The sequence below is a fragment of the Pleurodeles waltl genome, chromosome 11, assembly GCF_031143425.1.
Source record: "Pleurodeles waltl isolate 20211129_DDA chromosome 11, aPleWal1.hap1.20221129, whole genome shotgun sequence".
NCBI lineage: Eukaryota > Metazoa > Chordata > Amphibia > Caudata > Salamandridae > Pleurodeles > Pleurodeles waltl.
In genome coordinates, this window is record NC_090450.1 from 762,983,159 (window position 1) to 763,055,247 (window position 72,089).

Sequence of the window (72,089 nt, forward strand, 5' to 3'; positions counted from 1 at the left end):
AATCCGACCAACTTCAGTCCTCAAATGATGGGGAGGGTATTGAGGGGCAGGGGAGGGGGGGCACAGAGGAGGGTAAAAGTTGGCGCACTGGGTGCGGAGCATATGGGGAAAAAACAGAAAAAACCTTGCACACCTCAGGTAGCCAGTATCTAACTGGATAAGGTAAATGGAAGCTGGGGAGACAGAAATAAGTTAATTCAAATAATGTCTTGGAACGTTAATGGTCTACGGACTAAAGGGAGAAATAGCAGGGTCTTGCAGTTTTTAAGGGTTTCTCCAGTACACATATTAATTTTACAAGAAACTCATTTAACTAAGGAAGAGAGTATGGATTTGTTTAAAACCCAGACATGGGTGCAATGATTTGCCTGTACAGGGCACAACTTTAATACTAAAGGAGGTGCGATTTTGGTCAAATGTCAGGTTAATGTAGTGCTGCTGGAGATGGTATCAGATAAGTTGGGCAGATGGATTATAGTCAGACTACACATATGCGGCAAGAGACTCACATTGGTAGGTTTTTATAGGCCAAATTGTGGTGCGATATCACGTCTTAGATTTTTTTTTCCCATCTATTAGAATTCCCAGATCTGATTATAATGGCGGGAGACTTTAATGTGGCCTTGGACAATAAATTAGAAAGGTCATCAAATTGTAGATTGGTAGACACCCCGAAGTCTCAACAATATCTTTGAATCTTTGAATCTGTAGGAGAATTTGGGCTGTGGGATCTGTAAAGGCAAATACCAGGTGCAAAACATGGATTCTCCTACAGTAATAAAAAACTATGGCCATGCCTCCCGGATCAATAATCTTTTAGTGGACCGAGTGCTGTGCGGTTTAATTAAGGACATAGCTTATTCAAAAACTCACCTTTCAGACCACGCAGCCGTGGTGTTGAAAATCAGTCTTCCTCAGACTGGACCCTGGACTGCAATCTTTTGAATGAAGAGGTTATTTCTCAACTTTGGAGAGAGACAGAGGAGTTTTGTAAGGTGAACCTGGGGTCTGCCTATACAAATATAGTTTCGGACACTTTTAAGGCTGTCATTAGGGGGAAGTGTTTGAGTGTCACCAGCCATAGGAATAAGCAATATAGGAACAAAATAAGCTGCATAGAACAAGAAATACTACATTGCAATAATCAAGTAATAAAGAAGGCAGAGAGGGAGAACAGGCAGAATTTGGAGAATTGGGTAAACCAGTTGAGGCAGCAGATAGAGGATGTGTTGCAATCAAGGGTTGCAAGAAATTGGGAAGCAAGTAGACTCGCTCATTTTGAAGATGCAGAAAGTGCAGGGAGATTTTTAGCTTGGAAAATCAGGGGGGAGCAAGCATGGAACTGCATTAAGGAAATTGTGTCTGATCAGTCAGCGGTTAAGCTTAGCAGCTAAGAGGATATAGAGAATGCCGTTCAGAGGTTCTTTACCCAGCTTTATACAGAGGAGATGGTGGTGGGCAAGGATGAAGTTCAGGATTGGTTGGGGATGTATGTTCTACTGAGTCTTACACAGGAGGAGCAGACCCTTTTGAAAAAAAACTATTTCTCAGAGAGAGATAAGAGCAGTTTTGAAAGGAAGTAAGAGAGGGAAAGCGGCAGGTCCAGATGGCAACCCTGTCATGCTCTAGCTTTAGGAGAATCCATAGTTCCAGCCATGTCACAATTAGTTTCTGAGATTTTTAAGGAGGGAGTGCTGCTGCCTTTCTCTTGGAATGAGGCCATTATTTCTCTCATTCTGAAGCTTGGAAAGAGCCCAACTCTATGCAAATATTACAGGCCAATATCACTACTAAATAGTGACTATAAGTTGTTTGCTAAAATAATGGCAGATAGGCTAAGTGGAGCAGTGAACAGTCTGAGACACCTAGATTGGAAAGGGTTCATTAGAAATAGATTTCTACATGAATTAACATTTAATCTGATTGGTTCTATTGATTTGGCCACAACCTATGAAGAACCTTTAGCTATACAGTATAGGCAAGAATCTTTGTAAGGCCATCTGTCTAATTTATCAGGCTCCCTCGGCTAGGGTATTGGTGAATGGGAAGTTAACCGCACCCTTTAAGATTACCAGAGACACTAGACTGGGCTGTCCCCCCTGTTGTTTGATCTGTATATAGAACCCTTTGCCAGGAAGATTAGGCAGAGTCCCTTGGAGACAATGGTATGGAATCAGAAGAAGGATCATTGGCAGACGAAAAATATAATGAGCTATTTAGGCTTAACGATCATGCAGGAGAGTAAATAGATTCCTGCGGTTAACTGAAAGAAAGCCTTGGAGGAATGTAGTAAGTTAATGCAAGGGCGGGCACATCTCCCTCTCACAATCATTGGAAGAATTAGTATAATTAAAATGGTGATCTTGCCGAAGCTGAACTTTCCATACAATTCCACCCCCCTGCAAATGAATATAAGACATCTGAATACACTTCAATAAGCCATAAACTCTTTCATATGGGCTCAGAAAAGTCCCAGGAACTCATGGAAAAAGCAACAAAGAAGGAGAGAAAAGGGAGGCCTTGCTTTCCATGACCTGCAATATTATGCATGGGTATTCCAATTGGAAAATACTAGAATGCTCCTCACCTCCCCAGATTCTTCAGCGATTGGCGATATGTTTAAGATTATGGTAGGCACTGTGCAAAGGGCCTTCAAAACACTTTAAAAATAAATTTGGTGACCAGAAATCTAAATATGTGAAACTGAAAATACTATTTGATGGCACAAAGGTGTGGTAAAAGCTTAGGCAAGTAGCAAAGATTGTTTACTATAGCCAGTGGGCCCCTCTCTGGGATGCCCCATGTACCCCGGAGTGCTTGGGGGATGTACTGGCAGTGCCAGTAAGGAGGGCAGGCATAGAGTATTGGGCGGACCTTTTGAGGGATGGATCCCTTCTGTCATGGAGAGATCTAATGGTGCTAACAGGGGGGAACCACTCTAGACTGAAGTACAATCAGCTGAAAGGCTGGGCATAGGGGATCAGTGCAAGTCTGGGATCAGCGAGACAGTTGGAGTTACTCAGAGATGCCCACTCTCTAGGAAGATATCAATCTGGTATGGGGCATTTCAGACGTATCCAATCATGACTTCAAGTCACCAAGTATTCTCGGGGAAAAAAGCACGCCTCTTGAGCAGTTAAAAGACAGATGGCAAGTATCTATGCACACCTTGTTCAGGGTACTAAAGCATGCCACACTGAGGAGAAATCATCTCTTTATATTACACAGAGCATATGTTTCCACTTCTAAACGTTCAGAGATGAAGGGGGAAGTTGTCAAATGTGCAAAATGCATCTGCAGAAAGTATCAGACACAAATATGTTCATGGAGTGCCCAGTAGTATTCAGCTTCTGGGAAGAGGTGTGTAAAACCATCTAGAGAATTCTGAAACAGGAAATCTCGGGTAAGACTTCCCTTAATAATCTTTGGCCTGCTTGAGGAAGGTGTAGAAAGGAGCAGGGATGTGTGGGATGTGCTCTTCTACTTGATACTTCTGGCTATAAGAGAAATGTGCCGCAAATGGATGGCAGAGTTTCCCCCATGCACACTGAATGGCTTAACACTCTTTTTAGAACATCTAGAATGGACATGGTGGTGGGAATCTCTAAAAAAAGGAAAAACTATGGTCACCATTGGTTGAATGGAGGGGATATCAAGGACAATGGCATTAAATAGGCCACAACCTACATTGTAGTCCAATGATTATACACTGTTCTACTCTCCTTCTCTAGTGATGGATCCCTGTCCATTAGGTTAAGGGGAGAGACTCTGTCCCCCCGACAGCGGTCACCTCCGTACTTGAGAGGCTGCAACATGATTAGGTATGGAGATGGCTTGAAGTCTGAGGTGTAGGAAGAAAATAAAAAATAAGGGTCCAGGAATAAGTTGGAGAGGGCACCCTGTGGAAAGGGCACAGACCTCTGGGTGTAGGGTGTATGGGTGGTATGCTGTGGAACAGTGGGGTGTGGCCAATAAAGCTGCTCTTGGACCGGGCACCATAAGTCACGTCTTGGGGGTCTATCAGGAGTCCCAAGACGTGATGGGCAAGGTATTGACCAAACTCCGGGGAAATCAAGCAGCTACAGACGGTCATGCGTAGGGACAGATGGAGGCCCACAATTCCAACATGGCTTCCCTAACAGGGGTGTTGAGTAGGGCTTTTCAAAACCAATCTACCCCTTCCTTTAGTTCAACTACAGAAGGCCCATTAACATCAGTGGCAGCCACAGGAAAGGAGTCCCTGCCAATGGAACAACCAGCAACGGACATCCCTGCCTCTGTAGCAGCTGATCCCCCTCGCAAGTGGGGACATCCAGCACAGAATCCAGGAGGTGCGGATTTTAAGACACCTACCACTGTCTTTAATATCCCTCTTCCTTAAGGACCTCCTTTGTGTAATACACATTCACTTCGTGGAATGATCCTGAACCACCTTCCCTTTCCACTGGGAGAAGTACTATGGACTTCCAATGGTGTGGCATCTACTTCAATGATTTTATTCAACATGACTGACCCCTTCACATACTTTATTTTGTTGATTTATGTCACATATATTTTCTGTTAGTTGTGGCTTCACAATGAATTCACCCATCACTGACTCATTGCTTGACGATTTTGCTTTCATATTTAGCCATGTAGATATCTCAGACCATGTGAACCATACAATGATGATCCAAGGTACTTGTTCAAGATGGGATATGTTGCATGTACACAGTTTCCAAATCAGGATTACGACCATACGTCCCAAACACATACACACAAGTGGCTAGTCAAACTAAAAAATCTATTACACTGTTCAGCACATAGGCTGTCAATATGTCGGAACTATTAGAAATCATAAATGATTGACTCAATCTGAGTATATGAACGTATTACAGACCTCCAGACCATGGAAGGAAGGGATTTGTCAGAAATTGTTCTGTACAATAGGCAAACATTATCCAAGATTCAAACAGATGGCAGTACAACAGTACCTGACCACAGGGCCATTACAATCCAAATGTCATGCATCTGCTGGTATGACACAAACATATGTCAGTGTTTTGGCACAATCACTGTGGCCTAAAATGATGACACACATATACAGGAGTGTTTAGACAATGTGAATGGAAAATGACTTGGTCGTAAGCAAGAACTAGATATTTTATGGCCACATGTTGACAGGCATGATGCATCAGGCCCACCACATGACATAAAACAAGACTAATGGGCACTTCTGAACTTCCATCCAAATACTGTGCAAGCTTGGCACAGGTCTCATAAACCTAAACTATGTGACCTACATTACCTAGAAGAATCCATGTCCACTTTGTATATCAGAACAGCATCAGATACCTGCCAATGTCACAACTCTGAAATTCTCACATGAAGATATCATGGTGAAGGTACCTGTGCAGAGCTCAGCCCAGCTCCTTCCTCTTCACCGCTATCATCTTCAGTTGGCATTTCAGGATTCTCACCTGGTGGCACTGCCCTGTATTGGATATTCCACCGTAGGGTGATGCTATGGAGCATGCCACATGCCACAGTGAGCTGACACACTTCACGGTGGGTAGAGGAGGGCTCCACCATTCCTGTCCAGACAGCAAAATCTGGCCTACAGAATCCCAAAAGCCCGCTCCACTAGTCGCCGTGTTATTTCATGGGCTTCATTGAAGCAGATTTCCTGTGGCATAGTTGGATTTCTCAGCAGTGCCAATACCCAAGGATGGTTTGGATCTGCTGAATGTCCTCTTAAGGAATGGGACATGAGTGCTACAATGAGTCACGCACTTCATGATTTTAGCACCTGACATTATTCACATACAGTCAGGACAGACATGACTTACCAACTAGCCAGGCCTTCTCTGGCTGCAGTTGTGACATCAGCTAGGGTATGGTGCTTTTCCGCATTATACAGAAATCATGTGCTGATCCAGAAAAACGGGCACACACATTTAAGATGTAGAGATCTGCCAAGCAGACAACTTGCACTTTGATGGAATGGAAGTTTTTTCTGTTGTGATAGAGTTGTTCAGTGGCCTGTGAGGGCAACAAACCAACATGTGTGCCATCAATGGCCCCCACCGTATGTGGGAGGCTGGCAAAACCATAGAAGTCAGCCATTCACATTGACTAAATCCTCGGCTCAGGGAACCTGGCATAGCTGTCAATGTGTTTCCACATTGCTGATAGGAAATTTTTCAACACCAGACTGAACATAGGTTGGGACATAGTATCAGATAGGGTCACTGCTGGACTTTTTTGCATATGCAGGGTCTTCCCCAATCTTTTTACCTCCTGCCTCCTATTTTGTCTGACCTGTTGCCGTTGGTTTTTTAGCTCTGAGCACTTTACCACTGCTAACCAGTGATAAAGTGCATATGTTCTCTGTGTAAATTGTAATGTTGATTATCCATGATTGGCATATTTGATTTACTAGTAAGTCCCTAGTAAGGTGCACTAGAGGTGCCAGGGCTTGTAAATCAAATGTTACTAGTGGGCCTGCAGCACTGGTTGTGCCACCCACACAAGTAACCCTGTAATCATGTCTCAGACCTGGCACTGCAGTGTCTGTGTGTGTATTTTTACACTGTAAATTCGACTTGGCAAGTGTACCCACTTGCCAGGCCTAAACCTTCCCTTTTCTTACATGTAAGGCACCCCTAAGGTAGGCCCTAGGTAGCCCCAAGCGCAGGGTGCAGTGTATGGATAAGGTAGGACATATAGTAATGTGGTTTATTTATCCTGACAGTGAAATACTGCCAACTTCGTTTTTTACTGTTGCAAGGCCTGTCTCTCTCATAGGATAACATGGGGCCTACCTTTAAATATGATTAAAGTGTAGATTCCCCTAGAGAGTAGATGGGCATGTGGAGTTTGGGGTCCCTGAACTCACAATTTAAAAATACATCTTTTAGTAAAGTTGATTTTGAGATTGAGCGTTTGAAAATGCCACTTTTAGAAAGTGAGCATTTTCTTGCTTAAACCATTCTGTGACTCTGCCGTGTTTGTGGATTCCCTGTCTGGGTCAGTTTTGACAGTTGGGTTGTTTTTCACCTCACACCAGACAGTGACACAAAGGGAGCTATGGTGTAACCTGCATTTCCTGATTAGCCATCTCTGCTAGGAGGGAGGGGTGGAGTGGTCACTCTCATCTGAAAGGACTGTGCCTGCCTCTGACAATGTCGGCTCCAACCCCCTGGTGTGTGTCTGAAGCCTTGCCTGGGCAAGGCAGGATTTCACAAGTAGGTGCGAGTCCCCTTTGAAGAAAGTTGACTTCAAAGACTAAAATGGGTATAAGAAGGGCACCCAAATCTACAGACTTTAGAAACAATTCTGGAACCAAGAGGAACCTCTGCCTGGAGAAGAGCTGATAGCTGAGGAAGAAGTGCTGTCCTGCCTGTGACTGTGCTTTGTGGAGCTTTCCTGCAGTGCTGCTTCTGCCAGAGTAAGAGGGCAAAGACTGGATTTTGTGTGCCTTCCATCTTGTGAAGAAATCTCCAAGGGCTTGAGTTAGAGCTTGCCTCCTGTTGTTTGAAGTCTCAGGGATAGCAAAGACTTCTCTCTGCCAGCACCTGGAGTCTCTGGAGAGACTCCTGCTCTGACAAGTGGCGCCCTATCCAGTCCCTGGGCCCTTGAAAGGAAAGCTGGTGGAAATCCAAGGAAATCGACTTCAGACGACTCCGGACCGACGCCGCTGCTGAATCCGGTAACGCCCCCTGCACCCGACGGCGTGACCTTCGCTGGAACACGACACTCTTCGCAGGCCCGACGCTGCTGCAGCCCTGCTGAAGTCCGCGACTCCGTGGAAGTCGCCACACCACGTCGTGACTGACGCCGCTCGAAGTGCGTGGATTCAACGTTTCACACAGACGCCGCGATCCCCGACTTCGCGCATTGGCTTGTTTTCACTCTTCACCAAAGGTACTGTACTTGGGGGTCTACACGACTTCGCATCCGGCGCCGCTGGTGTCGGCTTGTTGGGAATGACTCCATCACAATGCCGTGTTAACATCTCATCGAGGCGGGAACCAACGCCACGCAAAGCCAGGCGGAAATGAACCAAATATAAGGAAACACTCACTGAAGGCCCACATAACGCGCAGAAGCAGACATGGATAGAGAGCTGCAAATCATGCCAACCCTGCTCCTTGCCATATACCACTGAGACCGCCGACGAAGACGACAACGGTAAGTACCGCAACCTACTGAACAAAGGAAGAAAGGGCACAGTCACATACCCACCCACCCTGCTAAGCCCCCCTAACTCTTCACAGCAGCACACTTCATACAGCCCACAGCAAGAGGTACTTACCCGACACAAGGCTAATCCAACTTGACCATAGTACATACAAATGCCCCACACCCATGAACAATGAAACAAAAGACCAGGGTTCAACGGCGTGCCGCCGAAACATAGGTGACACAGAAACTTTAACGTGAAGCTCACAGAGCCAAACAGTCCAAACAGGGCCAATGGCCAGTACATATGGCTACAATTGCCATGGTCCACAATGGACCCAACCTGACTCCCTCAAGTGCATGGTATTCCACCTAATGGGGCAACATATGGGCATCCAGGCACCTCACGGAACGGCGGCAGGGGGTGGTGGGGGTGGGGATTTGCGAATGGGGTGGGCCTTGGACTTTTGTTTGGAAGGTGGAGGGGTGGGCTTGTCCTTTGAAGGGGGTGGGGGCTGTTTAGATTGGGTGGAGATAGATGGACTAGGCTCAGTCCGGGCCTTTTTTTTTATCCGGGGAAGGGGCACGGGAATGTGAAGGGCGGACAGGGGTGGGCTGTGATGTGGAGGGAGTAGAAAGGGCAAGGAGGTGAGCACGTTTGGGGACAAGACGGGGTGGGCCAGTGGGTTGGAAGAGGTCACCACAGGAGAGGAAAAGTGTCTTTGGAGCAATTGGGGTGGACGTGGATGAGGGTGTGGGAGTGGAGGCAGATGGTGTGGATGTATGTGGTGTAGGGTGCGTGTACTGGGTGCAGGTGACTGGACAGTATGCTGTGGTGTGGTGGATGTCTGATGGGTGGGTGTCTTGGTGCGTTTGTGTGTTTTGGGAGGTGGGGGGGTGGACACAGTGGGAGAAGACAGACAGCTAGTGCGGATGTATGTTGTGTGGGTGTCCGCAAGTCTGGTGAATGTGCTGCATGTTTCAACTACAGTAGTTGTGGTGAGTGCAGGTGTGGTGTATGGGGTGCATGTATGGATGTCTGCTATTGTGGTGAGTGCAGGAAGAGGAGCAGCAACAGTGACTGAAGGTGCAGTGCATGAGGGTGTGGATGTAAGGGGGACAAACAGGGAGGCGGAAGAGGTGGGCACACTGGGGGAAGTGGATGTTGTTGTGTGTGCATGTGTCTGTTGGCTGTGTGAATGCTTGTGGTGGGAGGTGTGGTGCTCCTGTTTAGAAGTGTGTTTCTTGTATGTTGATGTGCTTGACCAAGTGTCTGAATGTGTGCCTTGGATGGGTGAAGGGAGCGGGGTGCTGGAAGGGGTAGAGGAGGTTGGAGGGGGGACGGAATGGCCAGGGAAACTGGCTGCTGTCCGAGAGGAGGCCAGAGCCTGAAAAGATCTCTGTAAGGCAGACAAATCACAGTGAATGCCATCCAGATAGGCATTTGTCTGCTGCACCTCTGATGCTAGCTCCTGGATGGCATTTACCATGGTTGTCTGTCCTACAGAGACGGTTCTCAAGAGGTCAATAGCCTCCTCTGTGAGGGCAGCATGGCTGACTGGGGCAGGGGAGGAGGTGCCTGGGGCAAAGGCCCTCCCATCCACTGGTGCCCTGGGCGTCAGTTGTCTCTGCCTCCGAGGGTCCGTGTGCCACTGCCTCCCCACTTGCCGGTGCCTCAGCTCCCTTGCCAGATGTTGATGCTGTACCAAACCAACACAAGAGAACAGGGCTGGGGAGACAAAACAGGAGAGACACTTGTAAATAGCTGAATGGAGGTACATAATGGCCAGACACACACCCACCCAGAAGACACACCCAACAGGCAGCACCATACACTATGCCCATGGCCATGCCCCTGAATTCTGACCAGGGTACTGCTCTACACCCATCCCCTGGAATACCTAAGGATGCGACGTATGGAAGACCTGACAAAGACACCCCTACACCCTTTAGTGACCATAAAGTTATGGTTGGAAAAATGCCTAATATCGGATCTGGAATATAAAATTATTTTAAAAAAATATCCAAAAGCACCATGTATCTATATATTACCCAAGATACATAAACATAAAACTTCTCCTCCAGGTAGACCGATCATATCAGGAATTGATTCACCACCGGAAGCACTTTCGGAATACATAGACAGCTTCGTACAGCCATTTGTCAAAAACTTACCCTCATACTTACAAGATACACAAGACACCTTGATAAAATTGGAGGATGTTAGCTGGTCTTCAAATATGACTTGGGTCACAATGGATGTGAGCTCGTTGTATACCTGTATACCTAAGATTAAAGGTTTGCTGGCTATCCGATATTTCCTTTCCAACCGATCAGCATCTTTTTTGGAACACACAGAGATGCTACTTGAAATGATTAATTTCATTTTGGAGAACAATGTCTTTATTCATGAGGGCACATGGTATAAACAGGCACAAGGCGTAGCTATGGGTTCACGTTTTTCACCATCCTATGCCAACTTATATATGGGCCTCTATGAAAAGACACATATCTGGTCAAATGGTCCCCTTAATCTCACTGAATATATCTTCTTTCGGGGAAGATATATAGATGATGTTCTAATGATTTGGACGGGTCACGATTCAGCATTACAAGATTTTTTGATGTATATCAATACCAATGACTTTAACATAATGACCAAGTTCATTCCAACTTATATCGCAAACCGACTACATGCAATGCAGTGTTACATGCGACAAGTTGTCATCCTAAACCCAAATCGATGCAATCCCCTTCGGGGAAATGATTTGTGTAAAAAGAAATTGCAGCAAGACTGAGCTCTGTGAATTGGAGTTAGACAAATTGGAGAAGAGATTTCTTCACAGGGGCTATTTGGAACGAACAATTAAGACTGCCAGAAACAAAATCAACAAAGTGACAAGATCTTCTCTTCTAAAAAAACTAAACAAGAGCAGGCAGGGGTCATCAAAAAATGAGATATCATTTTCTACACCTTACAGTCAAAATAGCCAGGACATTTACAGGATTCTTTTGAAACACTGGAATGTCCTGCACACAGATGACACTTTAAAACAGATACTATCTGTAAGACCAAAAATGATTCATAAAAAAGCATTGACTATTAGGAATTTAGTTTGTAAGAGCTTTTTGCCTCCAGTCAAGGAGAATATAAACACCTGGCTTCCTGAGAAACCAAGGGGTTTCTTTAATTGTAGCAAATGCAATATGTGCAACATAGCTTTACATAAAACATTTATGTTCAAGTTTAATGACAGTAAAACATACAACATTTTGTCTTTCATTAACTGTAACACCAAATTTGTGGTCTATGTATTACTATGTGAGTGCAACAAAATATATGTAGGAAGTACTATTCGACCTCTAAAGGAGAGGATACAAGAACACATGCGTGCTTTAAGGCGTAATGATCTATCATCAACCATACTTCGCCATATAAATAAGGACCACCCCATGGCAGAGACTCCGAAATTTAAATTTATGGGTATTAGTCAAACCATGCCACATCCTAGGGGAGGAAATCGTGAATTAGCGCTGAGAAAAAGTGAAGCTAAGTGGATCATTAGACTTAGAAGTATTGATTATGTTATGAATCTGGATCACGAATTGCATTATTTTTTGTAAAAACATATTTACAATGTGTCAATGATGAATAGGTCATAGGTGTTTAAAATCTTGTTGTACTTATATTGCTATCATGTTTGCATTTTTGTACTATTGTTTTATATTAACAAAGAAGTTGTTGTTACAAAAAAATATATATATGGCAAACATAGCCTTGTTCACTTATTTCATCACTTCTTGATTGATTTGCTGATTAACATCACAATGGGGCTCAGGATCCATGGCTACTTGCACGTCACTTACTACCATTTCTCCTTTTCACAATATATATATCATTTTAAATGAATTCACTTACCATGGATAAACTTTCTAAGGAATAGACTTTGGTCAGTATTCTCGTATTTCTTGGTTGGAGCAGGTTAGACAGCGTCATATTAAGAATGGTAAATATTGGAAAAAGAAATGTCCTTTATTTTATTTATGATACAATGAACATTCACTAATAGGCGAGGGTTACCTATTTTCCAGCATTCGAGAATTATTGTTACATGTTTCCTGCCCGCCACCTTTAACTGTAAGTGTATCTTACGAAGCATTAATATTGGCTGATATGTTTTACTTCCAAGATGGCGCCCGTACTTTCTACGAGCGGGCTTACGATGCCCGTTTTCAGTTTCTTCTTCTCTTTTAGACGTGTTGTCCTTTGTCCGCTGTTTGTCTTTTTCCCCTTCTCTGTATATAAGGGGTTTACACGAAGAGCAACATACTGCTGCTCGTTCATTCTCTAAATAAGACGACGGATCGTAAGGGATCCTTTTCGAACATTATGAGGAAATGGATATGACAGGTTCCGTTTTCTTCCAAGATGGCGCCTGCGCTTTTTCCACAAGGTGGCTAACGATGCCCTTTTTCAGTTTCTTCTCTTTTGAACGTGTTGTCCTTTGTCCCATGTTTGTTTTTCCCCTTTTTTGTATATAAGAGGCTTATACGGAGAGCAACAAACTGCTGCTTGTCTATTTTCCGAATACGACGATGGATCGTTATGGACCCCCTTGCACCTTATGAGGTACTAGGTAGGGCGATACATATACAGGGAGTGCAGAATTATTAGGCAAATGAGTATTTTGACCACATCATCCTCTTTATGCATGTTGTCTTACTCCAAGCTGTATAGGCTCGAAAGCCTACTACCAATTAAGCATATTAGGTGATGTGCATCTCTGTAATGAGAAGGGGTGTGGTCTAATGACATCAACACCCTATATCAGGTGTGCATAATTATTAGGCAACTTCCTTTCCTTTGGCAAAATGGGTCAAAAGAAGGACTTGACAGGCTCAGAAAAGTCAAAAATAGTGAGATATCTTGCAGAGGGATGCAGCACTCTTACAATTGCAAAGCTTCTGAAGCGTGATCATCGAACAATCAAGCGTTTCATTCAAAATAGTCAACAGGGTCGCAAGAAGCGTGTGGAAAAACCAAGGCGCAAAATAACTGCCCATGAACTGAGAAAAGTCAAGCGTGCAGCTGCCACGATGCCACTTGCCACCAGTTTGGCCATATTTCAGAGCTGCAACATCACTGGAGTGCCCAAAAGCACAAGGTGTGCAATACTCAGAGACATGGCCAAGGTAAGAAAGGCTGAAAGACGACCACCACTGAACAAGACACACAAGCTGAAACGTCAAGACTGGGCCAACAAATATCTCAAGACTGATTTTTCTAAGGTTTTATGGACTGATGAAATGAGAGTGAGTCTTGATGGGCCAGATGGATGGGCCCGTGGCTGGATTGGTAAAGGGCAGAGAGCTCCAGTCCGACTCAGACGCCAGCAAGGTGGAGGTGGAGTACTGGTTTGGGCTGGTATCATCAAAGATGAGCTTGTGGGGCCTTTTCGGGTTGAGGATGGAGTCAAGCTCAACTCCCAGTCCTACTGCCAGTTCCTGGAAGACACCTTCTTCAAGCAGTGGTACAGGAAGAAGTCTGCATCCTTCAAGAAAAACATGGTTTTCATGCAGGACAATGCTCCATCACACGCGTCCAAGTACTCCACAGCGTGGCTGGCAAGAAAGGGTATAAAAGAAGGAAATCTAATGACATGGCCTCCTTGTTCACCTGATCTGAACCCCATTGAGAACCTGTGGTCCATCATCAAATGTGAGATTTACAAGGAGGGAAAACAGTACACCTCTCTGAACAGTGTCTGGGAGGCTGTGGTTGCTGCTGCACGCAATGTTGATGGTGAACAGATCAAAACACTGACAGAATCCATGGATGGCAGACTTTTGAGTGTCCTTGCAAAGAAAGGTGGCTATATTGGTCACTGATTTGTTTTTGTTTTGTTTTTGAATGTCAGAAATGTATATTTGTGAATGTTGAGATGTTATATTGGTTTCACTGGTAATAATAAATAATTGAAATGGGTATATATTTTTTTTTGTTAAGTTGCCTAATAATTATGCACAGTAATAGTCACCTGCACACACAGATATCCCCCTAACATAGCTAAAACTAAAAACAAACTAAAAACTACTTCCAAAAATATTCAGCTTTGATATTAATGAGTTTTTTGGGTTCATTGAGAACATGGTTGTTGTTCAATAATAAAATTAATCCTCAAAAATACAACTTGCCTAATAATTCTGCACTCCCTGTACATATTGATTTGGTTACTGAGTGTAGATATGCTATAATTAGCCTAAATAATGACATATTCTACCGCTATATACCTTTATTAATATGCAGGTTTACTTAGACCCTTAGCATATCATATCAGAGTCTCTTTGTACTTTTACTTTGGATACAGTTAGATAGTTTAAACGGATACTGTGTAATGATAACATTTGGTTTGAATACTGGATACCATGTGAATACTTTATAGAGAAAGTTTGGTACTAACTCCCATTTTTTGACAATTTTTTCTTAGAACAAATTGACATGGGGTCTATTAAATTGCCCTGGAGATGACTGATTCCTTGATTGTTCTGAATATACCGATAGCCTTATGGAGATAAAGTCTTACTGGTACTGATTGATTTGTATGTACAAGTCAGTGACTTCAGGTTGCTTGAGTTTTGGCTCTTGCTCATTACTTTTATGATTTGAGACAGATTCTAACTTCTATTTATATATGTGGGACATTTTCAGGAACTTCTTGGGTTAAAAGATCATACATAAAAGGTACTCATTACATCTTTCAAAAATCTGATTGGTTTGGAACTCCGATAACTATTACTTTGCATGTATATGTACACAGCTGGGCATTGGTTTACTAAACTATTTTTCCTGAGTTTCAAATTACTAGTTTCACTAATTATAAATACTTGCACTTTGGGTTGACTTCACATTTGCAGTGTTTACTGGGTTATGTTTCTTGGTCTATGTTTTCAGCACAGTTTGATGGGTGATTAATTGATCATGTTTGCCAATACATTGGTTATTTGTGGATTATATTTTGATTGCTATATATGTTATTATTTTAATCAGCCTTGATAAAGTCCATATTTTGGACGAAACACGTGTCGGCTGGTCCGGAGATTCTATAAACTTGATTCCAATGATTACAAGCAACATCTTCCTTGAATGGACTATATTAGGAGATGCAATCTCTGATTTACATGCAGACAAATGAAATAGATTTACAAGCATACAAATGAAATATATTGGACGGACTGAGTTGCTCAAATGTGGATTGTATTATTATGGACTTTGAATAATTGATTTTTGTATTTTGTTGTCAGGTTTTTTTTGTATGTTTTATTTAGTATGTATTAAATATTTGATATATGTCCTTGCCACGTCCAATTCATTGAATATAATATTATTTTGACTCTATGTTGGTCCAAACTATTTTAGAACTTATATGAATCCATTGTATCGAAATACTTAACACATACCAACTATGCTTGTTTCTGAGTGATCCACAGGAGGTTTTTTATACATGGTGACATAAAGTTGATGGACACCAGTCAAAATTCCTGCCTCTAAGCAGCATGAACCATAATGCACACCCAGACATCCTTCCAGACTGAAGTATGTGAAATGAGTACTCACCACCTTGTGACTGCTGTGCAGCCTTCAAGTGCCCATCCAGGTCTGGGTACGCCACTGCCAGGATCCGTCCCATGAGGGGGGTCAGTGCCTGACGGGCACCCCTTCCACGTTGGGAGGACTTCCCCAGCTGGACTTCCCTAATCTTACACGCCCAGCAGCGCAGGTCCTCCCCCCTCTTTCTACAGTGGGTGCTCTGCCAGTTGTAGAACTCCAATGTCCGCACCACCTTGGTGATGGCATGCCAAAGTGCCCTCTTCTGGTGGGCGCTGACCTAAAAGGGCGACACAGAAATGGAACACAGAGGTCAGGCACTTGCACGATAGGAACAGCTGGCTAATCATCCACTATGGGACGGACAGTACTGTCAGACATACAGGACATACGCACTCAGCATGCCATGCACCATGGCCCATGCAGGCTCAGAGGTGCACACATATGTCCAATCAACACCATCCATTACTCACACACAGTGCCCCCCAAACCCAGACTCACCTATAACTCTGGCAGTCCGTACAGTTTTGTGTACAGGGGCAGGACTCCGTCCACTAGCTTCTCCAGTTCCTCCTGGGTGAAGGCCGGGTCCCTTTACCCTGCCACACGAGGCACATCTATATCCAGAGGCAGGCCACAGCAGTACACACAGTGGAGTACCTGTCCACATGAGATCAGGGAGTTAAGTGAATAAACGATGACGAACATGCGTTCTTCCGCGGTGGTGTGTACCTTCACCGCCGGCGGAGATCATGATATGCCAGTATTCCCCATTGGCATCCATGTTAACCAATGAGGGTGCAAATGGCGGTAAACAGCACCTTACGCTGTGACGTCAACCGCTAGTGGTATGAGGTCATTTCCACAACAAAAGGGCAGAATTACAGTGGGCAGACATTTTGCCACGACCTACGCATCCAAAATTAAATACTTCTCACAATGCAGGCCCTACTAGCCACATGAAGCACCTAAGCCTCTGTCCATTCAGTATTGTAGCACACATGAAATACTCGGTTCCCTCCTTGTAATGTACATGTATATCTGTCAGGTAGCAGTTAATGTAGAGACACTACAATGAACAATGCAGTGCACAAATGATGGCAAGTGTGCCTATGTATGTGTCTTCATCACACCTTTTTTAAACCCCTCGTAGGTACCGACACCCTTGTGTCGAGGAAGGGCACCATCGGTGTACAGACCACTTGTGGATATGAGGACCATGGTGGAGCGTCACATCATAATCACTTACAACTCACACGTGCAACAATTCAGGAACTTTGTGCTTTACTGGATCCTGCACTAACCCTGGGAAATTGTAACCCGCATACCATCCCAACTGAAAAGCAGGTGCTCTCCGCACTCCATTTCCTGGCCACGGGCTCATTTTAAGTGACCGTGGGCATAGGTGCTGGATTTTCACAGCCAATGTTCAGCATGGTACTGACAAGATTTCTGAATGCATTTGTACAACATCTGCAGTCCTATGTGAGGTTTCCCCAAAGTACTGACCTCCCTGCCATCAAGTCGGAATTCTATGCCTTTGCCAACATACCCCATGATATAGGTGCCATCAATGGCACCCACATACAGATCATACCCCCAAGAGTGAGTGAACAGGTGTACAGAAATAGAAAGAACTTTCACTCCATCAACATCCAATTGGTATGTACTGCGGACCAGTACATCTCACATGTGAATGCCATGTTCCCAGGTTCAGTCCATGATTCCTTTGTGTTGAGGAACAGTAGTGTGCCACATAAGATGGAACAACTCCAAGAGGACAGAGGGTGGATCACAGGTAAGTTTGCCTGTCACTAACTGACACATTGCAGAGAACCAGCCTGTTTGACTAAGGGGCATAACAATGACGACTCTGTATTGCACCATTTTCTGGGTGATTCTAGCTATCCAAACTTGCGTCGGCTCCTGACACCAGTGAGGAATCCCAGGACGGATGCAGGGAGAAATTACAATGAGGCCCATGGACATTCTAGGAGGGTGAGAGAGTGAACTATAGGTCTCCTGAAGACCAGATTTTGTTGTCTACGTATCTCTGGGGGTTCCCTGGCCTATTGGCCTGATAAGGTGTGTAGAATAGTGGTGGCCTGCTGCATGCTGCAGAATATGGCAGAGAGACATTCTATTCCCCTCTTAGAGGTGGAGGGTGCTGTAGGTCCTGATCAGCTACCTCAGAGAGATGAGGAGAGTGATGGTGATGATGAGGAAGGGGAAGATGTCAATTCGAGGAATCAACTGATACAACTCTACTTCCAGTAAATGTGTGGGACTTGGGCTTGACATTGAGGTTTGTGACAAATACTGTCAGTGTGCTCAGTCATATAGGGGGGTTGGTAATGGTAGGCGAAACATGGCCCACTTCTGCATGATACAGATTGAAATTATATGCATTTCCTCATTGCCACCATTTAGGCACACAGGACTCCCTTCATGCACAGATTTGACAATAAAGTAGTTCTCTGCCAGTTGCATCCATACTTCACTTATTTCACAATTTCACACATGGGACAGTGTTACAGGTATGATATGTGTTTTATTGGTTGAAGTGAGTGAATAGTGTTATTTACAGTGATGGCTAGTTGTGAGAGAGCAGGTTAGACAGCGTCATATTAAGAATGGTAAATATTGGAAAAAGAAATGTCCTTTATTTTATTTATGATACAATGAACATTCACTAATAGGCGAGGGTTACCTATTTTCCAGCATTCGAGAATTATTGTTACATGTTTCCTGCCCGCCACCTTTAACTGTAAGTGTATCTTACGAAGCATTATTATTGGCTGATATGTTTTACTTCCAAGATGGCGCCCGTACTTTCTACGAGCAGGCTTACGATGCCCGTTTTCAGTTTCTTCTTCTCTTTTAGACGTGTTGTCCTTTGTCCGCTGTTTGTCTTTTTCCCCTTCTCTGTATAAAAGGGGTTTACACGAAGAGCAACATACTGCTGCTCGTTAATTCTCTAAATAAGACGACGGAACGTAAGGGATCCTTTTCGAACATTATGAGGAAATGGATATGACAGGTTCCGTTTTCTTCCAAGATGGCGCCCTCGCTTTTTCCACAAGCTGGCTAACGATGCCCTTTTTCAGTTTCTTCTTCTCTTTTGAACGCGTTGTCCTTTGTCCTATGTTTGTTTTTCCCCTTTTTTGTATATAAGAGGCTTATACGGAGAGCAACAAACTGCTGCTTGTCTATTTTCCGAATACGACGATGGATCGTTATGGACCCCCTTGCACCTTATGAGGTACTAGGTAGGGCGATACATATACATATTGATTTGGTTACTGAGTGTAGATATGCTTTTAATTAGCCTAAATAATGACATATTCTACCGCTATATACCTTTATTAATATGCAGGTTTACTTAGACCTTTAGCATATCATATCAGAGTCTCTTTGTACTTTTACTTTGGATACAGTTAGATAGTTTAAACGGATACTGTGTAATGATAACATTTGGTTTGAATACTGGATACCATGTGACGACTTTATGAGGAAAGTTTTGTACTAACTCCCATTTTTTGACAATTTTTTCTTAGAACAAATTGACATGGGGTCTATTAAATTGCCCTGGAGATGACTGATTCCTTGATTGTTCTGAATATACCGATAGCCTTATGGAGATAAAGTCTTACTGGTACTGATTGATTTGTATGTACAGGTCAGTGACTTCAGGTTGCTTGAGTTTTGGCTCTTGCTCATTACTTTTATGGATTTGAGACAGATTCTAACTTCTATTTATATATGTGGGACATTTTCAGGAACTTCTTGGGTTAAAAGATCATACATAAAAGGTACTCATTACATCTTTGAAAAATCTGATTGGTTTGGAACTCCGATAACTATTACTTTGCATGTATATGTACACAGCTGGCGTTGGTTTACTAAGCTATTTTTCATGAGTTTCAAATTACTAGTTTCACTAATTATAAATACTTGCACTTTGGGTTGACTTCACATTTGCAGTGTTTACTGGGTTATGTTTCTTGGTCTATGTTTTCAGCACAGTTTGATGGGTGATTAATTGATCATGTTTGCCAATACATTGGTTATTTGTGGATTATATTTTGATTGCTATATATGTTATTATTTTAATCAGCCTTAATAAAGTCCATATTTTGGACGAAACACGTGTCGGCTGGTCCGGAGATTCTATATAGTTGATTCCTATGGTTACAAGCAACATCTTCCTTGAAAGGACTATATTAGGAGATGCAATCTCTGATTTACATGCAGACAAATGAAATAGATTTACAAGCATACAAATGAAATATATTGGACGGACTGAGTTGCTCAAATGTGGATTGTATTATTATGGACTTTGAATAATTGATTTTTGTATTTTGTTGTCAGGTTTTTTTTGTATGTTTTATTTAGTATGTATTAAATATTTGATATATGTCCTTGCCACGTCCAATTCATTGAATATAATATTATTTTGACTCTATGTTGGTCCAAACTATTTTAGAACTTATATGAATCCATTGTATCGAAATACTTAACACATACCAACTATACTTGTTTCTGAGTGATCCACAGGAGGTTTTTTATACATGGTGACATAAAGTTGATGGACACCAGTCAAAATTCCTGCCTCTAAGCAGCATGAACCATAATGCACACCCAGACATCCTTCCAGACTGAAGTATGTGAAATGAGTACTCACCACCTTGTGACTGCTGTGCAGCCTTCAAGCGCCCATCCAGGTCTGGGTACGCCACTGCCAGGATCCGTCCCATGAGGGGGGTCAGTGCCCGACGGGCACCCCTTCCACGTTGGGAGGACTTCCTCAGCTGGACTTCTCTAATCTTACACGCCCAGCGGCGCAGGTCCTCCCCCCTCTTTCTACAGTGGGTGCTCTGCCAGTTGTAGACCCCCAATGTCCGCACCACCTTGGTGATGGCATGCCAAAGTGCCCTTTTCTGGTGGGCGCTGACCTAAAAGGGCGACACAGAAATGGAACACAGAGGTCAGGCACTTGCACGATAGGAACAGCTGGCTCATCATCCACTATGGGACGGACAGTACTGTCAGACATACAGGACATACGCACTCAGCATGCCATGCACCATGGCCCATGCAGGCTCAGAGGTGCACACATATGTCCAATCAACACCATCCATTACTCACACACAGTGCCCCCCAAACCCAGACTCACCTATACCTCTGGCAGTCCGTACAGTTTTGCGTACAGGGGCAGGACTCCGTCCACTAGCTTCTCCAGTTCCTCCTGGGTGAAGGCCGGGTCCCTTTACCCTGCCACACGAGGCACATCTATATCCAGAGGCAGGCCACAGCAGTACACACAGTGGAGTACCTGTCCACATGAGATCAGGGAGTTAAGTGAATAAACGATGACGAACGCGCGTTCTTCCGTGGTGGTGTGCACCTTCACCGCCGGCGGCGATCATGATATGCCAGTATTCCCCATTGGCATCCATGTTAACCAATGAGGGTGCAAATGGCGGTAAATAGCACCTTACGCTGTGACGTCAACCGCTAGTGGTATGAGGTCATTTCCACAACGAAAGGGCAGAATTACAGTGGGCAGACATTTTGCCACGACCTACGCATCCAAAATTAAATACTTCTCACAATGCAGGCCCTACTAGCCACATGAAGCACCTAAGCTTCTGTCCATTCAGTATTGTAGCACACATGAAATACTCGGTTCCCTCCTTGTAATATACATGTATATCTGTCAGGTAGCAGTTAATGTAGAGACACTACAATGAACAATGCAGTGCACAAATGATGGCAAGTGTGCCTATGTATGTGTCTTCATCACACCTTTTTTAAACCCCTCGTAGGTACCGACCCTTGTGTCGAGGAAGGGCACCATCGGTGTACAGACCACTTGTGGATATGAGGACCATGGTGGAGCTTCACATCATAATCACTTACAACTCACACGTGCAACAATTCAGGAACTTTGTGCTTTACTGGATCCTGCACTAGCCCTGGGAAATTGTAACCCGCATACCATCCCAACTGAAATGCAGGTGCTCTCCGCACTCCATTTCCTGGCCACGGGCTAATTTCAAGTGACCGTGGGCATAGGTGCTGGATTTTCACAGCCAATGTTCAGCATGGTACTGACAAGATTTCTGAATGCATTTGTACAACATCTGCAGTCCTATGTGAGGTTTCCCCAAAGTACTGACCTCCCTGCCATCAAGTCGGAATTCTATGCCTTTGCTAACATACCCCATGATATAGGTGCCATCAATGGCACCCACATACAGATCATACCCCCAAGAGTGAGTGAACAGGTGTACAGAAATAGAAAGAACTTTCACTCCATGAACATCCAATTGGTATGTACTGCGGACCACTACATCTCACATGTGAATGCCATGTTCCCAGGTTCAGTCCATGATTCCTTTGTGTTGAGGAACAGTAGTGTGCCACATAAGATGGAACAACTCCAAGAGGACAGAGGGTGGATCACAGGTAAGTGTGCCTGTCACTAACTGACACATTGCAGAGAACCAGCCTGTTTGACTAAGGGGCATAACAATGACGACTCTGTATTGCACCATTTTCTGGGTGATTCTAGCTATCCAAACTTGCGTTGGCTCCTGACACCAGTGAGGAATCCCAGGACGGATGCAGGGAGAAATTACAATGAGGCCCATGGACATTCTAGGAGGGTGATAGAGTGAACTATAGGTCTCCTGAAGACCAGATTTTGTTGTCTACATATCTCTGGGGGTTCCCTGGCCTATTGGCCTGATAAGGTGTGTAGAATAGTGGTGGCCTGCTGCATGCTGCAGAATATGGCAGAGAGACATTCTATTCCCCTCTTAGAGGTGGAGGGTGCTGAAGGTCCTGATCAGCTACCTCAGAGAGATGAGGAGAGTGATGGTGATGATGAGGAAGGGGAAGATATCAATTCCAGGAATCAACTGATACAACTCTACTTACAGTAAATGTGTGGGACTTGGGCTTGACATTGGGGTCTGTGACAAATACTGTCAGTGTGCTCAGTCATATAGGGGGGTTGGAAATGGTAGGCGAAACATGGCCCACTTCTGCATGATACAGATTGAAATTATATGCATTTCCTCATTGCCACCATTTAGGCACACAGGACTCCCTTCATGCACAGATTTGACAATAAAGTAGTTCTCTGCCAGTTGCATCCATACTTCACTTTTTTCACAATTTCACACATGGGACAGTGTTACAGGTATGATATGTGTTTTATTGGTTGAAGTGAGTGAATAGTGTTATTTACAGTGATGGCTAGTTGTGAGGGGGGTGTCCTCAAGACCACCATGGTGGCAGCCTTGTTGGTAGTATTGATGGGTCCATCTTGTCTTACAGTAGTTCACATTGCCTCTTAGCAATGTGTGGTTGGTGATTGGGTGGGACGGTTGTAGTGCATATTGTTGCTGAGTTACTTTTTGAAGGGGGCCTTGTTCTTAGCTGGGGTACCAGTGCCATATCTTGGCCTGAGGGTACGTTTGGGCGCCTGCTGTTGATCTTCAGGGGATGATATGGTAGGCCCTTGGGTTTCCTGTGAGGGTAGTTCCTAGGATGTTTCTGCTGATGGGGTCATCTGATGCTGGTTGTCCGGTGCTGTTGTGGGGGCCTCTTGTCCTGTGTGGGTGTCAGACTGGTTTTGGACCCGATGCAGCAGTGCTCCTGCTATGGTGGCCATTGTGGCATTGTGCTCTTTCCACTGCTCCATGGCCTGTTGGTGGTGTTCCTGCTGCATCCTCTGAATGTGCTCCTGGGTGGACTCAATCTGTTCCAACCTGTCATGGGTATGCTTGTAGGCCCCCAATACCTCTGATATCACGTCCTGGGCTGCTGCATCCATCCTGTGGCCTCCCCCCTGGCCCACTGCCACCCTTGCACTTGCCCTAGCCCCCTGTGCCTGTGTCCCCTGCACAGGTCTGGCAGTACCACTTGTACTAGGGCCCTCACCTTCCTGCATGTTGGGAGTGGGAGACTGTGGCTTCTGTGCCTGTGTTCCACCAGTCTGTGGCCTGGATACACTGGTGTGGGGACGCCTGCCCTGGGCTGCTGGTCTTGACTGGGTGGTAGGGGTGACAGTGGTTTCCTGGGTGGGGCTGCTGCATGGTGAGAGTCCAGGACTGTGTGAGGGGCCTGCCTGCTCATTAGTGTCCAGAGATCCTTCACCAGTGTCCTGTGAGGTGCCTCTGTCTCCCTGGGGGGCACTGGCACTCCTTGTCCCGTCCGTTAGGGTTAGGGGTGCATGGGTGGTGGTGCCTGTTGGGGGACATAGACATGTCTGTTACAGCTGCATGAACATTTGAGGTGAACAGGACTGGGCTATTTTGTGCTGCTGTTACTTTCAGTGGCCTTCCAGGGTGCCTTTGTGAGGTTGACATTGCATTTAGCACCAGAGTGGGGTTGCATTGTGATGGGGGGTGTTGTTCCATTGTGGGTACCTGCAGGGGTAGGTGACTATGCACAAGGGGAGGGATGTGGGCCTGTTAGTGGGTTTGTGGTCATGCGGGGGTGGATTTAGTGGCTGATGCTTGGGTGGGGTGTTGGTTCTGGTGAGTGTTGGTGGGGTGGGGTGGTGCATGCATTACTGGTATGGTGTATATGGGGTATATGTTGATGACTTACCCGAGTCCATTCCTCCAGTGAGTCCAGTGAGTCCCTCAGGGTGCAGGATGGCCAGTACCTTTTCCTCCCAGTCTGTGTATTCTGGTGGTATTGGTGGCGGTCCTTCCCCAGTCCCTCCCTAAGTCTTCTGCACTGCGATGTGGTGCCTTGATGCCATGCTCCTGACCTTCTTCTGCAGGTCGTTCCATCTCTTCCGGATGTCATCCCTGGTGCGTGGATGGTGTCCAACTGCATTGACCCTGTTCACAATGGTCTGCCATAGCTCCATCTTCCTTACAATGGGTGTGTGCTGCACCTCCGCCCCGAATATTTGTGGCTCCACCTTCAAGATCTCGTCCACCATGGTCCTTAACTCCCTTTCGGTGAAGCGTGGATGTTTGGGGGGTGACATGGTGAGTGTGGTGATTGTTGTCAGGGCTGGGAACGAGGTGAGGGTGCACTGCTGTGGGTCGGTGTGCGTCTCCTGTATGCTGGTGTTCGCTGTCTGCCTCTGGTGCTCTCTGTCTTCTTGGCCTTGTTTTGTTGCAAAGGATTGTGGGGTGGGTCTGGGGGTGTTTTATGGGGTTCTGGATGTGTGTCAGGTGTGCAGGTCATACGCCTATCCAATGTGTGCACTTCTTGCTGTTGAGTCCACTTGCCGCCCATGGCAGGCACAGCCGCCAATGGTTGTCCGGCCTCCACTGTCTGCCAAGGTGATTTGTGCATCATTATTTGGAGGGCGGGATGTGGGTGTGCTTGGCAGTGGCGCGGTGGGGAGGTCCGGGATTCCCGCCAACAGGGTCATGGCGGGGAGTGGTGGTCTGGTGATTTTTGGCAGGGTTGGAATATTCGGTCATTATATGGCGAGTTTCCATTCACTGCCAACTGCGGGATTCTGTTCACCGCCGCCATGGCGGTGGGCGGTTTTCCGCTGTGTTCATAATGACCGCCTACATGTTGGAGGGACCTTCTGGCCAGGAAGTGCAATGCTGAAATGACATTTACAATGGGTGGTATGCATTATGGATTACTGTAAGCTGGCATCAGATCTGGCTCCAAATGATGGCCTAAATCTGCTATTGTTTGCCTAATCAAATGGTAGAGTTGGATGACGTGGCAATTCTCAATGTTCTGAAGGTCTAGCAATGGATGGTAAACAGGAGGTTGTCGCATCCTCCCTCTCCTAGGGTACCTATGTGTGAAATTACATGATTTGGAACATTAGTCACTCTGTCCACAGCAACATTCATGATGCATGCCAACAATATCATGTGTCAAGCATTTCTGGCTGGATATACATGACACCCAGTACACATCACAGTTGGCAAGTACACAAAGGTCAAATGTGACCCTGATGGTTGTGAACACATGTGTCACAACATGGATTCAGGCAACACCCAACTATCTGCTTCACAATTGCCCTTCGAAATGTGGCTGTATTTTCCAACTGCCAAAAATACCGGCAGCGATAGTGGCCCATGCAGTGCTGTCATAACCCATCTGTGCCCTGCAACACCCTACACTTGTGGCTACGTTGTCATACGTACACAACGAGACAGATTGAGGATGTTTGTGATGATATTAAACTTATATTGTTTTTTGATGCATGTAGCAAGGTCACATCCAGTATTTCAAGCTGCCAAAATGGCGGATACCTGACCTACTCCACTAGACATCAGGAACCGCCCGCAACCACCGCCAGAAGTCGTTTGCACAGTAGTTGATTCCAACAGCAGCGACACAGCCATAGGCTGATGTTTCTGCCTATGGCGGCCGTGGCACAATGGAGTGGTGATGACCGCGTACATGGCGTAAGTGTACGCTGCGTAGTGCAAAATCAGTCACTTAACTCCTGACAATGCTGCCAGCAACAGCTCCACCACTTCAGCCGCTGTATGCCACCTCTGGGAGTAGTAATGACATGCCCAGCACGTGAAAGGGTCTCTGCCTTCTCTCCAGGGGAGCTGAAGTGGCTTGTGAGCGAGGTCCTTCCCCTGTATGGTTAGGTCTATGGCTCATGAGAGGAGCAGGAAAGTACCTTACTAGCATAATTGACGCTGTTCAACACCATCCTTTCCCTCCTCACAGGCCACAATGTGCCCCTGTTTGCCAGTTTTACTTCTTGTGTGCCTGTTGTTGCAGTCTGTGTGGCATCAATGGGATTTATATGGTGCAGGTATGGGAGACCACTACTATATGTTATGTTCATTCACATTGTGTTGTGTGATGTGTGTTTGGATCCTAGATCCTACTTGTGTTGGATGCACATAAGTAGGCAAGGAGCTTTACCGTTATCTAATGACATTTGTTTGTTTTTTGATGGTTGTAAATGTTAAACAGCATGTATGGGTATCTTGTCTGAATCATTTGAGGATCTTGTAAGCAATGTGTATTGTGCCACAGACCTTTTACCTCACTTCTGGCCTTGTCAAACTGTTGTCTGGAAGGCATATCAGGACTCACTGTGCCCTTCGGGTTGAGACACACGCCACATTACTGATATCCACATGATGTACTATAATGCATGGAAGTGATGGAAATGTGAGTGTCATGTAGGATCTGTATGCTCAGCCTGCAGACACCAGGAGCTTTCAAATGTGTCTTCCACTGTGGGAGATAGTCGAGGCTGTGGGAGAGTCACTGAGGTTATGCAACTGTGACATTGTGCCCACTCCCGGTAGACCTGCAGATTGTGGCAGGTGGCCAATATGAGGTTCTAGTGGCAAAACATGCCCCTAATGCCTCAGTCCATTGACTAGATTAGGAATGGGTACTGAGGGAAATCACAGAACTAGTCCAAATATGCATTTTGTATAATTGTCAGTGTGTGTCATTTACTCATGACATGTCCCTTCCTACCACAGCTCTGTTGTCACCTTTACAGAAGCCATATTTGTCCTGTACAGGCGTATTGCACAAATGACAGACCCATCGTGCAGACTGTGTGTAAATTCCTGGGAGGCCATGCCATATGACTCAGTAACTTGGCTACATAGCAGAAATTGCACAATATATACATTTGTATGTTGGATGCAATCTGTGTAGGTTGGAAACATATATTCAAAGGAGTGTTCTGCGATACAGGTACATACTACAGAAACCCACCCTGAAGTGGCATGAGTCTGCATTTGATAGGCCAGATGTCCACACATGCAAGGGAAGGCACTTTCCGTACCCACATGCCAATCCTTTCTCACTCAAGTGTGAGGGTGAAGTCTTTACTGTGGCAGTTGCCTGTAGGGAATGCCTGCACTGAGTCAATCTTGCAGAGTGTAAAAGTGTTTGTTCAGACAGACCAAAGGAGTTTACCCTTCAGAAGCCACATTTGTATGTAGAGTTTCATTGTGGTTCACATCACAGTACATGATGCTGCAGCATGGGCTATCTGATGTCAGTAGGCTTGCTTTGTCCTTGTAGGCCATGACCAGGGTAGTGGGTTAGTCTACAGATAAATCCAAAACTGTGTAGTCATGTCCCTGTACTTAGTGGCATGTGTGCTATACACTTGTAGTTGGTTGACAAATTACCCATTTTGTGCTTGGTGTTTCTGACATGTGTGTGAAAAAAACATTTGAGCAAAAACTATTGTTTGTAATCACTTGATTTGTCTCCTGCATCCAAACAGGTCAATGCCCATCAGAAGAAAGAGATTTGGAGAACCCTCGCTCAGAAGTTGTAGACCCTGGAGGTCCATAGGCGGTGGAGCGCCCACTCTAGCAAGAGGTGGGAGGACCTAAAATGCTCGGCCTGGAAGATTGTGGAGGGCCAGCTGGGGCTATCCTCCCAACACGGGCAGGGTGCACATTGGAGCATGACCCTCCCTAATTGCCAAGATTCTGGTGGTGGGGTACCTGGACCTTTCATGGACTTTTGAGGGGAGCACAGCAGCCACAAGGTGGCGAGTACAGGACATAGGGCCTGATTCTAACTTTGGAGGACGGTGTTAAACCGTCCCAAAAGTGGCGGATATACCACCTACCGTATTACGAGTCCATTATATCCTATGGAACTTGTAATACGGTAGGTGGTATATCCGCCACTTTTGGGACGGTTTAACACCGTCCTCCAAAGTTAGAATCAGGCCCATAGTCCTGTCTGTCACATAACCAATTTGATGTGTTAGGTTCTGACATCTCCCCCGATGATTGGGGATGGGCCATGTGTGACACACAAGATGAGTAAATGTTTGTGTAGATACATAACGTAGTGCATACAAATGTGCCTTACCTATAAGCCCATGGACCTCGGACACAACTGAGTACAATCCACAAAAATGTCTCCATGGACAACACATGGCTGTGTACATTCATCAATCAAGTAATTTTGTTTTTGTAGAGTGTCTAAATTCTTCACAACAGACCACTACTTCTCAGTGTTATAGCTCAAAGAAAAAGAAGTGATGGATCACTGTCCTCAGCCATGTGTCTGGTCAAGTGAGTAAATTGACATGAACCCAGAGGCCACATGTCTTCAGTGTGTAAGGAGTGCTGTTTTCTCACTACTGTCTGTCATGTGAAGGTGGTCATCATATATGTGACAGAGCATACATTGTTCTTTGGGTGCAGCTACAGATCAAAGCTTTCCCTTGGTAATGTACATTGACACAATTCATGTGCCATCACTGTTGCCAACTGTCAGGAAAAACAATTCCCCTTTTCCTTGTACCCACGTTGGTTGCAGCTGCGTCCTCACTACCGGTGGCTCTTGCAGAGGCTGTTCTTAGAACTAGCTTCTTCAGGTTTAACTGCCACTCAAGATGGTGACTGCAAATCTTTGTGAGGTCAGCGCTGTAGTGTTTCTACCTTAGTCTCGTACTGAAGCTTCCCTCCAGCTGTTTCTCTCTGGGAGCTGTGCACTTCAATTTTCACCCTGAGGAGAATGAGAAGTGTTCCTGAGGTGCTTTGTTTCATAAAAAATTCTTCCAGTTTTGAGTAATTAATTATTTTTCTTGTTACGGTGTGCACACCAGCTACCTTTTCTCTTCTGGAGAAGCTGAATTTCTTCCTTCTTCCAACAACTGGCTATCGGCTTTCTGAGGAGAATTCCTTTGGCTTAACAGAACTTCAAGCAACTGCAGTAAGGAATCCTTTTGTATGATTTCCAGACTTTCTAATAGATAGATGAACATATATATTCAAAGACTCCTCACTTTGCAGACTTGCCAGTCTTAGAGACAAACCTCAGTGCTCAGACTAATTCCTAGAGACTGTGATTGAGAAAAATGAACCTTGAGAAGGAGTTTTCATTTCCTGTAAAAGACATTAGTAGATTGTATGTTTTGAACTGTTCTCCGAAGAACCTTGGATACCTCTGACTCCTGGAGAAAAGAAGATATTAAGTTAACATTGTTCTCTTAGAGAGAAGCTTGTCTCTCAAAAGATCCAGGTTAGGAGAATTATAGAATTGGGTGAATGTGAATGGCTGTACAGTTGAATGCGCAGTAGGAATGTACTTATCTATTCTCTTATCACCCGACTCCAGGTCCTTCCTTTAATGAAATCCCAATAATGAGAAAGGTGCAGGTTACAGAAGCACACACTGAATATCATATCTTCAAGTGGGAAACACATGCTGGAACTGGATCGGGAGGTGGTCTCTCTTTTTCTATTCCCATTCCCCTTTCCCCCTAGAGGATACAGAGTCTGAGCACGCATCTGTTGGAGGGAGGTGGTTAAAAGGCATCTGCTCCTGTGGAAGTTTGATTAATGGGTAATCTCCTGACACAAACACTCCTTGTGCCAACCTGTTAGCATGTGTCCCTTTCTCTTTTGACAAAATGTGTACACTGCTGTTTCATGCATGGTCTACCTATGTTAATGGGATAATTTATGTATTCCATAACATGTATGGGCATGCCGACCTGTGTTTGGAAGTAGACATATACAATGGGGCTGCATTTCTTGTAGTGCCACAGACAGGATTCTGTCACCATAGATTGTTGGCTCACACATACCCTCATCCATCATTGCATGACATGTGGCATGTACAACTGCACTAACAATGAGGGACATGACAGATAGGACTAGAGTGTTTACACATTTTATACACAATGTGTATTTCCATGCCAATATTGTGGCATCATGTGGCAAAGTGCACTGCTCATGTGAAATGGGGAAGTTTATTTACCTGACTTTTGGCATGCATCATGGAAGGACGTGCAGTTATGTTTTGGAAATTGAATCACATGCAGTTGGGTACAACCATTCATCCACTGACATATGGGTTTGCGGGACCACGATGGAGACAGTGATGTAGCTATTGGGCAACATGTTGAGGGCCTTCTACAAGTACTTGCAACTCCCTGAGCCTCTCCATCATATAAAGGACTAATGGCTTCTACTGATGCAATCAAATTATCTCATTGTAAGAGGTGTGCCATACAGTAGTGGTGATTTCCCTGGGGCTAGCTGATTCATTGTGTTGATTTCAGAGACATTTCTCTCTGACAATTTGCAAATTTTGTGATAGTGTACATTTCCATGCCAAATATGTAGTATATCTTAGCAACATTAGTACCGCCTCCATGACTCCATTAGGACAAATTAAACTTGGTGAAGTGTGCATTGTTCATATGTTTCCAGTATGACATGACTATTTCCATGTTAACTTCTTGAGGCTACTTTACTGGTGTCAGCAAGCTGGCAGGATGTTGGACCATCATGTCTTATTGTTGTTTTATTGTGTATCTGACAAATAGATGTATGCATGATCATGTGTGGAATCTGTGGGAATGAACTTGGCATTGGCCTACTATTGTATGACAACAGACAGCTTAGGTATGCTCCATGAGGCAAAGCATTGAAGGTGATGTAGTCTCCTATTTGTTCAATCATTACTGTGATTGCACAACTCCACCCATGCAATTGTAGTTGTCTGTGATCCTGATTTTCTTGTGGGCAACTGTTGACAGTTCATGTGAATGCATGCGTAAGGTACATGTAGGAGCCACTCCTTTTTCTCTGTGTATTTGCAGCATCTCCCAGGCAAGCAAAGGAGACAGGGTGGAACCAAGTTTGGAAGCATCTGGACACCGTAACGTCAGTCATGACAACACCAACACAGATGGACCCAGTGGCCCGGAGGGTGAGGGGAGTGCTACGGATGACATAAGATCATCCTTGCCATAATTGGATTCTACCTCCAGTGGCCATTCCATAGTGGTGGCGGACTCCTCAGGAACTGCTCATGTACCATCCTTGTCCACCACCCCCGTTCTATCGCCACCCTCCCTGTTGATCCACCCCATTTGTCCTTGCCCTCTCACCCAAGAGGGTAGATATCTCCTTTTCCCCAGGCACCTCAGCCTCAGACCCTATTTCCCCTCCTGCCCTGAGTGAGGAAGCTATTGACTTCCTGAAGAGTATGTCTGTGGGGAAGACTGCCATTGTGAACGCCATCCAGGGATTGGCAAGCCAACTTCAGCCAACAAATGCTTTCCTGGAAGGCCCTCATAGTTTCATGTTTGGCATACAGATATCTTTTCAGGCTCAGGCCTCCTCAGAGACAGCAGCCATCCCCCCTAACAATCCTCCCCCCACCACCTCCCTCTTTGAAATCTAAATTCCCTATCTTGGTACCTGTCCCAAGCATACAGAGACATCTGCAAGCACCCACCTCACAAGCAGCACACATCGACACAAACACCACAAGACACACCAGCACACAGGCATTCAACAATTCACCCACAGATACCACATCAGCTACCATTTCAACAGATACCTCTTCCACCCCCTCCGGCTCACACACAAACATCCATCATACACACAAACACCACTACAATGCCCAGTGACACATCCACCACACCCACCATACACCCAGACAACAGTTCACACCCCACAGACCCACACACCTCAGACACCGTACTCCAGATACCAGCACAACACCCGCAGACACATCCACCACATCAACCATACCGCTAGACACCACCCCAACACACACAGATACATCCACCACATCCACCATACATATAGATACCACCCCAATATCCACACACACACATCTACCACTCACACATCACCTAGCACCTCTATCTCCCAGTCCCCAAGGCACAAAAATACTCACCCCTCCCTCCAAGAAGAAGCCCAAGCCTCCAAAAAGCCGACCCACCTAAGGATGATCCCCACTGAGGTGGCTGTCTGCCCATATGATGCCCCTTCCTGAGGAGGTTCCCTGTTAGTGATTGGAGCCGGGGCACAGTAATGTGCATAAACTCATGTGGAATGGTCAATGGCCTTAGCTGTTCAACATTTGAACTGAATAAACCCAAGTTGTTGCTTTGTTGGGTACACATTTGTCCTGCTATTACTTTTCCACCTTTATATTGTTCCTGAGTAACTTGTGCTGTATGTCTACAGTTGTGTGTGTTTCACCCTGACTGCTGATCAATTGGCTGTTGTTTGCAATATCTGACTTTGTGGGCAGTGCTGGTGTCACCCTAGGCAAGGGTATATGTTCACTTTATGGATATTTGTTTGGTAATCCAATTGGGGTGTCATCGCATTGTGTTATGTTTGCTATGGTAAGTACTTCATCTTGTATTGGCCAATGTCAGCATATTTGGTGTTAGAATTGTCCTCCTGATATGGACTGTACATTTGTCTCATGTGTGCAAGCTAGAGTTTTGTTTGTCCACACATGGAATGTGTTCATTTGTGCTAGCTTCCTTTGCATTTGACTGACCCTGTGTCCATTTTGATGTGTGTACCTTGCAGCTACTTCATGTGGTATGACCATGCTGTTGCCGTTGCATGTGCTTTGCCGGAATGGCATTTACACATTTGGTAGATAAGCATGCCTCATGGTTCAAATATTGTTCGTCCCAGAGATACATGAGCGGCCAGTTCCACAGCAAATGGTGTTTTAGGCGCATGTGCAAAGGAAAATGTGTTCCAGGGCAGCACCCTTCCATGAGTCATCCTGATGCCCCGTCCCTATTGTACAGGTATTGTTTGCATTGTGAGCTTTTGAATATTTGTTTCATAAACTATTGTGCATCACATTGACCTTCCATTGTGTTGCAATGTGGGTGATGTGTGGGTCCATTACAGGGTTGTTTCATGGAAGGGGTACTTGTAATCCATGTCACATCGATACATATGAGTCTTCAATCTGATGACAGTCCAAAGCATGTGAGGAATGTGAGGGTGTCAGTTGAATTGGTAGATGTTCGGTTGCTGTGGTGTTGCTGTTGTGTGACACTTCACTATCCCTGTGTCTAAGATGGGCAGAGGAGTGTTTTTGTGAGGTCTGGCGGTGCAGTGCCAGTGACCTGCCCAAAGGGAGCATTTGATAGCTGTGAATTTGCCATTCATTGTGAATGACTATCACTGTGAACACAATGATAAGTGTGTTTGATGCCTGCAGTGTGAGCCCTATATAATGTGGATGATGGTGCAATGATCAATCGATGAGCAGAGGCAGGATGTGTGATGGGCTCCATGGTAGCACTGGTTGTTGAACGCTGCCTGCAGGTGAGTTGCTTCCTTTATGCTCTCCATTTCTGCCTGCTGGGATGCAGTGGTTGGACTGCCACAGTCATGTTGATGGTGTGCAACATCATAATGTGTCCATGGAAAGAATGGTTCTGTTGGCCTGTTTGACATGCCTCACCACTGTGGCGGTCGGCTTTGCTTGGCAGTGCTGGTGGGACTACAACAGTTTTTCCTCTATGGGCCCAGCAGCATCGTAATATGGTGGTCGACCTCCAAGCCGATGGCCGTTGGGCCACTGCCATGGCAGTACAAGGACCGCCAAACTCTTAATGAGGCCCTTTGTCTCTGGGACATTAGATAGTTCTCAGAAAGGATTCATGAATGATAAATTACTTTGATGGTGCTCTGGCACTAATACATGGAGATTTTTGTTTATTACTATTTACGTTCATAGAGCTCAACTGTTACCTATGAAACACATTCTGGGACCATTCTCGTTTACCGACACAGCATTTTCCAAGGTCAGTTTGGGAGTGCGTTGTTGGGTAGACCAAACAACAAGTATGTCGACTAAGTTTTCACATAATATCAAGTTAAAACAAAATGGGGACACCCTTCTGAAACTATTAAAAACAACATATTTTGGAGGAGGTTTGGGTATGAACTTTGAGGAGAATTGTCCATGATTAATTTCCTCTGTGACATCACATTGCATCACTTATGATCTATTTGGTGACTTAAATTCATAGATGCAGCCCTTGGACCACGGAGTAGGAAGTGCTTGTAGAAGCCACTTTTTGGTAGACAGCTACGCGTTTGAAAAGAAAAGCCCTAACAGGCAAGCTGATGTTGTACTTCATGGGCTAGATGTACAAAGCCATTATATGACTTCTTGCAACTAGACATTTTGTGATCCACTCAGTTAGTATATATCACAAAATGAATGACTGGCTTCAAAAAGTCAGTAAAAATGTTCTGACCACTTTTTACAAACAGTATTTTGATACAAAAACCCTGAGGGTTTTGCTGACAAGTTATTCCTCCCTGTGCTGTAATCATCAGCAAAGGAACATATTAGGTTAAGTAGGCAGACATTTGCTTTTACACTATCCCTATTTCCTCTTTCGACAGGTGAGAACTTGCTCTGCAGACCATATTATGCCGTCTATGTCACATCAGCACAGCTGATGTGCAGTGAGAGAGGCAAAGGGTTTCTGAAGATAAATCCTCCTGAGCCACTCCATGAGAGATGATCAGGACACACAATTGAGACACACCCAGATGTGAATTTATTTCTTACTGAGTGACCTTCTTTATGGTCATGTCTAAGCAAATTTGCTGTGATGAATGAAGTCAGTTCTATGCACTTTGGACCAACATCAACTTTTACCCTGAGAGTCCCACTCTGCCCTGCTTTATCTTTCTTTACCTGGTGTCTACGTCCAGAGGCGTTTAACACTTTAAATATACAGAAATGTGCTGTCAAGTGACCAATACGGGATATTTCGTTTCACTGTTACAAACCATTTTCTTTTCACAAAGCACTCCCAAAGCTTTTCAAACCACCTCGGGTCGTATTACAGAAAGTGCCCCGGGGCACTTTGGTATTACAGAAGGGGGGCAGATGCTGGTGCTGCCTCTTCAATAATACAGATGGAGCTGGCACAAAGGTAGTACCAGCACTAATAATATAGGGTGTCCCCTCCTTTGAATGGGGGCATGGCCCCATGCAAATGAGGGAATCACTTTGCCTCGGCAGCCACACTGTATCACAAATGTTGACACAGAGCCAAACATGCCCTTAGGAGATGCACTTAAAGTGTGCCACAAAAAAATAGCACACTCTTAATGGGTCCTCTGAGGGCAGCCCTCTCAGGGGATGAAAGGGGGTCCTTGGACTGCCCAGATTTCCCCCTGCAAGCAGGTGCAGTCACTCACAGCACCCACCTTCATTGGGATCTTCAATCCCTTTTGAAAGTGCAGGTGAGTCACCTGCACAGAGAAACGCAAAGCAGCTTTTAAACAGCTGCTTCATGTTTCTCTTGAATTTGTTCTTTTGTATCTTGTTGTTGCACTAAACTGGACCTACCCGGGGAATGTTGTGCAACTAGATGTGATATCGCTAATGTGTAAAATGTGATGTATGTGGTATGGAAAGGATGTGATGACCCTACCTCACTTTCTGTTTCCTAGCATCAACATTGGCAGGCGAAGGAGATGGGGCACAGCCGAGTGGGAAAGCTTCTGGCCACGGGACCTGCAGTCATGATAATACTGACACATAGGGACTCAGTGTTCTGGAGGGTGACGGGAGTGCCACGGGGAGACTGGATCCAGTTCATCATCTTCTGAATCCTCCCCCAGTGGACACTCCCTGTTGGTGGCAGACCCATCTGGAACCACCCCTGCACCATCTCTGTCTGCCACCCTCTTTTTGTCACCGTCCTGCATTAGCTCCCCACCCAATTGCCGTGCCCACTCACCCAAGAGGATGGGGGTCTCCTTTGCTGCAGGCACCTCTGCCCCAGTTCCTGTTAGCCCTGCTGCCCTCAGTGAGGAGGCTATTGACCTCCTGAGGTCGATCTCTGTGGGTCAGTCGACCATTGTGAATGCCATCGAGGGACTGGCAACTCAGATACAACAGAGTAAGGCATTCCTGGAGGGCATTCACAGTGCACTGGCTGGCCTACAGAGATCATTTCAGTCTCTGGCCTCAACACTGATGGCGGTCAGTCACCCTTTGTCAACCATGCCCCCTCCACCTTCTGCTTTCCAATCCCAATACCAATCCACCCTTCCCCGACCCAGCCAAAGCACACAAAAAGACAGGCACACATCCACCTCAACATCCAAGGGTAGCACAGAAAAACATAGGCACCACAAGACACACCACTGGCATACAGACAGGGAACCTACACCTGCACACACAGCAATAGTCACAGTCTGACCTGACACCCCCACCATACCCAGCATCACTCACACAACACCTGACACACCAAAGACACCACACCAACATTCATTGATCTGGCCCCCACACCTATCCTACCCACAGACATCACCCAGCAGACCCTCAGACATCCACCCCAGTCACCACACCCGCAGACACCACAACCACTGACACACCTACATGCAGCACATCCACCATACCTGCAGTCAACACCCCAACAAACAGCCTCCCCACCCACACAGCATCCCCAAGCATCTCCACCCCTCAGCCCAAAACATATAAATGCACTCACTCATTCACCAAAAAGATACCCACCACCCACAAGCATACCTCCTACAAACATGCACCCAAGACATCCACACCAATACCTGATACAACCACTCCCTCTAAATCCACACCCAAACTCTTTTGTTAAGTCTGTCCCTCTGTGTGCAAAAATATTTCCTCCCAGAGTTTGACCTTTTCCCTACTGCTCCCCCATGACACCCCTGGACAATCCGTTTCCCACCCCAGAGCTATCCCTTCCACCTCCAAGACCTCCCCTATCTCCCTGCCAGTACCCTTGCCCCTCCCCCACCAAGAAGTCAATCCTTCCCAAGAAGACCCAATCCTCCCCTAAGACTAAACAAAAACCACCCTCCCAAGCCAAAGCCCAACACCCCCCTCACCCAGCACCACCCCCAGGTCATTGTTGAGGTATATGCCTGCTCCATTGATGCCCCTACCTGGGGAGGGTGCATGGCAGTCAGGAGTCAAGTTGGGGCACCATATAGTGCATTTGGCACACCAAAAACATTTTATATTGGACTGGCCAATGGCCTTAAACTTTTATATTTCTTCTGCCACAAATATAGTCTGACCAACCTGTTTCTGGTTTTCAGGTTGCATCTTTGTCCTGCTTTGCCTTTCCTAAGTTTGTGCTGTTCCTGTCTAACATTGGTTGTGTGCGAGTATTTGTGTGTGTGTGGTGTGTGTGCTTCTTGTATTGTTTAAGCAGTGTAGGAGGGTGTGTGCAGTGCTTTTGTCCTCCAGGAAGAGGGTGTATGTTGTTTGATGGGTATGTGTATGTTGCTACCATGTTGCTGTGATGGTATTGTGTGGTGTTTGTGTTGACATGTGTTTGTTGTTGTTTTGTGTGTGGCTTTGTGTGCTTTGACTGTGTGAGTGTGTGTGTGTATTGTATTGTGATGTGTATATTGATTGCTATTGATTGCTAAATTGTATGATTGTGTAAATGTGCATTTTCGTTCCCTATTGGTTGTACGTTGTGTTGTTTGTGTGATGAATCCCTGTCTAGTGTCGGTTGTGAGTGCTTGACAATGTGTTTGTGATGGTGCAGTTCTGGTATTGTTGGGACTAGTTGGTATGGGATGGTGTGTGACTGGGTCTGTGCTGTACTGCGGAGCATATGTGTGTGTTCTTGACACGTGGTGTATGTGTGTTCTGGCTACTGTGTGTGTGCTGTGTATGTGTCTTTGTTGTTGTATGTGAGCATCCATGTCAGTGTACTGTTACGTGTGTGTGTTGCCCTCGCAGCCCCCTCCCTAGGGCATGCGTTTTAACAGTACGAAATGTCATAATATACAACTGTCACAGGTGAGTGTGCACACTTACAGTTGCTGTCAGCGGCATCAACGAAGATTCCGTTGTCTTTCAGAAAGCATGATCAGCAGCATGATGTCTAGTAGTGGTTCCATGGTGGCTCCAGACGAGTACGCCTTCCTGGAGGTGAGTGTCTCCTTTTATCCAGGTCGTTTCCACCTGCCTTTCCATGGTGATTTGACTGTGGCGGAAATGTTGGCAGTGTGCAACCTGGTAATAAGTCTAACAGAAACGTTGTCTCTGCTGGCCTGCTAGTGCCTTCAATCGTACGAGGTGGTTTGTCCACACTGGTGGTGCTGCCGGAGCTTTGGGGGAATTCAGTATGCATCACTGCCAAAGTAATAATTTGGCTGTCCTCTTCTCTAGCCTGTTGGTGGTCTGACTGCCACTGCCAAGATGTCCTCTGAATTTGTAATGAGGCCCTTAGTGTCCAACACCGTCCCTAAATTGATTTAGATTGGAGTGGAATTAGTAAATATCACACCTTTAATGTGCACCATTTTCTTAAAAAGGTTTATGTTAGAGTGTGTTTATGTTTTATTAATATTTCACTCAACTTCTTTGTTTTCATTTCATTTGTATGTAGTAGAAATAGTTTGTGTTATTTAATTAATATTATTGGTGTTTAGAAATATAATAAAAATAGTTGTTTGGGTGTAATCAGAAATATTATTGGTCTCATTACATTTTTCTATAGGATAATTATATGCAACACATTCTCATTTTATTTATGTTTTCAAAGTGTATACAATGCATAGTTTTACATTTTCAAATATAAATATTTCAGCTTAAAACATAAACATTTGTATATTGTTAAATATTCAAAATATTTTAATGAATTTCTGTTATTAAATAAATAATAATTATATTCGAATAGTGTTGTATGTTGAATATTTCACACTTTTGCAATTGTTTAACATTATTTTAACATTTCTTAGACTGTTTGATATTCATATTTTCAGAATCATTTTAACATACATTTTAAATAATTGTATATATTTTATACTGTTGTTTACTTTATTGTTTTTACAAACGTTTTGACATCTTTTTCATGTTTAATTTTTTTTCCATACATGTATTCAAGATTTCAAAATGTAGTCTTTTTTAGATTCCTTTACTAGCCATTTATTCACTGCTACCTTCTATTTGTGTTATTTTTAGTCTACTTTTACCAGATCTAGGTCACAGTAAGATGCTGTTGTTCATCAGATCAGCTAAGCCCTATTTGAGAAGTTTTTAAGTATTTTGAGGGTAGGGGTGTATGTGTAAGGTCTGGAGGTTAGTTATTATGTTGTTTGTGGGTTTTTAGTACATTTAGGTGCAATAATAGCAGTGATTTTCACTAGCTTGTAGTTATGGCTTTTAGTAATTTATTGTTATGTTATGGTAAGTAATGTTACTAATATTGTGATGATTATGTGTGATATATGTGTATGTTTGGGAATGAAATGTGTGTTTTGGGTGAGTGTTCTTGATTACTTTACAGGCTTTTGTTTACAAGCATGTCCTTTGGTCATTAGGAGTTTCTATTGGTTTAAAGTGAAACAGTGCTTTTTACTTTAATTTCCTTTTTTTCGGGTTTCCTGGAGCATTTCTTTTTTCAGGTCTTCTATGGTTCCTATATACTTTGGATTGCTTTGAAGGACCTCTATTGGATTTGTTTTATGTTTGCTTATTTTTCAGGGTTTTGGGACAATGTTTTTCCTGTTTTCAGTGAACCAATATTTTTGATTATGTGTGTACAGAGGAAAATCTGTAGCTACCTAACAGTACATCTTCTTTATTTCATTTATTTTGGGTGGGAAATTATATATTTTTGTTTGTGTAAATATTAGGTGATTATTATTTAGAATTTTGAGGTTTATATGTTGTATTTATTTTAAGTGATGGATTGATTTTGTTTCTTAGTTTTTTAGTTGGTGAGGTTTACATTTTCATTGAAATAATATATGTGTATATATTATTTTATTATCTCAGTATTATTTATCATGGGAGTTTTTAATTTTTAGAAAGATATAATAACATCTTATGCTTAAGATTTATATGCAAAATGCTTTGTCATTTGGTTTAGATTTTATGGCAGTGTTTTGGGAATTTAATAGGTTCATATTTATGTTATAATATGCATATGGCTATCATTCTTAAGTAATCTAATCCTTTGTTGTTTATGAAGAGTTTGATCTTGAATTGTAGCATTTTGTGCATTCTTTTGTTTTCTTTGCTGATTTAAGTGCAATATGTCTAACAGAGGGCTCTCTTCATAGTTCTTGGTAGTTTTGCTCTTTTTGCAATGTTTTACAAATGTATAGAGTTCGGGTTGGGTTCTGCCTGGTGTGGATTGGAAGGCTTTGTGCCAACTTTCCACTGCTTTTTGTGCTAAGGTGTTGCCATTGATATTCCACCATGGGATTTGGGATTTGGGTTGGCATCTGTATCCAGAACAGTGCAGACTGCCAACCCAGTTGTCTTTGAAATAATACATTAGGGAGCTCAGTTTTTCTTAAATTTGTTTCTAGAAAGGGCTTTCTAATAGTAATGTATAGTGGTTTGCTATATCCGTGACAGGGACATTGGCTAACGCTATTGTTTTTTTTATTTCAAAAGCTAATTGGCTATTTGTAGACTAATCTACACGTAATGCAGATTGTTGAAGGTGTCTTTATATGTGTTGATTGATATGATAGTAATAGCCTTGTATGGCCATGTGGAGGTACAGTTTTTAAAATGGTTTGAATCATGGCTTGCTCAAAATCTATAATTATTTTTTGTGGGTAGTGGCTATTTGTTTTATGTTTGGTGTGGCATATGAGTGTGTTATAAGAGATGCTTTCTTTATTTGATAGTAGGCCATATATAAAAGGAATATTTTTGTTTTGATATTCACCATGTTTGGTGTATATCTGAGTGAATGGTCTGGGACACATTTTGAAGGTCCCATCCATCATTCAGGTTTGACAAAGGTTTAGGTTTTGTAAGTTACTTGATGTAGAGAATATTAGGTTTGTTTCTCAATGGTTAGGTTGTAATATAGAAGGAAAGGTTCCTCATTATGTGTAATTGTTAAATGCTCAGGTATTTTTATGTCTTGGTATCTTCTAGGGTCAGGAGGAGTGTCACTGATGGCTTTTGAAGTGGGCATGAGTGGTTGTTGACCTATGATTTGTTTGTGGACTTGTATGCAGTATGTCTTTGAGGATTTTGGTTGTGGGTTCCTGGGAGCTAGTGCTTGCCTGTCCTGCAATACCTCTGATATTCTATTTCTGTCACATTTGGGGAGCAGTTGTTTTCTCTTACAAGAATTACAACAGTTCCATAGCATCCTCTGTGGTATTTGGAACACTTCCAGTTTACATTTACATTTTCTGTTGATGCACTTTCTTGGTTGTAAGTTTAGCTTATGTAACTTAGGGCCTTATTACGAGTCAGACTGCCAGACCACCACATTGGTGGTCTCTAAGACTGCCCTATTATGAGTTATTCAGGGAGGACCGCTAACTGCCAACCAAAAAAGGCAAACCAGCAGCAGTTTGGAGACTGGGAAATAGGCAGTTCAAACTCATCACAGACTGCCCCGCGACCAACCGCTGACCATATTACAAGTCCAAAGTCGCAGTGGCAGGCACCCATAGCGGTCAGTCAATGTTGGCCTGAACCCCGGCGGTCCGCAGTCACCAAAGTAATACAGAATAACACATTGGATGGCTTTGAAAACAACACAGCTGCCACACTTGACACACCAGCAAATCACACTATAAAATACACCCCTTCACACACCACTATCCTTTGCATTTACAACACAAAATACACAAGCAAGAGCAATATATTTACCACAAAGGACAGTTAGTAGGCACCACTTTTTTCACCATCCCATACAACACCGTGCACACACTTTTCTCCAATCACACCCTTCTGCAGTACCCCTCTTTAGTAAGTCATTGTCACCTGTAATACTTTTTGTATTCCATCATCGCACATTTTAATAATCCTTATTTCACCGATGAAGAGCTAACAGTCATGACGGATGAAATCATAAGAGTAGAGCCACACATATTCTGAGCCCAAGCCCAGCACACTCCTCTCAGCAGGAAAATGGAAATGTCAGAGAGGATCGTAAACAAAATGAATGCTGTAGGCACCACCCTGTGCACAAAAGACAGCATCACAAAGAGGTCGACTGAATTCAAGGGCAAGGTTCATTCCCTGGTCTCCTAGCACCATCTGCAAGCCAAGAAGACTGGCAGTGGCCATCGCAGTGCCCCATTGGAATTGTTTCCCTGGGAAAAGGGTCTTGGCCATACTGCACCCTGCGGGCTTGACAGGAATACTGGGGGAATAGAGTCTGGTAAGTCACAACAAGAAAAATGTCACCAAAATGTTATGTCATGCATGCTCAATGCCCACCTTGTGCCATCTTCACTGTTACTCCACTCATCAGCCCAGTGCCCTCTGCATCAAAGACCCATGTTAGTCAATTTCCAATTGATGTGTACACACCTAGGATGATAACATTTCTATATTGTGTGTAGTACAGGGACTGACATGACTACAACTCCCAGCAGGCACTGTTCCTGTAACTCCAAGCACCAGACCAATGCGCACCTGCCCCAGTGCATCTGTTAGTGAACTCCTAATTGAAGTGTACTCTCCTGGGAGGATAACATTTCTATACTGTGTGTAGTACATGGACGGACATGACTGCTAAGCCCAAGGGGCTCTGATACTGGTACTCCACGCAGCCAGCCCAGTGTCCTAAGCAAGAAAGACCCATGTTTGTCAACTCCCAATTAAAGTGTACTCCCCTTGGAGGATATCATTTGTACACTGTGTGTAGTACAGGCAGTTACATGACTGCCAATGCCAGGAGGCCATGTTCCTAGAAACTCAAACACTAACACAAGGACCCCTGTGTCTGAACTCTCAATTGAAGTGTATTCCAGTGGGAGGAACCCAATTGTACAGTGTGTGTAGTACATGGAGTTACATGACTGCAACTCACTTACTGTCACTCCAGCCACCAGGCCAGTACCATCTTCTCCAAAGTCTCTTGTTTGAGAAATCACATAAGAAGTGTACTCATCTGGGGTATGACATATTTCAAGTGTATGAAGTAGAGGGAGTGGCATGATTGCTAATGATAGGAGGCTCTGTGTCTCCAACGCAAACACAAGTCCAGTGTACACCTGACCAAATACATCTGTTTGTTAACTCACAATGGAAATGTACTCTCCTGGGAAAATCACATTTCCTCATTGATGGAAACTAGTTGGAGTGACCTGAATGTAAAACACAATGGGCCCAGTTTTTATACCTCCAATCACCAGCCAAATGTACACTTGCCCCAATGTATCTGTTAGTGAACTCTCAAAGGAAGTTTACTCACCTGGGAGGATACCATGTGTCTAGTGTTGAGAACTAGGGGAGTGATCTGAATGCAACTGCCAGGAGGCACTGTTCAAGTGACTCCAAATAGCAGAACAGTGGTCACTGGTCCAAATATCCTAAACTGATTACTCTCAAATCATGTTTACCCATGGGGGGGACCACAATACATATCATGCCCAACTCAGAGACGTGGCTGGCCTCCTAGCTCTATCTTGAACTGCTAAGCCAAGTTGAAACTATTGAGGGCAGGAAGGACAGCTCACACAGTGTACAACAGAAATTATCAACAAGGCCTTAAGATGCATCACCAGAATGGTATTAGCAGCAGTCACATTCACAATGGATTAACCACATGATGACTCCAGTCACATATAGAAGAAACTCCTGGATCATCCTGTATAACATTCAACTAAGCCTTAAAATGGTCAAAGCCAAATCCTGCCCAGACACTGTTTTCCCTACACTGCTGGCAAGATGCATATCTCTGCCCATCCTCCCAAGTGCTAATGAACTGCTAAATTCTGATTTTTTTTACTGTATAAGCCTATGCACTCTTATGTTCAAGGTCCGCCACCACGGACTTCCTTGGCCTGGGACCTGGAGTTTCTTTCTCCTCTTTTGGAAGGTGACTGGGTCCGAGTTAATGCTCTCACCCATACTCTCTCTTGCAACGCCTGATTTAAAGTGGTGCATTATAATTTCCTTCATAGGACTTATCTCACACCACGAGGATTGCACCGGATATCCTCTTCTCGTTCCGATGCCTGTCCCAGGTGTGGCAGTGGGGTGACAAATATTTTGCATTCGGCCTGGCTGTGCAGGGGGAACAGAATTACTGGATACAGGTGACTGCCGAAATGCAGAGAGCAGTGGGAATGCCTTTTACACAGACACCCCACACCCAGAGGTAGGAAAATGGTGTGCGGGTTTTTGCATCTATGCTTGGTTGTTGCTAGATGATGGGTTGCCATAACGTGAATGGGTCAAAGACCCCCAGATTACACCGCCGGCAGGCAGATGTCTTGGAAAGGTTTATAGCAAAGGAGATACATATGAGAGTTAATTGCCACAGTGACAAAGCACTTGAGGGCATACCTGACTGGTACGGAATATGTGATGTCTTTGTAGATCCAGACTCGGTCCTGTCCAATACAGATAGTGAGGATGAAGTCTAAAGGGCAGTTCCAGGGGTGGAAAGAGTGGTGGAGGTAGCAAGATGTGGGGCACGACTCTGCATCACGGGGTATCGTACTTTGCTTGTCACCCACATACTTGGGGGTTGACTGGGGGGAAAGACTTGTTATTGAAACCAATAAATAGTTGTTTAGTTGCCTATATGACTCATCAGTGCTCACCTGTATGCCTATCTTTTTGTTGCTGCACAACATAGCTGTGTGTTTATGAAAAATACAAATAAAATGTTAAAAAAATTAAACTACTAAATTCAGCAGCTCCTGGACCTTAATGGAATTTGCATACTTCACATATGTCAGCTCAATACAACCAATATGATCGCCTGGATGCCTCATTGTTGCCCCTTTGAGACGGAGTACTGTAGCACTTGTGGGAGTCAAGTTGGAGCCATTGTGGCCCATTGGACTTATTTTACTATGGACTGGTCCTTGGCCTCTGTGCATCTTAAAATGAGTTATGCAATGTGGGAGCCAACCAAAGATGGCTGTGCATCGCATTGGCCAGTGATTTGCCTCAATCACCGCTCTGCTGCTATCAGATGAACACTAACTCGCCTGTGGAGTCGGTTGCAATGGTCAGGTCGGCCTTTCATTGAAACTCCATCATTATTGACTCCATGCCCATTCAAATCTGAAAAATATCGTTTAGTAGCCAATGAAGTTCTAAACGCAGCCCATACCAAATTAAATTATTGTTTTAAACAATTACTTTCAATCTACAGTAAAAATGGCTTTTCTTCTTAAAAATGTGTTATTGAGATCATTTCTCAAATAAAAAGACTACATCCTAAAACATTAACTCTATCTTAAAACCTTTAAATTTGGCTATAAACTTGCATGCTTAACACAATAAGTATATAAATAATTATAAACAATCCACTCAAAATGATCATTAATACAGTTAACTCAAAGTACACTTATCTGCTCAGAAGCAGCAAACAAAAGCAAGCATTTGCAATGTAACGAGTCTTGCGTTTGCTTGTGTTAGAGCTAATAGCGTTGTAAACTCCTAACCGGACTTTTCTTGCCACATAAACCATTTACGTAGCCGGAAAAAGTGCAATTAATTGTGTAACAGGGTCGATATTATGCATAGCGCTCGACTTCTGCCAAGCAAGATCGCGCTGCGAAAATTGAGAGAAAGTAGTCCACGAACCGGACGGAAAACAGCGAGCCTCGTATGTTTTCTGTACTTGGTCGATGCGCTCGAGAAGGGCTAACCACCGGAAAAGGCATGATGTATGCATGCCCTCCACTAATGAAATCAAGCAGATTCTAACAGGCAAGCCCGTGAACCAATGAAAGACACTGAAGTGATGTGGGCGGGGCTCCGAGCCCTTTTAAATTCCTAAAGCGTCTCGCTAGCGAAATGCATGCGCAAGCGCATGCGACGCAGGCTCGACCCTAAAAAGAGTTAGTTCCCTAGTTAGTAGCCTTCCATCGAGAGGACCTTAGGTGGCACTCAATATCAACACTTGAAAGGATTCTGTTATGACCTCTTAAGTAGTTGAGTCCATTCGGACACAGATGGATTTCTAGGAATAAAGGGCCTTCCTGTTTTTAGTTATTCAAACTGGTGGTTGGCCGCAATGTCTTTTAAGCATTTTTCAGCTTGATTCACTGTTCTGAAAGCTATGATGTTTTCCCTGACATATTTAGCGAATATTGTGTGTGTATATATATATATATATATATATATATATATATATATATATATATATATACATATATATATGTATATATATGTGTATATATATATACATATAAATTTATATATATCTATATATATCTATATATATATATATATATATATATATATATATATATATATATAAATATATATATATATATATATCTTCAAACAAAGATGGTCTAAAGATTGCTGGGTGGTGCACTCCACTGACGGTGCTAGTGACGGAGAGGACCAATCTCGAGAAATATAATTCACCAAAATTATTCACTGCACTCCATGAAGTTCAAATAGTGCCTATTTATTGATGCGAAAATATTATTATATTTTATATATTATATTATTATATTGATGCCAAAATAAAAATATTATATATTATTTTGGCATCAGTAAATAGGCACTATTTGAACTTCATGGAGTGCAGTGAATACTTTTGGTGAAATATATATATATATATATATATATATATATAAATATATATATATATGTAATGGGGCCAAGCACACAAATAATCATACCATTTTGTTCAAGATTATGATCCTAATGGATCAATGTATTGATTTAACAGCTTTGAAAACGTGCGAGCTAGACTGTTGGATATGATTCCAGAGAAGGAGAATGAATGAAAAGTAAAAGTTGCAAAAATTTGAATCTTGTTCATATGTATTGAGAACATTTAAGGAGAAACTTTGATTTATACAAATGGTCAATTGTATGCAATCTTAATATTTAAAGAAATGTACAACATGTATAAATTATATACTATATATATTATATATATATATATTAACCTAATTAAATGTTACTAATGTAGCTTGGTAAAACACTAATAATTCCATATGAGAATTATCGAGCGTGTGCGTGTGCTTGTGTCATGTGTCAAGAATACCTTAGAGAAAGAAGGAAAAACAAGAAAAATTGAAAATGTTGCGAAGTAACTGACAACGGGTCGTGTGAATTCTAACTTGAGCAGGTAAAATGGAAAATGATGACACGAATCCTTGTGTGTGATGTACCAGTCATGAGACCACCTCTTAAAGTTTGTGACGTCACCAGAGGGCAGAGTTGTTTCGCATTTTCTCCTCAATCATTTTACATGTGTATCAGCATTGCCGATTACATCTCTGGTGGAACTATTTCCATAATTCCGGTCTGCTTATCTTCAAAATGGGTCAATATTTTAGGATGCTGCTGCTCAGGTAAGATACAATAAACCCTCGCTACCAGAAGCAACCTGTGTCATTTTTTCTGCATCTTAATACACACTTTGTGGCACAAGTATGCGACCTAATATAAACGTGAATCTAAAGTTATTTTACGTACATCAGTTAAGGAAGTTTAAAGTTTAAAAGCAAGTTTGGCACCCGATTTCAAAAGCTTTGTTACTACTAATTTAAACACCTTAGTCAGAACACGTCTGTGCAGTTTAACATGTGACATTTAGCTGAAACCACTTTAAAACAGCTTGCGTAAAACGTTTATTCATTCTTTGGAAAACCCTGGCTCGGATCGCGCGGGCAAACATCTGTGCGCTGCTCTAACTGGCCACCTTTCATATCAGGATGTGGCTCTAAATATTATGAACAAACAGAATTCCAAAAACAACGTCCACTAGAGTTTACAGAGAAATCTTACAAACCGTTAAATTGTTTACGTACAAACAGCCGAAGAAGGTCGCTTTAACTGGGAGGATCTGAAATGCTTTCCATTCTCTAAAGAGAAGAGACCAAATACACTGAAAAATATGTCAGCATTTAAAACAAGCGAGATCGCTCTTGGAAAATAGAGAAAAAGTAGTCCACGAACCGGACAGAAAACAGCGAGCCTTGTATGTTTTCTGTACTTGGTCGATGTGCTCGAGGAGGGCTATCCACCGGAAAAGGCATGAAATATGCGTGCCTTCCACTAATGAAATCAAGCAGATTCTAACAGGCAAGCCCACGAGCCAATGAAAGACACTGACGTGACGTGGACAGGGCTCCGAGCCCTTTTTAATTCCTAAAGCGTCTCGATCAGTGAAACGCATGCGCAAGCGCATGCGACGCAGGCTCGACCCTAAAAAGAGAATATGGGATCCAGGGACATTTACATGGACATGAGTGTTCTGCTTTGCTTTGTGATGTAGTGGAGTTCTGTGGTTGGATCGTTTAATCGTAGCTGTTCAGAAGGAGTGAATAAAAGATTGTATGCATAATGTAAAATGCGGAAAGATTTATTAAATTTTATTAATGTACTTTTCTCTATCACTATTACCAATAACGGTATTTTAACTATCCTTAGTACACAATCATTTCAAATTAAATTAGATTAATTAATTGAAACTTACTTGAGGGTAAATGTTAAACCAAATCTTAACCCTCATCCTAACAAATATTTCATGTTTTGCTATTAAAATTAAATCGCTTTAGAAGAAAGCAAATTATTGTAAGTTGATTTGTAAAGAAGGAATCTTGTCCTTAACTAACCTTAGCCTCAATCCTAATACAATTGCGTACAACACTTTTTCACAACAAAATAGTGCTGTTTTACGTGCTCTGGAGTGTACGGCCTTTGTTTCTTTCATAATATTGATTTCATTGGCACACAATTTACTTCAAAACTAAAACTAAATATGCAGCTAAATTAAATGAGCTGCCCACTAACCTTATGTGGACCTCATACACAAAGTGCTTCTTAAAGTTTCTTCTACATTTGAAGTAGGAGTCTGACTTTTTTAGGATTCAGTGTGAATCCCACAAGCAGTCCTGGAAATCTACAAAAAAATTTATTTCCAGGAGCATTTCTACAATTTTGCATTGGAATATCATGCTGAAATACTGATTGGGCACACATTTCTTACTCCATAATCTCTCGAAATATGGGCAGGTTCGTTCACGTTTTCACCTACATAAAGACTGGTTAAGGATTACTTTTACATGCACTCCAAAAGTGGGAAAATAACAACATTGTTTTTTTTTTTTAACTTACAAGCACGAGGTTTGTGCGGGTATTGAGTGAATTTATATGGCATCCCATCACCGCCTCCATTTCCCTCCCTTCCAAGTCCCCATACCCCATAACCCTTCAGATATGATCTCCGGGAAAGGTGTGGGGGGGTCGTTCATAGCATATTAACAGATTTACCATAATTGTAAATGCACTTTCCAATTCGAAAATTCCACTAATTACGGTTCACAGGATCGGGATAAGTCCGATGCTAAATTATTGTTTGCACTTCCAAGTTCACTTTATATGCACATAAACATTTGTTAATCAAGGTCCGAATTGTACTTCTCTTTTGTGTTCCAAGTATGGTTGTGCAGAAATATTGAGTATTTTTTCTTCTCGTAGGTAGCGTTGGCATACCAAACCACCGTGCTGCACGTCTTAACAATAAAACTCCTCATAGTTTCTTTAGAACCATTCAATTAATATGATTAGTTATACTGCCTTTACAACTGGAGTAAAACAGAATATTAACAGTCCCCTACAGCCTCATTTTCAGATGTATAGTCTTTTATTTTTTTCACTGCTTGCTCATCTAATCAACAGTCAAATGTGAACAAGGTACAGTCAGCCTAATGGTTCTTGCAGAGAAAGGTGTCTCATCTGACTGTTAATCAAGCAAAGGAAATGTGCTCAGGCTTATTCACTCAGTAAAATACAAGTACTTGGATGAGTGAACTAAGGTAAATACATTTAGGTTATTGCCAATATCCTCTTTGAACTCTCTTCTTATGCTCAATAAAAAATAAAAAAAATAATTGAGTCACATACATCTATTCTAAGTAACTTGGATTATTCTATTTCAAATCGCAGATAGGGTTCTTAATTACTCTGGTTACAGAACGCATTCATGTCCTAACGCCACTGTCGAACCTGTTGAGATGCGCATACCAACGTGGATGATGCTTTTCAATATAATAGGTGGCAATCTGAATTACTTCCATTTATTTACATTATATGCATATATATATCTTATTTCTACAATGGGAACTAAGCGAAAAGGCAATATGCACGAAAGTATCTTTTGTGGAGATTAAGAAATATTGCTATGGAACCAGGCTATGCCTGCTTACATTAAGCACCCCTGTCGTAGAAGAATTAACACTTTATGCAATTATTGTAGTATGTTATGCGGAAGAATTTATATATTTTCATGTGTGCCCGCGTAAAATGCATTGTTCTCTACGTACCCATTTCAATAGGATGTTGAATTTCTCGGTACAACCTGGATTACTATAAATGTGCTGTCCAACTACGTGGAGGGTGACTGGCTGCAGAACGATTGTGCTGCATAGAATCTGGCTTATAACATAAGTAATTTGTGTTCTAAGTGGACAGAAGAACCAGATGTTGTTGGTAGGCGTAGGTCAAGAGATGCGGGTCATAGTGAGAAAACTAATGGGTGTGCAAAACACTAGAAGAATCGGCTAGGACCAGCTCTTAACCCCTTTGCTGCTAGCCACCCCACCAACGGTTCCCCGCCACACCAGTGCAGAACCCTTTTTTGGGATATTTTGGGTAATTCATGCTTAAGGATTGATAGCTTTTTTCTAGATAATGTAACCACACCAAATGTGTGTGCTTTTATTCCAGCATCCTGGGAATTCTGATGATGTCCAGGGTTTGTGGATTCCTCTGGAGGGGACCAAGAACATAGTAAAATCCAGCAAAATGTTTGAATTCTATTTAAAGAAAAGTGCTCCAGATTAAAGTGTCTGTTTTCTCCCTAAAATGGCATCCACAAGTACAATACTGTACTTAAGTCACCATCTTCCCAGCCTTCAGGAAACTGCAGAGCTGAATCAAAAAAACGTAAGTTTGTACCCTATTTTTGTGCTCTCAACCTACTTCCAGTTTGTGATGAAAACCAGCGTGAAACCCAGGAGTGATTCAGAAAAACTATACATTTCTGAATACTAGATAAAATAAAAAATTCAGGAAGGGGTCATATGTGTAGCTCCCTTTTTGAGAAAAAGAAATATTGAAAATGAGAAGAAAAAACAAGCATTTGTGACAACATTTTCATCTGTAACTTTTTGTCATAATGATAGATTGACAAAAGCAATATACCCTTAAGTCCCCTAGACCCCTCTGGCTGCAGGCATATATAAGGTTTGTAGGTACTTCAAGAAGACAAGATACCCAGAACAAACAACTGAGCTGCAGAGCACAATGGGTTTTCATTGAGTACCAAGTATAGACCAATTCTTATAGCAAAATAAGCAGAGTGAAAATTGGTAATAGCAAATGTTCTACTACTCTTTGCTTCCAAAAGTCTCCCGATAAAAATAGTACCTCACTTGTATGGGTAGACCTAGTGCCCACAACAGTAAACGGTTCAAAGCTCAACATAGACGCAGAACATTTTTCCACCCAAAGCGGACCCTATGTGAGTAGATCTATTTTGGACCTCAGCTCAGTTGGCACCTGGGGAAACCTAGCCAACCTATACATTATTGAAAACTAGACACCTAGGGCTATTCTGGGTGGGATGACTTGCATGGCTCGCATCACTTTTTTGTTACCCAGAATCCCTTGCAAACCTCAAACTTTGACTAAAAAACAAATTTTCCTCACATTTCTGTGATGCAGAAATTTAGACTATGCAGGGAGCCGCAAACTTCCTTCCAACCGGCAGTCACCCAAGTCTCACAATAAAAATAGTGCCTCACTTGTGTGGGCAGACCTAGTGCCGGTGACAGGAAACAGTCCAAAATGCATCATGGATGCAGTACATATTTCCACCCAAAACTGACCCTCTTTTTCCAATGTGGGTAGCTCTAGACTTTGAACCCTAGCATAGCTGGCACCTAGGGACACCTAGCACCTTTACATTTTTGAAAACTAGCCACCTAGGGGTATCCAGGGTAGAGTGACTTGTGTGGCTCTAGCTTGCAATTGTTATCCAGTTTCTTGCGAAAACAAATTTTCCTGACATTTCTGTGTTGAAACGTTCTGGAATCTGCAGGGAGCCACAAACTTTCTTCCACCTGGCATTCCCCCAAATCTCCCAATAAAAATGGTACTGCACTTGTGTGGCTGGGCCTAGTGCTTGTACCAGAAACAATCAAAGCAAGGTCAAGGAGGGTCCCTTTGTGAGGACTTCCATCGATGTCAATTTGATTCCTTCCTGTTGCAGAGACTACACACAGGCACACAAATGAATCTGCATTTTTTATTAGGGAAAATGGAGAAACACTGGGTGGTAGCGCATTTGTGGTTTCCTCCTAATTCTGAAGAAAATGGCATAGAAATGCAAGGAAAATGTGTGATTTTAGTCACCTTTTGAGGTTTGCAGAGCATTGTTGGTAAGAAAGCTTGTTGGGATCCACCGCTAAGGAAATGAGTTAAATCTTTCTACGAGATATATTTCGATTGCATGGCCTCCCTCAAGTAATCATTTCTGATTGAGGGCCTCAATATGTGTCCCGTTTTCGAAGAGCATTTTGTAAGTTTTTACATATTGAGGTGGATCTCTCATCTGGGTTCCATCCTCAGACCAATGGTCAAATGGAATGCCTAAATCAAGGATTACAAAAATATCTACTCTGCTTTTGCAATGCAACTCAAAGTAATTGGTCTTCATATCTACCATTGGCTGAATTTTCCTATAATAATACAGTCCATAGTGCCACAAAGTCTACACCTTTCTTTTGTACTTATGGTTTCCACCCTACTGCTTTTGCTACTGTCACTAATAAGGATTCCTCTGTTCTCGCAGTTACCTCAGTTGTTCGAAATCTCTGCTATGTACCAAACTCTTAGCTACAAAACGTTACATGAAGAAGGTAGCTGATATTCGGCGTAGTACTGCACCATCTTACCAGCCTGGGAACAAGGTCTGGCTTTCTTCTAAGTTTTTGCCTTTTCGCCTGCCCCAGAATAAGTTCAAACCCCATTGCTATGGCCCTTTTAGAATCCTGCAGGTATTAAACCCAGTCTCAGTTCGACTTCGTCTACCATTGTCCTGGAAGGTTCATCCTGTTTTTCATGTATCTCAACTCAAACCTTTTATTCCTGATCCCTACAAAAGAAATGCCCATTCCTCTCCTCCTCTTTTAGTTGATGGCCATCCTGAGTACGAATTACAAGAGATATGCGATTCTCGCCTTTTTTGGAATCATCTCCAACTCTTGATTTGCTGGAAAGGATACCCCATTAGTGATTTTTCTTGGGAGGATGCTTCCTCGGTCCATGCTCTTCGCTTGGTCCGCACATTTTTTTCAGCATTTTCCAGACAAGCCAGGGGCTTCGGGGAGGGGACCTAATGTGACACCGCGAAGACAGGCGGCGTCCCACTTGCGGACCGCAGTTGGATCATCAGTCTGAGTTTCGGGCGGCCGTTCCTGCTGCGCCCGCTTTTCAGTTTGTGACCTGTTTTTCGGGCCACAGCGCGACCTGAAGCTTTCCCTTTGGGCTCTGCTTCACGTTGCGCCCACCTTCTACGATCCTAGTTTTACTTACCTGTTTCTTGCTGTTTTTCTTCTTTTTTCTCTTTTCTTTTTCGTTCCTTCTTGGCCATAATTTCTCTTTCCCAGGAATCTGTGTTTCCTTCCCCCCGTGCCTTGCTCCCTACCTTTTATATTACAGCTATCTTTCCATTTACTTTAATGGGATTTTCCCAATCCAAAATGGTGTCTTCATTACTTCCTGCATGCCACTTCCTGTTTGTCAGTATATAAGCACAGTTGGTCTTCTGTTCCTTGGGTTGCAAACACTTCCGTTCCGGTTATGCTCCTCCGTCCTGTATCCTGTGATTTTGAACTTCACCTGCTTTTCCCTGTCTGCAGTTTTTGTTCCAAACCTTTTTGCCTCATTTTCTTTCTTTTCTTTATACCTTTTTAAGGAGTTTCTTGATCTGAGATTTTTCCCAAATTGGGTTTTTTCTTCTGGGACTCCTTCTGAAGGTTATGGCCTTCTTGGTGTTCTATTATCAGCAGCACTGTGGGTACTGGAAAGGGTCGCCCCTACCTTGGTCAATCCAGAACAAGCAAGAAACCTGGTGGTGCCCAGAGACTCGCAGATTACAGCAGTAAGAAGCGTTCAGGTCATGACACAACCATCTTTTCCTCAAGTACATATGCACACTGGCTGGATCTGGCAGGAGGGTGATTTAAGGTCCAACATTTAAAATTGTATTAACTAGAGATTTCACAAAAATGAAATGCACTGTTAAGAATTGAAAGGTTAACAAACTGAATCAATGACTCACAGTTTGTGAGCTGTAAAGCTGCATCAAGGCACCAACCGCTTTATAGGCCATTCACGCACCTTTTATACGTGACAGACACATAACCTTTGACACCTCCAGCTGCGGGCCAAACACATTACAGACCTCACATCAACAGATAATGTAGACACAATGTAGACCATGGAAGAGAAACACAGAAAAGACAAGCATTACCACACAACCATCTATGCTTCAAGTATACACACACCGGTTGGATTTGTCATGAGTGTGAGTGAAGGTTCAAAATGTAAAATTTTGTTGACAAGAGATTTCACAAAAATGAAATACACTGTTAATAATTGAAAGATTAAAAAATTGAATCAATAACTCACAGCTCGTGAGCTGCAAAGTCGTGTCAATGCACCAACTGCTTTACAATCCATTCACAAACTTTTCATATGTGACACAAACAAGACCATTTACACTGCAAGCCGTGGGCCCAGCACATTACAACACTCACATCAACAGACAGAGCCATTAAAGGGCCCAACACTTTCATATGCCCACATGACCGACAAAGCAATCAATCCGGCTAGTGGTTGATGGAGTGTATAGACTGGCATTTGGCTAGCAGTGTGTAGTGACCAGCAGCAAGTCATTATAGTCATACCTCCAGCCAAATTCCAACTCACACACAATGGCAGTCAAGCGCCAGCTCACACACTGCCACTTAAGTGGCAGTCTAGGCACACCGCCAGCCAAATGCCAGTCCACACACACCACCAGCCAAGTGCCAGTCCACACACCACCAGCTGAGCGCCAGTCCACATACACCACCTGCCAAGCGCCAGTCCATTCACACTGCCAGCCAAGGACCAGTCCAGTCCATGCACACCACCATCACATTTGTTTTACAAAAAAGTAAAAACAACACCTAATCGGAAGTAAATACTATAAAATATATAGTTTTAGTAAGTACTATAACTACAAACACCACAGCTCTAACTAAATACATCACACTAATGCCAACTGTGAAATCCGAAGAAAAATATGAAAAAATACAGATCAGTCAGTTCACTTTTACACTCAGAGTTGCTCCCAATAACTTTGTTGCATGTGGTACAATTTTTAACATGTGGGCATGCACAGCCCAGGATTAGAAGGACACTCAGGGCAGTATATACAACTTTTCTTCTGCAAAGCTCTTCGGATACAGACTGTAACTCTCCAACAGCAATTGTTTTTTTGGGGGAATGGGAAGAATGTAATCAGGAAGGTGGCAATCTTTCACACTATCCACATCCTTCACCACTCCATCTCTAGGAACACTTGCCTGCTCCACTACAACAAGGTTGCCGAACACAGACTGCTGAAACTGAACAAATGTCATCTTTGACTCTGGAGAACAGTCTTTGAATACAATGAAAGCATTGAAGGTTGCTAGATTAAACAAATGTATAGACAGCTTCTTACACTAAATGTAAGACTTGCGAACATCAGAGATTCCAACCTCTGATTTACTCTATCTACACCACCCTTGTGCTTATTGTAGTCTAAAATGTACACCGGTTTGTGCACTTCAGCAACCTGACCTCAAATAGTCACAGGTGAAGTACTTTCATCATGGATGGCAGACAGCATGTAGACATCTCTCCTGTCTGCCAATATCACAGCTGGAAGGTCATCACTATGCAAGGTACTTCACTGTCCTGTCACAAGTTTTTTTTTACAAACAAGCTCTTTTGGGTAACCTTTATTGTTAGGGCAGACTGTGCCACAAGCAAAATTGTCCAATGTGAACAATTTCCAGAACAATTGCATACCAGTGTAGAAGTTGCCTGCGTATAAATGGTGAACGTTCTTAAAAGGTCCTCTACCAAGTTGCCACACAATGTTCTCACTAATCCCAAAAGTGTATGGACAACCAGGACGGTCAAAAGTGAAATCCCTACCAGTGTATACACTGAAATTATGGACACATCTTATACTGCTCTCAGATAACATATACTTCTTAATTCCATAACATGCCCTCTTGTTAGTAATGTACTGCCTAAAAACCAGCGGCTCTCGAACAGGACGAAACACTCAGCCACAGGTTTTTCTTTCCCTGGAACATACATCTCTAAAAATTGATCTACAAAGTGATCACGGACTGGTCATGATCAGGGTGTTCCTGTGGCAGCACTGAAGCATTATCAATAAATGCAGCATCCAAAGCATAAGCAAATACTGGTCACGACTCATGATTACAGGAAATGTGGCCATAGACATCAAGATACTGGTGGAGCAATATGAAGACAGCAATAGCTTCTTTATCAAGCCCATCAACAAGGTTAAACCAAATAACTTCTTCAACTCATGCAGATTTGTGAAAGTGCACCAGGAAGGTCTAGAGTGGGGCTTACATTTGGCACTGTTGTTCCTCAAATACTGTTCAGCATACAAATTAACACACACAAAAAAGAGAGGCGTATCCTACTTATCCAACCTCCCAATTAATGGCACTAATACACACAAAATAGGATAGGGAGGAGAGGCAGATACTCTCTATAAATTGTCACAAACCTGCCTAAGTGAGAAACGGGGCTGGGTTCTTAAAAACTGCCCTCACACACTAATCGTGGCATGATTCTTCATCATAATCAACCCATCATCCAGGCACTCACCCGGATACACCAACATTAGAAAGGAAAACAGATAATTGGTGTGGGCTGACATTAGGAACTATGGGCTCATAACAGTGATTGAATAAGCACTACCACAATAACACTATGGAATGAAACGTGTCTTTATTTTTGCAACAGCGTGTGACTATAAGGAAGTGCTCCCACTGGGACTCTAGTTTTAGAGACAGGGATTATGAAATTCGGTACGCGACCAACCAGAATACAAGTTTTTTCACAGTTGGTGTATCTGGGTGCATGCCTGGATGATGGATTAACAGTCATAATGGAGGTGATGAAGGGATATGGAGTGTCCAGATGAGGGACTGTTTGTTTACATTGAATTGGTTACTATATGTATATATTTTTATATATGGTTGTAAACACGCTGGTGCTTTATGTCTGTACATATTTATTTGTTGGTTTGTCTGTTTGTCTTTTAGGTGTTTTCCCCTGTGTGTACTGACAAAGGACTACTGAGTCTGGGGAAACAAATATACCACAACTACAGGTACAGGGCGATGACAGAGGGATCCATTGTCCTGATGAGGGTCATCAGACTTATAAGGGCAGAGTGACATGGCTGAAACATGTTGACATACTAACAGATGGTAGGGGTGATTGGGTGATAATTCCCAAATGACACCACCACAATAGCAGGTTTTAATCCTATCCAGGGGACACACAAAGAAAATTTGAAATGGGTTCTGCGGAGTAGATCTCTAGGTTAATGTTGTGTATTGTCTATACTCCCTCACTTTTGCTCCATCCCTGATGTTGGTTATCGCTGGGATGTTGAAGCAACGGTCAGAGGATGAAGCATGGCACAATGACTCGGTGAGGACAGTTTTTAAGAATCCAGTGTTGTTTCACAGTTAGCCAGGTTTGTGGCGATTTATTGAGAGTATCTGCTTCTCCTCCTTTTCCAATTTTGTGTGTACAAGTGCCATTGATTGGGAGGATGGATAAGGAGGATACGCCTCTCTCACCTTGATTTTGTGTGTGCTGTGTTGGCACGGCCGGTAAGCCACAGGGGTGTTTCATGGAAGCCCAACAAGGGAAGAGTGATAAGTGATTTGGGACTACGGGGCTTAGAGGAATTACCCAGGTATTAAATTTGGTAAGAAAATTGTCCTAATAATTAAACATGACAGATGAACAGGGTCTGTCGTCCAGTGAAGGTGCAGTTGCATTGATCTTCTCAGGACCATCCCTATTGGGGGATACAACGATCACCTAGGCATTTACCCAGGCAGAAGGATGAAAATCCCTCACATAAGTAGAAAGCAGAAACCAGCTGGAAAAAAATAAAGGGCAAAGAGTGTCTGAAAGTTGATTATAGAGACATGATGTGGATTCCAGATATTTCAGGCCAATTAACCTTGGCATCTAGTGCACACACATATAATAGTGCAGGCCTCTGACTTCTGGGGAGGAAAGTGGGCACCTGCACTCCTTCTCTGACAAATTAAGCATTGTATAGGACTAATTGTAGGCTAAAAGTATGAGCAACTCTTAATGAATGAATTCATTAATTAATGCAGCCCTGAATAATAGGTGGAATAGGAAAGAGTGAGGAATGTATTACACTCAGTAAATTCCAGCATTGTGGCATGTGATATTTACTGTTTGTGGTGAATGCCTGCAATTCCCCAGGAAAATGAGGAATTACCTCAAGAAATGATGCTTTCCCATCCGAATTCCACATGAAACATAGTTTATGGGACATTTTTGGCTTGGCAAATCACAGGGAGTAGTGTGCCATCATTACCACTTCCTTCTTTTGATGCCTGCAAAGGAATCACAGTTTACCAGTCTATTTTAGTCAAAATTTAGTAAAGCAGAGAAGATACTCACTATCAAAACCACTGCTGCAGTGAAATATACATGATATTTCTGTGCTTTTGGGTGGCAATATTGATATTTCCACAAATATTCATGAAAATAATTTAAGGGCTTTATAATAAATATCCTCACAAACCAAACAACTCATTCATCGAAATAGGATATGCTTTATAAACCTTTCATCAAACCATTTGCCACACATATAAGCACACTTGGCTTTTTTATTAACTACTCTGTTATAGAGTGTTGTAAATAAAATGAGATTCGTTGAAGAGAGAGACAGTTACAATGGGATATTTGGGCCCATATTTATACTCACTTTGTGCCGGATTAGCTAATCCGGTGCAAACTTAACACCATATTTATACCTTGACGCTAGACCCGTCTAACGTCAAAATATCCTAGTGCGCGACATTTTCTGGATGCGTGAAACCACCTTGCGTCAATGAGATGCAAGGTAGGCGTTACCACCCAAAAAAGGACTTAAACACCTGTGCGCCATGTGTATCCAACCGCACATAAATGGCGAACATCTGGTAGGTGGAGCTGGAAAATGGAGCAAATCCTGATTTGCGCCAAATTTTAACATCTTGGTCAGGGCAGGCGTTAAAATGGGGCAAACACACCACTACTTAAGTAAAACAACATTATTGCTCAAAAAGGAAGACATGGAGGTGATACTCATGCAGCATGCACGAAGACGCAGAGCACAGGAGCAACAGCAGCAGCTACCACCACACCAACATGGACCTCAAAGGCAACGCAGAAGGCAGGAGAGGATATTCTGGACCAGGACAACCCTTCAGGGCCTCAGGGAACATGACATCATCCAGAGGTACAGACTAAACTGGCAAGCCATACAGCAGCTGCGGCGCCACATTGAGCCACATTTGGCACCCAGCTTGCAGACACCCCACATCATTCCACTGGAGACCAAGCTGCTAGCACATGTTGGCCAGTGGCTCTTTTCAAACCACTGGTGCCCTGGTTGCCGGGATCTCACAGTCCTCATTCTCTGCCTTCCTTCCCAAGGTACTTGATGCCATCATCTCCCTCACACCCCACCACATCAGCTTCCCCAACACACAGCAGAAGCAGAAGGAGACAAAACAGGAGTTTTATCAAATTCATGGCTTCCCGCACGTGCTTGGTGCCATTGACTGCACACATGTCCGGATTGTGCCACCTGCCGTAACTGAGCACCTATACCACAACAGGAAGCACACACCCTCCATCAATGAGCAGGCCATTGTGGATCACCGTGGATTGTTCACCAACATCATGGCAAAGTATCCTGGGAGTGTACATGATTCGTTCATCTTCCACCACAGCACCATCACTCAGCACTTCCAGGATGGACAATGTGGCAATGGCCTACTTGTTGGTACGTACAAAAACCTAGTAATTTACCCACAACAAAGCAACCCTGTAGGACACACAACACATACACCACTACATTGACACGCGGCCAGGGAGACACTGAGGTGTGACACTGGTAGTCATGTTTGATATCCTGACCCAATGGCATACACACCTATGGACAAATGACAGATGCAAATAACAAGGGATGCCACTCTGGAACCACACAGGACCTATTTAAAACCACACAGTGACAATGACACAGCCTTAACTGTCAGTACAACTTGGAAGATGAACCTTTGTAAATCACATCAGTAACACTCAACCTTCCACCCTTCCAAGCAATACGTCCTGTGTAAGGGGTGTGTAATGTGTGTTGCTGCAGGTCAAACACCATGAGACTCATAGCATGATGACGCTGACTCTAATGAAGGTGACATTTAATTATTGAGGCAGTACCAACATCTCACATCACTCCTGGGGTGACATTGCCAGCTAGCAATAAGGAAGTGGACTGTGCTAAGAAAACATGCGGATGTGACACTAATGCAAAGTGCACACTGCTACACATACCGATTGAGACAATTCCCCATATACATAACAGATGTATAGGCAGATGAACCTTCCTACACTAAAACCTTCACCCCCACAACCAGGTTAGCCAGCTTACCTGGAGCTAGTTCAGTAGTGTTGGTGTACATTTGCACATGATCCAACTTGGTGAGGGCACAAAAATAGATTTGCATAGAACTTGTCACACATGGGATAATTGTGCATTGTCAATTGTGAACTCTTCAGTGCTGTAAACTGATGGAGATGTGCTGTGCATTGTCACCTAGCCAAATCAAAGGGCTTCACTGTTGCATTTCACCTGCAATTATATATGTCAAATTGGATGGGATGTTCAAGCCATATAGTGCAGCCATGTTACCACCACAGTGGAATCGATTGTGTGCGTGGAGTATGATGTCACCTCCAGTGAAGGCACGCGGACACCTCTTTTTACTTTACATAATGAATGGGAAATACACACTGAACAGCAAGTTTCTAAATATACCACTGATATCATGTCAACCAGCCAAACACCTGTTTTGATAGTCAAACAACCCAATCCAGAAAGAACATCACAGAAGCCTAGGATCCCACACAATACCACAAACGCAGATGAGTTACAGACAACACAAGATAACAACTGCCATGGAAAGTGACAATCACAGTGCAACCAACAACAAAATACTTACCCTCATTTTCTCTTTCAGCTGATCAGGGTTACGGGATCCAGCCATGGATTATGGCCCCAATTGCCAACCCAAGCACAGCAGCAGAGCGTGCCTATAATGAGGCACATCGTAGGACACGCACTATAGTTGAGTGGACTTTTGGCATCTTGAAGTCCAGATTCAGGTGTCTGGACATCACCGGAGGCATCTTCCTATATTCCCCTGTAATGGTCTGCAAGATCATTTTGACCTGTGCCATCCTGTACAACATCTGTGTGAGGAGGAACATTCCCCTATAGAACAGGATCAACAAATGCCTGAAGAGGAGGAAGAGGAGGATGCTGTCTGTGAAAATGAAGGGGTATATCCAAACACAGCTGCAGGATTGCATCGGAGACAACACATCATACAAAACATCTTCTAACTATAGTCACCATCACCACTTTGTTATCATATGTAATTAAACACCTCATTTCATCACTCAATCATGCTCTGGGTAATTATTTATGCATCACATGATCCCTAGGAATCATAATCAGAGTTTAGCCTCATGGAGCATTGCAGAAATACAAATTTGCATACTGAAAAAGCCACATCACATTTGATGGTTATGAATATACAGCAAACATCACACACAGTGTTAATGACATATATCCTGTCTATTTCACATTTGAAGGGCAATATCAGAGGACCACAGCTATGAGACACATTCATGTTGCCAACATGGTCCATTGCAGCATATGACACACAACTAAGACACCATCAATCATAAGGTAAAAAAGTGCTTCATACATGAGGCAGTGGATCTGCAATTGCATTGGTAACAGGAATGTATGACCAGACCCTTGACAGCAGTAAGTGTGACATCAGCTATCTCTGCAAGGTGAATGTGTGACAAGAAGTGCATTAAACCTGAAAATGGATAGCACAAGTGCCCCAGGTATGACAAACATTGCTCACAAGACATGCCCCCTGCAGTCCATCCTAGGAAATAAGTCTTGCCATTGTCATGTTTTAAGTCTCTCCCCACCCTTCTCTAAGGGGCGCTGTAAATGGACTATCTGTACCCTGAGAATCTTCATTTCCACACACCCGACCCCCATTCTGACTCCTGTGTGCTTCCATCTTCTGTATGGCATGCCATAGTCCATCAGTCTGCATGGACTTCAGGTCTGATAATGCACTGCCTGGTAGTCGGTAAGACCTGTAATTAGCTGTCCATTGCTTCCCATGTGAAAGGTCCAGTTGGCTCTTTGAACTTGATTCTCAACTCCAGGACTTGTGAGAGACTGAAGGTGCACACACCTGTGAGCCCTTCCATGCAGACCAGCCATTTGAACCTGCCCTGCCTTTGCTGCTGCCTGGAACTGTTTAGAAGCTGACATTTTCTGAATCTCCTTGTTGTGCATTGGCATACAAATCACTTGTGTACCCGAGCCCTTGTGGCATTGTGTAACAGTGCAGACCACAGCAGAAACTGTTTTTTGTTCCCACAGTGTTGTTCCTGCTTGTCCCAGTCAGAGTCTGCTCCCTTTGTATTTGCCTTGTTCTTGTTTGCTTCTGACAGAGCCTGCATCAATTTAGCCAGACTACTTCCAGTCTTTGTGTTAACCATAGAGGTTCCTTGTGGCTACATTTGCCTCATAGTTGCTTTCCTACTGGGATATTGTGTCTGGTAGGTCAATGATGAATCCTCAAATGTACAGTACAGTTTAATCAGTTTACTTATTGTATTCTGTTCTGGGACATATATTTAAATAGCCTAATCCAGCCCCCATCCCTTGTCTATTTTTGCATGTATTCATTAGTGCCAAACAGTGACAGTGTGCTATGGCTGAATGCATGGATTTGGGTCGGTGCCTACAGCACAACAAACAAGGGTTGCTAATGTGTATGTAAGGACAAAACATGTTTGTGCCCTGACGGTCCAGACACAGATTCACTTCTGCCGCCACCTTTTGATTGGGCATGCGTGGTGACTAGCTGTGCGATTAATCAGCACAGAGGCATTGATGTTCCCTGTTGCAGTGGGAATTTTAGAGCCCACCCTGTGTACAAATGTTATGATGAAACCTGCCTGTTTCCTATTACTGATCCATAACGTATTTGAGCACACCAATGTTGCTCTGTCGTCAGCCTTCTAAAAGTTCTGCTGTGCCATAGCTGGACTATCCCGATGTATGCCGTTAGTTGATCTTTGACCAATACTGACACGGGGTACACATGGCCACACACTTGAACTGGACACCTTTGTGCAATGAGCCACTGGAAATATGTGAACACATGGAGCAGTGTCTGCTGGTCCTCCACAGCCACAGGAGAAACATAGGTAATTTACATGACTCAAACTGTGATGTACATAACAATTTTAGGACTAGAGTTGAGACTATGGCCCTCATTACAACTTGCCCGCCAAGATTGCACTGCTGAGCAGCCGCCAATGCGGCTGCACTCCCGCCGGCCCCATTTTGACATCCCCGCTGGGCCGGCGGGGATGTCGGCTGCAACATGGGAGCCAGCTCCTAATGGAGCCGGTGGTGTTGTGGCCGTGCAACGGGGGCAGCTGCACCTGACGCGCTTTTCACTGTCTGCTTTGCAGACAGTAAAAAGCAGTGTGGGGCTGTGCCTGGGGGCCCCTGCCCTGCCCATGCCAAGTGCATGGGCAGGGTCCCCAAGGGGCCTGCGACTCCCCTTCCCGCCAGCCTTTCCATGGCGGCCTCTACCTCCATGGACAGGCTGGCGGGAAGGGGACTCATAATCCCCTGGGCAGCGCTGCCCTGGAGGATTAAAACCGCCAGGACAAACATGGCGGTAATCCACCGGTCCCGGCGGTGCGACCGCAGCGCTTCCGCCACGGTCGGAAGAGGCAAGATTGTAACGCCAGCGTGTTGGCGGTACAATCGCCAAAACAGCCCGCCAGGGTTGTAATGAGGCCCTATGTGTCACAAACACTGTACCTACCTAGCATGTTCAAATGATGGACTCATGGGTAGTATACACACAAGTGACCATGAAGTGGTGTCCAACATTTCATTACATGTGAGGGGTAGGTAACATATCTGACATAGCCATTATCAACCTGCCTCGATCTATCCTGTGTATAGTTCATAATGGGAAATGTTTTGTCCCCATAGTCAAGGAAGTACACACAGCATAAGACGCAACAGATATAACAAACATATATCATGACTGTTGTACCTCAATGAATGGCATCTGATGGTTATACACATTTATAACACATTCAGACATGCACACTACGCCAAACTTTTCTCGTGACGGTCCCACAGAGGCACAACAATAATTTGAACAGCCAATTCACAGACATAAACACACAGGCCATGAGTCTATTTGTTTAGTTGCGTAGCCTTGCTGTCCTCTATTGATGCAACACCTGCTCAAACTAGAAAATACCAGTTTTATTTCCAACGTTTGTGTTGCTGTTGCGTCAGTTAAGAGAGCTAATCCTGCACAACAACGTGAGTATTATGTGCCACCGTAATATGGTCTGCCAAACAATCCCCAAACACTAGAACACACACTGCAGGTCATACCATCCTATCTTTGTATAGTTATAGGCTGCATGTATGTAAAAAATTGAAAAATCACACAAACACAGTTTAAGACAGAATTTTTGACGCAAGCGTAAAAAAATACACATATGCGTCAAAATATAACACATTTGCGATAAAAAATTATACTCACGCACATTATACATCAATTGGTCCCTAGTGTTAATTCCAACAGCGCACCCCAGGAAATCAATATCCATTTAAAAATTATTGATGCTTGAATGCGGGGAAATTTTCCTGCATATCAAAAAATATTGACACAAACCCCGTAAGGGTCATAAAATTACACACAATACAAAAAAAGGCCCGCACTTGAGACAGGAAGTGATGTAATAGGATATCCTGTTTACAGAAATGGTACAGTTGGTGTACTTTCACTTTCACTTTCACTTTGCAGTCAGTGATTATTCTATACTGTGTGGCTGTGATTTGAGTTGTCTCTGTGAATATTGTGAATTTGTCTTCTGTGTGCTATTGCTATTGTATTTTGGTGTTTTGTAAGTGGCTGTGGTAACCTGTGTAAGTGTTTTTTTGTCATTTATTGTGATTAGATTTGTCTTTGTACTGTTGACAGTGTGTTTGTGGGTACTGTTAGTTGGGGTATTGTTGGGCTGTCTGCGGGTTAGTTAAGTTTCCTTTACACACCTCCTTTCCCTGTTTTTCCCTCTTTACCCTTTTCTCCCCTATTTTTCTTGATATGTTGGGAAGGCCACGTCTGGGGTGAATGGGTGAGGAGGAGCTAGGGGCATTTGTGTGGCTGGTGTGCCACTTCCTACCCCTGATTTTGGAGGCTGGGGGTGGGTGATACAGGGGTATCACACGGAGGCAAGGAGGCTCAGGTGGGCAAAGGGGCTGTTCCACCTAAGAAGAATATTCAACAGCCAGTGCAACGACCACCAGTTGAAGCATCGCTAGGCTGACCTGGTGGCCCAAGAGCAGGACCTGCTGGACCACCTGGGTGTGGTGATTGGTGGCCCTGTTGGTGAGTACAAATTTGACTAATGTTTACTGTACAATGCTCTGGAGTGACAGTAGCAGATCTTGTAACATGCTGCATGCAATGTTTGTGGACATGCAGAATGCAAGTTGAACAAGCTGTGGCCCTTATTTATATACATGTTCACATTTTGCAATGCATTACCATCATTTGTTGATGCAAAAGCTGCGCAAATTTAAGAAAAGACAAATTGATATTGTAAATTAGTGCCGCTTTGGTCTCAATAGATGAAGGTAATGCGGCACAAGCAAAATTATGAATCAGGGCCTGTGAATGTACCAGGAATGGGATGTATTTCACATGCTAATACAAGGAACCAATATAGTCCGAAGTTTTTTTAAACCATGTCTGAACAGCATTCATGGCCATATGACAAAGCTCTTCCTCACCTCTGCTAATATCTGAGGCAGATATCTATAGTTTGTTTGTGCTGCATTTACATTATTTCTGGATGCAAAAGTATAGCACACTTGCTACAATCAAATTTATTTTTCTAATTTCCATAGCTGTGGCGTAAACAAATTAAGCAAATGCAACGCAAAAAAATACACATCTGGCCCTAAGTTCATTGTTTCTGTGTGATTACGTCTGGACAGAAAATCTTTCACATGGCCAAACCCAATTGTGCCAGGATGCTACCAGATTGCAGTAGCACAAAACAGGTTAATCTTGTGGCTTTTCAGAGTAGGCGTTGAAATCCTATCATTGAGTAGCAGGGCCCAACAACATTTTTGGCTTGGGTGCAATTGCTGGTACTGAGCTAGTGCAGTTACCATCTGTGTCAATTTATAGCCAAACAATTTTGTAAAGTTAATGGCTCATCATGGGATCCCTGCTCTTTGTGAATGCATGGTCACAAACTATTAGCAGGGTGTTGTGCAAGGGCCCACTGACTGGTTCTATTATACCATTTAAGTGATGAAATAGGTTGTTATTTACCTTTTGCTACACCCCTGCTGATATAGTGCAGCATATGTACAATTATCAACTTCTCAGTATGAAGGCTATCACAGACATGGTGGTATGTTAAGATCAGCAGGCCAGCATTCCTGTGAGTGCCGCCATTCCCAAGGTGCATTCAAATAGAGACCTACCTCATCATGATTGCAAAAGTAGGACATTTGCTAACCCCATGTTTTAATTAGCGAACAGTGTCAGTTTGGTTGTACTACCACTGATCACCCAACTTGGCAATTCTAAGTTAATGAATCTGGCAAAGTGTGATTTACAATACCTGAAATAGGTACTCAGGGCCTAGAGTAACACATTTCGGCCCATATTTATACCTTTTTAGCGCCACATTTGTGGCGCTTTTTTGAGGTAAAAGCTGCGCAAACTTACAAAATATAATTGTATTTTCTAAGTTTGCGACGCTTTTGTGTCAAAAAATGATGCAAATATGGTGCAGAAAAAGTATAAATATGGGCCTTCATGTGAAATTACCACACCTGTGCCCATGCATTCTGTCACAGATGATCAAATTAGACTTTGTCAGCATACATCTTTTTGTTGTTGCGAATCAGATAAGTGACAATCCATTTTTGTCGTAAAATTGTCATCAAGTAACACACAGGATCCCTGGCATCATGTTGTCATAGGGGGCATATACATCTCTGGGTACACTGCCAATGTGGCATATGTAATCTACATACAACACTGGCACACATATAATGGACCACTGAAAGCACAATAATTCCTGAATGCAAATCAACCCACATGAGCATCACACAGTTACTCATTGCCCCTTGATGCACAAGCCACAATACCTGAGTCACTGGTATTGCAGTGCACCAGGAATGTGGCATTGCATGTGTCTCACAATTACAAATGATGAAATGGAGTACCCTCTGGAATGAATTAAGCACAAAATTGAGTATTCATGTTTGGCACCACATGATTGTTAGGGCCAGTGCATGTGTGCATATGTGTGTCTATCACTCACTGGAGTGACAGTGTCAATACATGTTTGCAGTGGTATGCCTGTTGGGGTGTCTACATGCCCAATGTGCAGCTCTATCATATAAAATGTCACACACAGTGATTTGTTGTTCCAAGTTTTGTACAGTGAGCAGACATTGAGCACATATCACCTTTCCATGTTTTACAGGTGGACCAGCCCCCTACACAATTGGTGAAAGGGCTCGATTTGCGGACCCAGACGTATCCAGTAAGTGTTAATATGTTTGTCCTGCGTTGTGTTTGAAGCTGTTGTGTGATTGACTCCTGTGTGTTGGACTCATTGCAAGGTATGATGTTCTGGCACGTATCTGATATGTGACTTGACTGGAGGTTGACATTTTGTTCCATGGTAGAGTTAGACATTCTGCAGCAGAGAGTCATATATTGGGAGTCGAGTGCTGCGCAATAGGCATGGGCAGGTGAACAAGGTGATTTGTTGCTACATGTATGCCAATCATTAATTTGGAGGTGGCCAGTGTCATAATTTAGTCAGCAAGTCATACCCTAATTCACACAGATCAGTGATTCATAAGTTTGACACACAGACTTGCGCATCCCCGTTAAGTATTGAACATGTAGGACTGTATGGGTGACTTTCCCACAGCATCACGCTCCACATGTTGTACTCCTTTTACATGGCACTTGAGTGAAATATCATAGGTGTGCATGCAGGTCAAGGCCAGATGGGTGCTTGCATCAATGTGCTTGATTTTGGAAAGGTGTCATTGAGATCTAATGATGTTGACGATTGTCCTCAATTAGAAAAATAAATGTAGATGTGATTGTCCAATGGTTGACTCAGTCCTAGTTGGCAGGCATCCTTACTTGTGGTGGACTGAATAAACCCATGGACAGCTGTCCAAAGCTTCGTGGTTGTCCTTGATGTTTGAAAGTATGTTTTGCATGCCCCCCCCCTCCGAGGCACAGGGTTAGGGCTAGAAAATATGTGTACCTAGGTGTGATGATCACAGTGTAGATGACAGACATGTAATTCAAGCATTCCTGTGTTCCAAACTACAATACCAACTGCATACCGTCCTGGCAGTTCCATACACAAATCACAGGTCTTGTGTGCCTTGATTTTGATCCTGAAGATAGTTATTAGTCAGCCTGGCACATGTTGAGTACTTGCTGCATTTGTTATGTGACTAATAGCAGTACAAATATGCACAGATCATTTAATTAAGTACACACCTTGTTGTGCATTGCTGTGCTGTTAGATAGTTGATGGGTAGGCTGCGTTGGCATGTCATTCCTCAGCGACATTCTATCATCTGTACTGTGATTTGGACTGTATGTGCTATTTTTGATGAAGTGTTAGAATATCATCTGTAGATATATCACACAATGATGTCACTAATGTTTGGCTGTCTCTATTTTTACAGCTGCCAACATGAATGCCTAGGAGATATGGGAATTTCATAGGCGGGCAGTGCGGTACCACCACATACTCAATGTGGAGGCTGGGTTCCGCAATATGACACAGAGATATCGCCATGAGAGAGCCACAGGGATATGGAGGGCATTTGCCCCAGGGGGGGCAGCATTGCCCACAACTGCCACCACCACCACAGCTCAGACCACTGTTGCCCCAGGGATGACAGCCACTCGAGCAGGTCCCTCAACCTCGTCAGCCCAGGGCCCACAAGCAGCACCTCCTGCATCTCCCCCTCCAACCACAGCAGCAGCACCAGCACCAGCTTCTACAAGGGGTACCCAGACAACCCCAGCTGCTGTAGAGGACATTACAGAATTCCAGACACTAAAACAGGACATGCAACGTATGTTGTGACGGATGGACAGGCTGCAGCAGGAGGTGGCCCGCAATAGCAGGAGACTGTGGGTATTAAGAAAATCCTGCGGAGGGACAATTTGTGACTTTTGGATCCTCACCCATGATTCCTTCCCCTCCCTCCTCTTTCCTTGTTCTTTTCTTCAGTGGGTTTAGGGGGCTTAGTGTTAGGTTAGGGTAGGCTGTTAATTTAGTTCGAATAAGTGGTTTGGTGGTGGAGGGTATTATAATATTACATGTTTTTTTGTGGGTGGGTGGGTGGAAGGATGAGGTTGGGGTTTATGTCTATAACAAAAATATATACATATATTTATATATACAAAAAAATTAAAACAATTATTAAAAAATATATATATATATATATATTTGTTTAGGATAAGTTAGTATGTGTTTAGGTTAGTATATGTTGTCCTACACGTGTCCCGTCATATAAGGGGGATGGGGGTTGATGTTTAGAGTGTGTAGTTAAATGTGGTAAGTAAGTTTAGCTTAGGGTAGTTAGGGCCAGTTGTGGGTAATGTATAGTTGGGATGGGTTAGGTTAGTTAAGGTGTTTCCCCTAGTTTAAGTTTTCTTTAATACTGATATAATAAAGCTTTAGGTACTCCTTCACAGTATGTGTCATATGCTTGGGGATCAGGGCCTTTGCATGGGTGTACAGTGTCAATTTAGTATTTGCATTTGTGTTCCATCCTGCATCCAAATCCCATTCCTGACATGGTTATTCCCACTTCCTAATGAGCTGTCACATTGGCAGGTACAAAAAAGCTACTTCTCTATGCAGCTGCCATCCATTGCACCCACCACTCAAGGTAACTATGGTTCCCAATGTGTTGCAAAGGTTGGTGTGTTTTTAAATCTATCATGGTTTGAGTCCTGTGTTGGAATCTTGGACACTGTGGGACGTCTGCCTGCAGCCTGATGTTCATGTGAACCCTGATAAGCTGAGTGATGTTACAATGTTATGAAGTTCTGTATACATAACTCACACCTATCATTTATTACATTGTACTCCCAGGTTACATAATTGTCCATACACTCGTACACATCAATTCCTGCTGTATGGTGTGTGTGTGATTAAAGTTTATACTCAGATGTCACATACATAATGATTGCCTTGAAGGGAATGTCGGCCATATTGAGTTTCATCTTGTACATACTTTGGAGCTGACATTTTCAGTTCTACATAGCATTACACTGTTTGTGATCTTTTAACTTCAGAAATAAGCCTAAGGAAGCACAGATGATGATAAAATCCAGACCCCAGTGCATAGTTATCATCCCACATCCTTTCTACACTGTTGTACTGACATTCTGTGACCATTGCCATGTTACATATATCACAAATCTCCTACACAGTTGATGTGTCACATTACACAGAGAAAAAGTGGTTGTGTAAGTGCTATTTATTTTAAAGTGCTGTAGTGCAATATTTACATAGTCCAGGATTTTAAGTCCATTAGTGTGACACCTTCTGTTGTGACGCAACACAGTGCAATGGTGAGGGACATGTCGTTGGACATGCTGTGGTGAAGTGTGATTCAGTGCAGAGGAACATGAATTGCCAATGAGGAAGTGAGAGACAATTGCAGTGCATAATGTGAAGGTAAACAGTGTGCTGGAGAACAGTGCATGCTACCAACTGTAGCAACACTGGCATGTTAACAAGCACAGGACATAGGAAATCAGTGCCCATGTGGCATGGACTTGTGCTACCGGGTATTCCTACGGGTGAAGGTGATCTGTTCCATGCATGCACGCAGTCAAAGGTTTGGGATGCCAGGTGTTGTGGCAACTCCCTAACTGCTGTGGTGAAATCCCTCACACATTGTTGTAGTCCTTGCAGTAGGGATTGTTGCGCTTGCATGGCTGGTGACTGTTCTGCAGATGACATCATGCACATGTGCAGCCCC